We start from the raw sequence: 70886 nt of genomic DNA, 5'->3' as shown, positions 1-70886 counted from the left end.
TGCCCATCTCCTAGCCCCCAGCAGCTTCCCCGTCACGTCCTGTGGCCAACCTCTGGACCTCCTCCTAACTTCTCACCCTGCCCCCGCCTGGTCTAGACAGGTCCCCTCCTTTTTGACACGCTCTCCATCTTCCCTCCCCTCCTCAAGGAGCCACACTTATTAGGCCCCCTAACTGAATGAAGCTCTGCCAGAGCCATCCATCAGCACGCCAAGGCCATCCATTACCCTGCCGGGCAGGAGGCAATTAGGGCGACGGGGCTGTAAATCACCGCCACTCTCCCCGTTGTGCCACGGGGGCCGCAGCGGACGGTGGCAGGGGCCGCCAGGCTCTGATCACATTTCCCCCGCCCAAGGTGAAGCCGCACCAGGGATGACAAATTGTCGTCCCGCCATCCCCTCTTAGGGGCTCATCTGTCTCTCTACCGACGGGACAAGGTTATTGGATCTTCCCATGGATGGGACCGGGCGGCGTTATTGCTCAACGTCGCCGTGACAAAGGGAAGTGTTAATGGCCCCACAGAGGGACAACTCAGCCCCATTTGTTTCCATTAGGGCTGCCGCTGCTTTTCCCGGAATGTTTGGGCTGCGCTTCCACTTCCAGGGGGAATCTCAAGTCAGCGTTGCCGTACGTCTGGAAAAGTTCGCTGAAATATGGGAACCCTGTCTTAACTTTCCCGTGTGGGGCTTGCAAAACTTTTGGTGGCCTTTGCTGCAAGGATGACGGCTTCCCCATGAGAAATAAAGGAGGAGTTAGCAATATGCCTTTCTCCCTTGCAGCCTCGGCTGCTCATGAAGCCCCCGAACCAATTATTCACCTGTGCTTCCAAAGCTCCACAGACCTGAGAAGAGAGCGATGGAGCTCTGAGCCGCACACCTTGATGTGATTTCTGGGGCTCATATATATCTTGTCGCTGGAGGCTGCAGAGATAGTCAGAATCCTGCTCTTCTGTAGAGCAGAAGGTTGAAGAGCAGTTGGGGGGTCTTGAAGGGGGACATCTAAGCCAGACTCGTCGAATCATAGAATTGCAGAGTTGGAAGGTCCCCCAAGGGTCATCTAGTCCAACCCCCTGTAATGCAGGGAATCCAGACTGGCCTGAGCTTCTCCGTTGACTCTGTTAAAAGAGTGTAAGCTTACAACTGTATGAAATATCCCTTTTCATATGCAACAAACAGTAATTTTCACATTGCAAAATAAAGAGTTTACATTTGTCGACTTTCTGTGCACATGAAATACATTTTTTTTTAATTTCATGTTTATTTATTATCATTTAAATATTACACTGCTTAATACATTTTTAATGCTCCAAACATCAGCCCTATTAATATTTTGCTTGTTGTTGTTAATAATAATACCAGTAATAAAAACTGCTGCTGCTGCTGCTACTACTACTACTAATTTTATTATTTATACCCTGCCCATCTGGCTGGGTTTCCCCAGCCACTCTGGCAGCTTACAGCATATATCAAAGAATAATAAAACATCAAACATTGAAAACCTCCCAATACAGGCCTGCTTTCAAATGTCTTCTCAAAATTGTATAGTTCTTTATCTCCTTGACATCTGAAGGGAGAGCGTTCCACAGGGAGGGTGCCACTACGGAGAAAGCTCTCTGCCTTCGAAATTAACCTCGAGTTTGATGTACTGTATTTAAATCTCAAAAAGCTATTTAAGGGAATTATCTTAGCCCACTTTGACACTATTGCCAAGCAATATATATACAGTGGTACCTCGGGTTACAAACGCTTCAGGTTACAGACTCTGCTAACCCAGAAATAGTACCTTGGGTTTGCTTCAGGATGAGAACAGAAATTGTGCTCCGGCGGCACAGCGGCAGCAGGAGGCCCCATTAGCTAAAGTGGTACTTCAAGTTAAGAACAGTTTCAGGTTAAGAATGGACCTCCGGAATGAATTAAGTACTGAACCAGAGGTACCACTGTAACACATCTACATGGCTTGCACTTATTTAGGATGCGTTATTCACAGTTACTGATTCCAGGGCAAAAATTGCAACCCACGAATGAATACATTCAATAATGGTCTGGTATCCTTACCTGGCAAGGAAGGAGAGTTGTCTATTGCCGGCCGACAGAGGACAACATACCCCAGAATTATTCTCAGACAACCTCTGCCCACAGTTTCACAGATGTTAAACCTTATGGGTCGGGGAGCAGAACAAGCCCTTTGGGGATGAAATAAAACCACCTTGGTTTATAATCATCAGTCTGCCATCCTGATATCTTCACAGCGTTCCAGTTTCCCAAATCCTTAAACATTATCAGGCGATTAAATTGAGAGCCTGGTCCTAACACCTGAACCTCTTCCTGCTCCTTTTCATGCGTCACCCGAGTTCTGGGATCAAAAGTGTTCTCTCATACTGCATTACGGTGTGGTATGCTGGTTTGACAGCCACGGACAGAGAGTCCCTACGGAGGGTGGTGAAGACAGCACAGGATATTGTGGGCTGTCCCCTGAGTCTGCTAGATGTTATCGCGGGAGACCGTTGCCTCAGAAGAGCGAGGAACATTCTCAGGGATGACTCACACCCTGGCCAGCATCTTTTTGAAGCATGATAAGTCGCACCAACAGGTTAAAGCAGTGGTTCCCAACAGGTGGTCCGGGGACCCCCAGGGGTCCGCGAGCTATGCCAGAGGGGTCCGCAAGATGCTATTAGAATAAAAAATATATTAAATATATTTCGTATGATAACAGATTTTTTGTTTTGGCCGCTTCCTGCATGAGCAGAGTCTAGCGCAAAACTAGAATTAGATAGAGGCAGTAGTTCTGCTGTATGCCGTTAGGTGGCGCTTTACAAACACTACTGTTTTGCAAAGAGGCAGCGCGCGCATTCTACTAACGCTCACCTCCCCAAGATGCTTTGCGCGCGTCGGCTTCATTTGTGTGCTACTGCGCAGGTACCCTGTCTTCTCCATTCCCCTCCCTCCTCCCTGGCGCGCGCTGCCTCTTTGCAAAACAGTAGTGTTTGTAAACAAAGCGTTGTTTTTCGCGGAAGCTACAGTTCGCGTAGTTAAAAATGGACCGTTGGTTAAAAAGTGGTTCGTTAAAACGACAAAGGCCTACAGATGAAGAGGAAGAACTGTAAAAAACGTATAAATATAAAATATAAAAAGACTCTTAATTTGGCTCCCACTTTTTAATTTTAGGATTAGGAATTAATGGGGGTCCTTGTCACAATAGCGGCTCGATGAGGGGTCCTCGAGAAAATTTTGTTGGGAACCCCTGGGTTAAAGAGCAGTTTTCACCCATGGGCTGTGAGGCTGCTGAATGGAAGACAACAACAGGCCCGGCTCTAGGGGTAGTCTCGGTAGCGCAGGGCTCCAGGGGGCCGGGCTGGCAGGAGGGCACTACGCACTGAGATGGCCCTGCACAGCAACATTGCAGCTGATGTTCGGGGTTGGGGGTCGTATGACAGCACACAGAGTGTAACAAGGACTGAGAGATTGTGGGGGGAAGGGGGGGGCTCGTTTAATCTCACTGTAAACAAGTGGTACAGTGACAATGAAATATTTCTATTTCTGTTCTATAGAAAGTCCTTGACAACTTGGGACCACTTTACCTACAAGATCGCTTTGCCTCACATTCGCCCAACTGACCTCTTCCATCGGCAGAATTATAATAATAATAATAATAATAATTATTATTATTATTATTATTATTTATTTATTTATACCCCGCCCATCAGGTGCCTCATAATATTTGTTCTGCATTTGTATAAACTTGGTTGTTCTGTGTGGCAGCACCTGCACTTTCGAACTCCCTGCCTCTTCGATATCAAGCAAGCGCCTTCGTTGTCCTCTTTTTGGTGCCTGCTAAAAAAGTTCTTTGTTTAGACCAGAGGCTTGGAAAGGTGGTGTGAATTTAACCTTTTCTTTAATGTTTTAACTTTTTTTGGTATGTTTTCATCTATTGTTGTAAATTTTTGCTTATTATTTAATTGCTTTATCTTTTTGTAACCCCTTCATGGATCAATGCCTTGTCGTGGCGAAGGGGCTTGAATAACTCAGAGAAGCTATGAGCTATGCCATGCAGGGCCACCCAAGATGGACAGGTCATAGGGGAGAGTTTTGACTAAACGTGATCCACCTGGAGAAGGAACTGGCAAGCCACTCCAGTATCCCTGCCAAGAAAACTCCATGGACAAAATCAGCCCTGAGTGCTCACTGGAAGGAAAGATCATGAAGCTGAGACTCCAATACTTTTGGCCACCTCATGAGAAGAGAAGAATCCTTGGAAAAGACCCTGATGTTGGGAAAGATGGAGGGCACAAGGAGAAGGGGACGACAGAGGACGAGATGGCTGGACATTGTTCTCGAAGCTACGAAGTTGAGTTTGAACAAACTGCGGGCGGCAGTGCAAGACAGGAGTGCCTGGCGTGCTCTGGTCCATGGGGTCACGAAGAGTCGGACACGGCTAAACGACTAAACAACAATCTTTTTGTAAACCACTTTGAGGTTTTTCTTACAAACAAACAGTGTATGTTTTATGAAATAAACGAAACAAATAAATAAATATACTCCTACCATATCCTAGAACTCAGGATTTATTGGCTACTGTGTTGAAGTGTTGCTGGATGGTTTGATGGCCTGGGGAACAGGTGACCCCTTTTGTGCACAGAAGTCCTGTGCGTCAGCTGACCGCCAGGCTTTGCAAAGGGCTAAGCATCGCCCTTGGGAAGTTACCCTGAGCAGCTGATTGTCAGGGCTTGCAAACAGAACAAGGCAGGTGGAGGGAACTTTTGCCAAACGATCCCCACGCCTGCTATAGGGCAACCCTGCTCAGTCAGATGCCTGGATTGGCTAGTGACCCACTTAGGAAAAAAACCCTGAGTGACATCGATGGACCTTTGCACCTTAGCTCAATCAACTTCTGGCTTTCCCACCCTCCATGCTCTGATTTCTTAAAGTCATGTTTAAGACCAAAGGCTGGGCGCTCACAGATAAGGCTTTCTGGCAAACAAGGAAGGAAAGTAACAAAGGATTGATCTCCTGGGTGCCAGGAAACACTTATTAGCTCAGGGGGAGGGGGGATTGCTGGGAAATCTCCCAAGGCTACTCATTCCTGCAAAGTGGTTCATCCTCCTTGCAAGGCCCTGGGAAAGATGTCTCTGCCATGCCCAGTCAAGAGGCAGAAATGCTCCTGAATGCCAGCTACTGAGAACTGCAGGAGAGGAGAGTGTTGCTCTGGTGCTCAGATCCTGCTTGCTGGTGGTTTCTCACAAACCTCTGGCTGGCTAGTGTGAGAACAGGCTGCTGGACTAGATAGGCCCTCTTTGGCCTCATCCAGCAGGTTCTTATGTTCTTATCTTCTGTTGGTTTGGGTCCTGACCTTCCGGAAAAGCAGAAAACAAACTTGCTCCATCTTCTGCTCCAGAGAAGCGGACACGGAGCAATGGATTCAAGCTACAAGAAAGAAGATTCCACCTAAACATTAGGAAGAACTTTCTGACAGTAAGAGCTGTTTGGCAGTGGAATTTGCTGCCAAGGAGTGTGGTGGAGTCTCCTTCTTTGGAGGTCTTTAAGCAGAGGCTTGACAGCCATCTGTCAGGAATCCTTTGATGGTGTTTCCTGGTCGGCAGGGGGTTGGACTGGATGGCCCTTGTGGTCTCTTCCAACTCTATGATTCTATGATTCCATATGACAACCCTTTAGTCTCCTCTTTTCCAGGCTAAACAAACCCAGCTCCTTCGACCGTTCCTCATCAGGCTTGGTTTCCAGACCCTTGATAATCTTTGTCCGCCTCCTCTACACACTTTCCAGCTTGTCAACATTAATTTTGTAAGAAAGGGTTATGCAAGATTATGCAAAAGACAAGTAGGCTCTGATAGCAATTTGCAATAGTCCATATGCAATTATACTGTAAATCACTGTGGAACACATACAGGCATAAAATGAACCCCAAATAAATAAACCACAGGTATGTGAATCCATGGAAGGTAGCAACTGTCACTATTTATAGCACAGATGTAATGGTTAAACAAGACGAGGTTACAAAACATGGACCCTATTTTTATACCAAGGGGGAACGTAAATAAAGTATTCCAATGCTCTGAGTCACTGTATTGGCCATATTCACTTGTGAGTCGATTTTGGGGGTTGGGTGTGGGTCCTCAGCCATGTTCCTCCTTGCTTGCAAATGAAATGAAGTCAGACCAAACAGGTACGAAACTGTCTTTTGTGGATGCGACTGCTCCTCATAAGGCAGGGAACTGAGTATGTTTAGCTTCGAGAATGTAAGAACATAAGGAAAGTCTGCTGGATCAGACCAGGGGCCCACCTAGTCCAGCACCCTGTTCTCTCAGCGGCCACCCAGATGCCCATTGTGGGAAACCCGCAATCAGGATTTGAACTCAAGACCAATGCTCTCCCTTCCTGTGGTTTCCAGCAATTGCTGTTTGGGAGCACTGCTGCTGTGGAGGCAGAGCCTATCGACATCCTGGCAGGTGGCCATGGGAAGAGAAGACTTCTTCCTGCTGCGTGCAAGGTGTGCAGCACATCATGCAAAGCAGGGGACCGGCTCTTCCGGTGCATTTCGACAGCCCGCTTGGCAGAGCCGAAAGAGCCGCCCAGCCGCCCTCCTTGCCCTCCCCATTCCCAGCCAAACTTGGACACGGGAGCAGCTGAAAAGCCCCTAATGAAGACGGATGGCCCGTGTCCCTCTCCTTCCTCAGATCCTCCCCGTTCTTATTGATGGGCTGAGGGGTGAAAGGCCGGGAGCACAATGCCTGCGGAGGAGGATGCCGCCAGGAGGGGGAGATGTAAGAGAGCCCGGCTTGTTGTGGAGATGGACTGCCAGCCTGCCTTTCGCCATCCATCACTCCCAAGAGGCCTTTGCAAATGCAGATGAATGCTGGGGGCTCCTGTTAAGACTCGGGCTGTAATGGAGAAGGGGCTGTTTGAGCACCATCCGTCTCGGAAATGTGGGATGGAACACTGGGGCAGACAAGTCACAACAGTTCCTAGAGTGTCCACTAACAGGAACTCACCTGGAGGGACACCTGACTACAGGTCAGTTCCTGTTCCCTCAGACATGCAAATGAGTTGGATTAGACAAAAGCCCTAGCCTGCAATCACTCTCTCTCTTAGCTACTTCCTCCCTCGATGAGGACACATCTCCAGAGAATCTCTAGTTAGCATGGTTCTCACTCTAGGCCTGCAGCCAAGAGTGAGACCAAATGGAGTCTTACTTTACTAAGTAGTCTCTAGATGTATATATACTTGTAACTTTTCTAAGCAAGCCTGCCTTTCTGAGATTATGCTGTAACTCAGGATGAAACTGTAAGTAAACTCTATCTTATTTTATAAACACTGTGTTGTGTATTTCTTTTAAGAGGGACAAAGGGGACCTTTGCCAGGAAGTGTAATATTGAACTATAAAGTGTAATATTGTTATAGAGATTCTAGCGAATCTAACGCACATGCTTTGCTGCGCACAAAAGGGGAATGTCACTCTGCTAATATTGGAAGCTTGCTAACACAAGCTTGGATAGGATCTATCTAATAATATATCCTAATCCACATCCCTAACATTCCCATAAAGGGTTATTACGGCCCAGGACTGCGTATTTTTGTGTATTTTTGAAGGATTGCTTTGGATTGTGATTTTGAACTGAGTAGGATTTTTTCAGTTAGAACTTCCTGGTGAGCACATGGTCTATTGTTCTCCAGTGTGCCTAGGGGATTAGCTACCCCTCCCCTCCCTCAGAGTTTACAGCACTGAGAACTCAGAGGCAGTGAAGATTATTTTGCATTTTGAGATATTTTTAGAGATTTTGATTTTGGAATTTTTGGCAAATTTTTGAATTTTGAGAAATTTTTAGAATTTTGAGATTCCAAGATGGCTTTTGCAGATTTTGATAGTGGAGTTAACCTAGGATTAATGGCTTTAGATGACCACAATTACGTATTTTGGAAACAACGCCTGATAGCATTTTTAGATGCAAGGAATGTTTTGGATGCCATTGAAAATCCTATGCCTACTGGTGAAACAGAAGAGGATTTAGCCAAGATAGCAACTTGGAAACGCATGAACAGCGAGGCCAGATACATAATTTTGAGTGGACTTCGCAACAGGCATCTAACATCAGTTAATAGCAAAGATGATGCAGCTAAAATCTTAAAAGATATTGAGCGCAGGTATGGAGCATCTACTAAGAACTCCTACAGGAATTTGATGAGCAAATTAACTGCGCTGAGGATGAATTCAAGAGAAGAATTCACTGACCATATCAGCAAATTTAGTGAAATTGTTCAGAGGATTGATCTTACTCCTAAAGCCCTTGATGAAGAAACAAAGGTTTCATTTTTGATAGCATCTCTAGGACCAAGCTTCAGTTCATTCAAGAGTTGCATGGATCACAAAAGGGACCTGACTTTTGAAGAACTGATTGATCATTTGAGAGAGGAATGCAGAGATTACCTTGATTCTTCAGAAAGGAATACAGGGAGAAAGGACACTAATTATGCTTCCAAGCATTTCCAAAGGTCCAGACAAACGCCAAAGGAAATAATTTGCTTTAACTGCAATTTAAAAGGGCACATGGCGAAGGAATGCCGGGCACCTAGGAATAAATCCCGCCCCTTTCCACCAAAAGGCGAAAAGAAGGGGGGTCGTGGGCGTGCAACGATATTGCAAGAAAGAAATGTACCCTGTTTCTCATATTTTAAGACATACCCATAAAATAAGCCATAGCAGGATTTCTAAGCATTCAAGGAATATAAGACATACCCCGAAAATAAGACATAGTGATAGGCACAGCAGCAATGCCAGCCGCGGCAGGAGGAGAAGGAAAAAAATAAGACATCCCTTGAAAATAAGCCATAGTGTGTTTTTTTGAGGAAAAAATAAATATAAGACATGTCTTATAATATGAGAAACACGGTAGCTTTCCAGAGCTGTGAAGGAAAGCGCAATAAGTGGCTTCTGGACAGTGCAGCAAGCAGCCATTTCTGTTATAAAAGGGAATATTTCAATGAAATAGACAATAATAAACAGTCTGAGATTGAAATTGCTGATGGAAATGTTATAAAGTCAATAGGTGCAGGATCTTTGAACTTGAATTTCAAAGTGAACAATGAGTCTTTTGATACTACAGTGAGTAATGTTAAGTATGCACCAAAGCTGAACTGTAATCTAATAAGTGTGTCTAGCTTGGACAAGAAAGGTTTTGAAATTATATTTAAAAATGGACAATGCAATGTGATAAAAGATGGTGAAGTGTTTATTCAAGCCAAACTAATCAATGATGTGTATGAGATTGATATTTCAGAGAATGAGTCTGCAAGGGTTGCACAACCCAGCAGAAAGGATCAACCAGATCTGGAACTCTGGCACAAAAGGCTTGGACACAGGGATACCAACCTTATCCTGAAAATGCAGAAAGAAAATCTGGTAAAAGGTCTACAGGTAAAGAATTGCAGTACACCAATGCCAAACTGTACAACTTGCATAACTGAAAAGGCAGTCAAGCCTTCCTTCCCACGTTGTACAGAGAAGAGAAGCACAAAAGTCATGGACACTGTTCATACTGACCTATGTGGTCCGCTGAATGTACCTTCCCTAGGAAACAATAAGTACATTCTGATATTTATAGATGACTTCTCAAGATATTGTGTTGGATATTTTCTAGAAGAAAAGAGTCAGACACCGGAATTGTTCAAACTGTACTTAAACATGATGAAGAACAAATTCCAGAGAGCTCCTTCCACCTTAATTTCGGATAATGGTGGAGAGTTTTGCTCACGGCAGATGAAGGCCATCATGGCACAAGAAGGCATAGCACATGTAACTACAGTTGCTTACACGCCTCAACAGAACTCCATTGCTGAGAGAAAGTTTAGGTCTATTATGGAGATGACAAGGTGCATGTTAAAAGAGGCCAACTTGTCACAGAAGCTATGGGGTGAAGCGGCGAATACGGCGATTTATTTGCAAAACAGATTGCCTACAAAGGGTGCAGAACGCACACCATTTGAACTTTGGCACGGGAGAGTCCCAAGTCTGCAGCACATACGTGTGTTTGGAAGTGTCTGTTATTACCACGTGCCCAAAGAGCGCAGACACAAGCTTGACTCCAGAGCAAAAGCAGGTATCCTGGTTGGATATGCTCCTGGAGGAAAGGGATATAGAGTTCTAGATCCAAAGAGTGGCAGAGTAGACCCATACCATGTGGTTCATTTTGATGAACTAGGAAAGTTTGATACAAAGAACACTGTTATTGACTGTTCTAGAGAGTCACCAGATGAAGAGTTTATAAGTTTTCCTTTAGCACAAGGAACTAATATACCTTCTAGTGTCACAACACCCCCTACAGGCGACACCCCAGAAGACGCAGAGGTCCAGACCCCTGGCGGCACCAGAGACGAAGAGGAGGAGCTGTACGTGGACATGCCAGCGTTGGAGGAGGATGAGGATGCTGATGCGGTTGCACAACCAGAGGTCAGATGCTCATCCAGAACCAACAAGGGCGTTCCGCCACTACGACTGTCCTACTTTGCAGGGTCGGCGTCTCCACCAGAACCTTCCACTTGGGAAGAGGTAGAGCAGATGCCAGCCACCGAAGCCAGTCTCTGGAGGAAAGCCGCGCAGGAGGAGATTGACGCACTGCACAAGAACAAGACCTGGACACTCACAGAATTACCTGCTGGTAAGAAAGCAATTGGGAGCAAATGGGTGTTCAAGGTTAAAAGGGGTTCAGAAGGGGAGGTGCAACGTTACAAAGCAAGACTAGTGGCACAAGGTTTTTCACAGCAATATGGCCACGACTATGACCAAGTCTTTGCACCGACAGTGAGATACAGTAGCGTAAGATTACTTTTAAGCATCGCAGCATCTAAAGGGATGGAGGTGAAACACATCGATATAGCTACTGCGTTTTTGCATGGGGAAATTTCTGAAGAAATTTACATGAAGCAGCCTAAAGGTTTTATAAAGCCAAATGAGGCACATTTGGTTTGCAAGCTTCAAAAGGGACTGTATGGTTTAAAACAAGCAGCCAGAGCCTGGAACTTGAAATTGCATGGAATGCTGGTGAAACTTGGGTACAAGCAAGGTGAAGCTGACAAGTGTTTGTACACTAAGCAGAGTAATGGACAATTTTCTTATATTCTTGCCTTCGTTGACGACCTTTTAATCGCAACGTCAAATGACAGGGATTATAAAAATGTAGTCCAGCACCTCAACAAGGAAGTGCAAGTGAAGGAATTAGGACCAGTTGAGTATTACCTCGGGATTCAAGTGGAAAGAGAACAGGATGGTTCATTTCTACTTAATCAGAAGCAAAAGATAATTGAACTGTTGGAGAGTATGCAATTGCAGGATGCAAAACCCGTCGACACCCCGATGGCTACAGACTTCTTAAAGAACCAAGGGGATTCGAAGCTGCTGCCAAACAACACCGAGTATCGTTCAGCGATTGGTAAACTTTTGTATTTAGTTACCACATGCAGACCTGATTTAGCCAATGCAGTAGGGATTCTCAGCAGGAAAGTGAGTAGTCCCACTGAGCATGATTGGGTTGGTGTGAAGAGGGTGGTTCGATATCTTAAGGGTACAATGGATTGTAAATTAAAGTTACCAGCTGTCAGTGACCCTAAACTCATTGGGTACACTGATGCTGACTGGGCGGGTGATAATTCTGATTATAAATCCACAAGCGGGCATGTCTTTATGTATGGGGGCGGAGCTATTACATGGGGCAGTTATAAACAGAAATGTATAGCTTTATCGTCTACAGAATCGGAATATGTTGCGGCTACAGAAGCGTGCAGAGAGATTTCCTGGCTGGACCAACTCCTAACAGACTTTGGCGTGGAGAGAAAGGAACCTATAAGCCTGCTGGAGGACAACCAAAGCTGTCTAAAGCTGGCGCAGAATGAGAAGTTCCTAGCACGCTCAAAACACATTGGGGTCAGGTACCACTACGTTCGCCAGATGATACAAGATGGACTTGTCGAACTGTCGTACTGCTGCACATCGGAGATGACAGCAGACATCCTAACAAAACCCCTGCCAAGACAGAGTTTCCAGAACCTGCGTGTCAAGCTGGGACTCTTGGGTGGTTGAATAAAGTTGCTTATGTTTTGTTTTGTATGTAATGAATGTTGTGAATTGCCTGAGAAGGGGTTTGTGGGATGGAACACTGGGGCAGACAAGTCACAACAGTTCCTAGAGTGTCCACTAACAGGAACTCACCTGGAGGGACACCTGACTACAGGTCAGTTCCTGTTCCCTCAGACATGCAAATGAGTTGGATTAGACAAAAGCCCTAGCCTGCAATCACTCTCTCTCTTAGCTACTTCCTCCCTCGATGAGGACACATCTCCAGAGAATCTCTAGTTAGCATGGTTCTCACTCTAGGCCTGCAGCCAAGAGTGAGACCAAATGGAGTCTTACTTTACTAAGTAGTCTCTAGATGTATATATACTTGTAACTTTTCTAAGCAAGCCTGCCTTTCTGAGATTATGCTGTAACTCAGGATGAAACTGTAAGTAAACTCTATCTTATTTTATAAACACTGTGTTGTGTATTTCTTTTAAGAGGGACAAAGGGGACCTTTGCCAGGAAGTGTAATATTGAACTATAAAGTGTAATATTGTTATAGAGATTCTAGCGAATCTAACGCACATGCTTTGCTGCGCACAAAAGGGGAATGTCACTCTGCTAATATTGGAAGCTTGCTAACACAAGCTTGGATAGGATCTATCTAATAATATATCCTAATCCACATCCCTAACATTCCCATAGGAAAGGGGCTCCTGTCTGCCTCCTTGACGCCTGTGTATCAAAAAGCCATCAAGGGGGGCCCCTCTCCAAACCCAGGCTCAACCACCAGCAGCGGCAGCAGCAACGAAACAGTACAGCCAGTGTGGTGTAGTGGTTAAGAGCGGTAGACTTGTAATCTGGGGAACCGGGTTCGCATCTCTGCTCCTCCACATGCAGCTGCTGCTCTTCTCTGAAGTCTCTCAGCCCCACCCACCTCACAGAGTGTTTGTTGTGGGGGAGGAAGGGAAAGGAGAATGTTAGCCGCTTTGAGACTCCTTCGGGTAGTGATAAAGCGGGATATCAAATCCAAACTCTTCTTCTTCTTCTACAGAGCACAGGAGGGCGACCAAGATGGCCAAGGGTCTGGAAAAACAAGCCTGCTGAGGAACGGTTGAAGGAGCTGGGTGTGTTTAGCCTGAAGAGGAGGAGGCAGAGAGAAGAGAGGATCGTCATCTTCAAATATCTAAAGGGCTGTCACGCAGAAGATGGAGCAAGCTTGGTTTTTCCTGCTCTGGAGGACAGGACCCAAACCAATTGATTCAAGTTACAAGGAAGGAAAGTATGTTTCCGAGCACAATTCAAAGTGTTGGTGTTGACCTTTAAAGCCCTAAACGTCCTTGGTCTGGTATACCTGAAGGAGCGTCTCCACCCCCATCGTTCTGCCCGGACACTGAGGTCCAGCTCCGAGGGCCTTCTGGCGGTTCCCTCGCTACGAGAAGCCAAGTTACAGGGAACCAGGCAGAGGGCCTTCTCAGTAGTGGCACCCACCCTGTGGAATGCCCTCCCACCAGAGGTCAAAGAGAACAACAATTACCAGACCTTTAGAAGGCATCTCAAGGCAGCCCTGTTTAGGGAAGCTTTTAATGTTTGATGGATTTCTGTATTTTAGTGTTTTGTTGGAAGCCGCCCAGAGTGGCTGGGGGAACCCGGCCTGATGGGCGGGGTATAAATAAATTATTATTATTATTATTATTATTATTATTATTATTATTATTAAACATTAGGAATAACTTTCTGACAGCAAATGCTGTTTGACAGTGAAATGGACTCCCTCGGGAGGTTGTGGCCTCTCCTTTCTTGGTGGTTTATAAGCAGAGGTTGGATGGCCCTCTGCCTTGGATCCTTTAGCTGAGATTCCTGCACTGCAGGGGGTTGGGCTAGATGACCCTTGGGGGTCTCACTGTAGCGTATGGGACTCTACAGTTCAATGTATCAGGAGTTCCTCAGTGCCAGGAAGGACCAGACCCGCTATGGCACAATTCATCTAAGACCCATACCTGCCTGGCAACCCAGATCAGCATGGTTTATAGTCGAGAAAGTCACTGGGAGATCCAGTGGCGAACAGTGCTGCTTGGCCGCCCAGGGCGGTACATACGCAGTCCGCCCTGGCACGTGCGTGGTGACGTGATTTCATGACGCACACGCCAGGGCGGACTGTGCATGTCCACACATGTGCAGTCCATCTGCGGCAGCTCCGGTTGGGCGGCAGTGGCCGTGCTCTGCTCAGGTGGCGGCGGCCGGCATGCTCCACGAGGGCGGGGACAGCGGGCACGCTCCGCGAGGGCGGCTGCGGCGAGGGTGGTGGCACGCTCTGTCAGAGAAGGTGAGGGGCGGGCCAGGGGCTGGCGGCGCTGCCCCGCGTGCTGCCCCCACCAGACTGGAGCCAGGGGCGGCCCGCCCCCGCCCCTCCCTTGCTACGCACCTGGGGAGATCTGGCACAACTAACAAGGGCACCCTGCTTCTGGTCTTCATGCTCCAAATCTCTTGCAAGTCTCTCTGCAGTCCCTAAACTCATTATCTACCTGGGAAGTGACTTGCAGTGAGGGACTTTTCCTTATTTGAGCATCCCACATTCTGGAGCTGAGCCTTGGGACAGAAACTGAGTTAAACCAGAGTTAAATTGCAAAAAAAAAAAAAAGAGGGGGGGGGCCAAGCAGGAGAACCTCTGAGACTGAATTTAGGAAAAGCAAAGAATGGTGGCGACTTGTGCTCAGATGCCATACTCCTGCCGTAGAGGCTGCCCATTTTATCTCAATATGGGGCGGTGCCCCCTCCTTTGCGAAGGAAAGGCACTCTGCACATGACCCGAGGCAACACTTTCCTGTCAGTTTGCACATTCCAGGCCTGCGCCCTGGATCAAATTGGGTCACTCTCTGACCCTTTGCAGAGACGGGGCGAATTGGAACAAATTAGCAAAACCTCTCGATGTTGCAAAAGAGCTGAAAGGAAAATTAAAGGGAGACAATTGTTCAATAATTCAGGGGGTTGGAATGATGGAGAACAAAGGCAGGAATTTCACCCTGTCCTAGGAAAGGGAGGATGCCCATGAAAGCGATTTAAATAAAAATAAAAGCAGCAAAAGGCCAAGAAATCAAATCCAGATTGATTCCCTTGGGTGGGTGATGGGCCTTTGTGCATTTGTGTGGTGGAAGGGCGGGGGGGGCCTCAGGAAGTGCTTAATGAGAAGCTTCTAGCCAAGGGAGGTGGAAAATGAGCACTGGGAAAGAACCCCTAAACCAGTGCAAACCAGGGACCCCCACTGGGTGCAGCGCATTCCTTTGCAACAGCTTCCAGGCCCACCCACTCACCCACCTGCCTGGGCTTGCCTGAGGCTCCCCCCCCCCCAAAAAAACAGCAGAGCACTGGCTGGGATTCAGACTTGCGGGGGGTGGGGTGCAGGGGGAGATGCTGTTGCTCTCTGGGCAGAAGCACCAAGAGCTCCACAGGTGAGCCACGAAGGGCCAGCCACCTGTACTCCGGGGGGGGGGGGCAGATGAAGCCCCACTACCTCTCTGCCAAAATTTCCAGAAGGGTGACAGTGTGTGTCCTCCTCTACAGTCCAGTCCGAGAGTAAAATGGCCCCAGGAAAGGGAGAAGTTTTGGAATGGGACCCACTGTTCTCACCTGGTCCGCAGGTGTGTTGAGCAGGAACATGCAGCATCCTCTTCCAAGCTATTGTGAGATATATTTGGGTTTCCATTTAATTTACAGTTGCCCTGTCTAATTTTGCACCTATACATATAGATCGGCCCATGCATGCAAATGTCTTTGCGAAAATATGCCTCCTCCTCCTTTTGGGTGGAATATAACTGGCCATGCCCTAAGAAGCAGCAATTTTTTGATTTATTTAAGAACACTCCGCTCTGCTGCCTCCCCACTTTTCAGCCGAACAGATTCCCAGAGCGGATTACATAAGATCAATTAACAACAAGACAGCCTCTGCCTACATGCTTGCAGTCAAAAAGATAAGGCAGAAAAGGAAAAAGATGTGGAGGGGAGAGGAAAACAAACCTTGTCAATTCTTAGAGTTACACAGGACTTGGAATGGAAATCTCAGCTGAGGCGATGGAGTGATCCTGCTCCCCAGTTTCCACTCTGCTCCCTGGGCACGTACTTTACTGTCTCCTTGGCACCAGGCTTTTTTTTTTACATTAAGGCCTTTTAATGTCTTTAAGACTTTTTAAAATCATTATTTAACATCATTTATTTTAGTTTGTACAAACTCAACAATGTTTTGCTTTGAATTTGAATTGCTGAATCGTTGTGTTGAATCCTCATCTTGTGATTACATTATCGTTGTGTGTTGGCCAGAGAATATTGTTTAATAAATGGAATCAACCACCATAATATCAAAAAGGTTTAAATTATCTAGAAAGGGACAGCATTGAACACTCCCCCCCCCAAAAAAGTTTAAAGTTAAATCAACAGCAATGGAAGATTTCCTCGGGATCTGCTGCTCTTCCCCACCCCTAAAGCATTTATGGCTTGCAAAAGGGACCTCATCGGATAGGAAGCATTTAATCAGAGGCAATCAATTCAGCCCCCCAAGGCAGTAACTCCAACAGGAAGGCAGAAAATTTTGAATTAAGGCATTCAGAGGGCTTGGAGTGGCCAGCAGCACTCCTCCAAATATCCCAGTATATTTTTTTTTAAAAAAAACCCCTAAACATTAAAATATCTGTAAACTCACAAATGATTAAAGCCAGCAATTTGCACACATTGCTTCTCTTCTCTTGAACTTCCCGCTTGAACTTCAGGGCAATTCATGATTTTATTGTTATGTGTGTGTGTGTGTCTGCAGTGGAGCAATTGATGCTCCTTTTCCTGATAATATTTGGTCACATTTGGCTTTTCTTTTAAAAAGGATTTGCAACCCCACGCATCCCGAAAGCCTTCTGCAGTTAACAATCAATTAAAAGAATTGCCCCATTGCTGAAAATGCCAACAAAAAACATAAAAACTTTGTTGCATGCATGGCGTAGAATGACACAATCTCTATCTTTTATATAATAAAAGCCTTCAGAAGAAGGAAAGGAAAACATAAAATGCTTGCCCTTTTTTGACATAAAATGTTGAATTTGATGTTCACAAAATCTGGAAATTTTTAGATCAATGTGGATATTTTTAGAAGTCTTCCCTGCAGGAAATTTAAAGGGCCTCACCAACATTTGGAATACAAAGCCTGTTGTTCATTTGTTAATTTAGGTGCCAGAATGAAATTAGCTTTTTGGTTTAAAGGAGTTGTTTTTGTTTTGTTTTGTTTTTTACAAAATGACCACTGACCAGCAAAACTGCTGGTTCAAGAAAGGCTGGACTTTTCATTGCAGCTGTTTTTGTTTTGAAATAAAAGTTTTAAGTAACAACTACTTGCCGTGGAATGTTTGGTTGCTGGCAGGGAAAGGTACTTGAATGGCAGTTGATTATAGCCCTGGCATGTCTCAAAACTAATTGTTTGGAGGTGTTCATAAAAAGAGAACTTCGGCAATAAAAAAAAATGATCCTGACATGTGAGAGTGAGTGTGCTCTGGGGGCCTATTTTAGCAATGCATAATTTTGAAATAATATAAAGCTTTGGATGTGCACGCTTACCTTGAGTTTTTTATCGCTGCACCCCATCGGTAGGAGTGGAGAAAATTTGCAGGGCTGGGTTGTTGCAGATTTGCAGCCAAGAGAAGACTTAATTCTGAATGATGGAATTAGGATACGTGAACTGCGTGAGTCCAGTATGTGGCTGCTGTGCAACACAAAACACCCCTTCCAAATTGTTTAACTTCCGTTTAAACACTTATAATGGCTCCATTTATTTGTCTCCATCAAACTGATTGCACTTCATTATTTAAAAAAAATTAAATTGTCCAGTAGCACCTTAGAGACCAACTAAGTTTGTTCTGGATATAAACTTTCGTGTGCATGCACACTTCTTCAGAAAGCAATAACTTCATTATTAAGTCGTTGATAGGAATAGTTCACTAAGTGTTTTAAAGTGTTTAAGGGTTTTAATAATTTGCAAAAGCTTTAAATAGTCCGTTCTTTCTTTTTAAAAGACCATTAGGACCTCTGGGTTTTTTTTAAAGGTTTTTTTAGGGGAGGTAGTCAGGAAATCCTTTCTTTCTTTCTTTCTTTCTTTCTTTCTTTCTTTCTTTCTTTCTTTCTTTCTTTCTTTCTTTCTTTCTTTCTTTCTTTCTTTCCCTGCTTCTGTTTCTATTTGTAGGGTTTATTTCTGTTCCTGGCCTGACTCCTTTTAGTCTCAGCAGCCGTGGAAATAATCTCTGTGCTGTGGGTTGGAACTGCATTAATTGTGGGAATCGGAGGGGGGGGGAGAAGAGAGAGGGAGAGGGAGAGAGAGAGAGATGGTTGCACAGGAGAGGTCAAAATTTGATAACCTGTACACATTTAGTGGGGGGAAAACCTCTAGCCGTAGTATTTTGGATGGATGAGATAAGGGAATTGATGGTGTTGGTAAATAGTAGGGCAACTATTTGCAGTCTCTACCCGCCCTGTGCCACATTCAAGAAGCACAGATTCACCATCTGAAATGCTGAATAATTCCATCTCAAGACCCTCTCTCTCTGCACTGACTTACTCTTGCCATCTTCCTTTTGTCTAGAAAAAACAGATTTATTTATTTTTTAAGGCAAGGGGACTCCAGAGACCCTTGAGAGACCATTTTGTGCAGGCAAACCCTCTGGCTGGGTGCTGGTGTGAGCTGTATGTGGGAGAAATATCAGCAGAGCTGCAGCCTTTCATATCTGCACAGCGGATTATTCCTTGAGGCCAAGTCCCCTTCTGGATGCGACCTGGCCTTACTGTGCATTCTAGGGTTGAATGCTGCTCAACTCCGTCCCCGGCAGTGAATCTTCCACGATTCTTTGCAAACAAAGGATAGTGAATGAATTAAACTAGAATGAATATCTGAGTGTAGATTAAGAAAGAGGGTCAGGAGAAGATGCTGAAGCTGTTTTGAGCAATGGATTTTAAAAATATGGCTGCAGAGTTCTCTCTATATTGAGGCTTTTCTTTCTTTTTGACAGTCAACAGCAAGTTGGGGGAGACGTACAGCAGGGACGAAAAGGGACATGCTGAATATCGAGCCTTCATCATTTGCAAAGCACAGATGGAAGACCACAGATCTTTTGGTCTAACGCTGCTTCTTCCCCCAAAATTGTTTTTTTTAAAGATGGTGTGTGAACTCAAAAAAAAAGAGAAAGAAACCAAATAAAAAATGGGATTTGCGTTAAATCAGTTGGTATGGCTTGTCTTGCAGACTTAGCAGGATTTGGCCCAGATATTTCAAACTTGCCTCAGTTTCCCACCAGAAAAGTCTGTGGGCCGGAGCAGGGACTGATCAATGGCTGACTTGCCTTCATTGTTTTGTAATCAGACAAGGTGCTTTTTCCTCCAGGATATGGTTCAAGTGTCAAAAGAATTAACAAAGGAAGCTCTATGGGTCTGGCTTTTCCCCCTTTCAGGTGGGCAGTCTAAAGAGTCCGGCCCCCTCCTTGACCTCAGGATCTGTTAACTGAATTGCCCTGCAATATTCATTTCCACTTAGCAGAACTTGGGAGCTATTCGAGGAGCAAATTTTAAAACTCCTCAGATTGCTCAGTCACCCAACGTCTGCGAAAGCAAAAGAAATGCTAATCAATCTGGATTTCTTTCTCCCCCCCCCCTAAGAGCAGCATTAGTGAACCTCCATCGATCTAAAATATATATGTAATGAGGATATGTTTTCCCCTAACTCACTGGCTGTTCTTGTCTCGGGTTACGCTGGCATGTGGAACGCACAGGGAAATTCAGCTGAGTTATTTTCCCTCATTAGCTGCATAAGATGTTTCTCGTTATGCCTTTTTAATTTCATCAAAGACCGCCTCTTGTGCAGAATAATAGAGGCTGTATTCTTGCAGCGATGCAAAAATCCTTAAAAGAGGGAGAGGAGAAGTGGGGGGGGGGGGACAGAAAATTCCAAACAGCCCTCTGAAATCTGCAAAGTAGTTGGGTCTGGGTCTCCTCTATGTGGGATCCTGTTATTTGAGGTATCCCAATGACTTTGTATTAATTGGGGGGGGGGGGAGAAGGTTCCAACGAAATCAGTTGAATGAAAATTCCTCTCTCCCTGCAGAGAAACCGCTTTTTTCTTTTGTCAAAAGCGCATCACTTTCACAAATTTATTTTACTTTGTTTATAAATAATAATAACAACCAGAAAGTTTTAATTGTTAAAGAACTCTCTCTAAAAAAAAATAAGTGATGAAGATCCGAAACAATGAAACTTCAGAAGTGAATTAAAAGATACACATCGGATCTGAAGAAGCTGGAGATATTTCCCGGCAACTTTAATTTGAATTTGCTTATATGTAAATAGTTAAGAATTGCATGTAATTGTATTTGTAGAAGAGGAAAACCGGGTGATTAAATGACCTAAGCAGCTCAGTATTTAGGTAAAAGGGAGTCAAACAGAAAGGAGTTTTGCTTTGATGCTACGAACATCCACATGGCCTAATCAGAAAGGACAAGAAAGAGAATCCTTTTTTTTTTTTTGCATGAAGGTAATCGTACAATTGCCTTTATGTTTTATTGGGGGGGGGTGCTTAAATGGGTTTTTCTTTCTTTTAACGAAGAAATAAATTTGAAGCCAGAAATGCCACAGCAAAGCTGAAAAGCTGAAAACAGCGCACATATTCTGAAGTCAGAAAAAAGAACAGCATACTATTAATAACAGCACATGGTTCTTGCTGTTTTATCCTCCGTTATCCCAGTGAGAAAATCAAGTTGCTCTCTGCATTTTCCACTTCTGTCCCCACAGAAGGTTCTCAGTTAACCAAGAAGGCGACTGCAATGCGCAGAACGTCTGCACTTTACAGCCGGCGAGGAAAATCCTGAGCAAAATGTTGTTTTCTGCCAAATCGATTTCTTCCGGGAAATGCCAGAAATTGGTGCTGAGTTTAAGCAACATTTGCTCTGGTTCCCTTAGCCCAGGTTGGCCTGTCTGTCACTGGCCCTGGAGCAAGTGATGTTTTGTGCCCCTCGCTTGCCTCAGTGCAAGGGGACACGAAACAACCGTAGTCGGTTCAGGCTGAGCTATGGGGAACAGCCCACGCCCCCATTCTGCAAATGGGGGAGGCCCCTATTGTGGTGGCCCCATCCTAAACTGTGCTCCTTCTGAAAATACTGGGGTGTCGTGTATCAGGGTGGTGGGCAGCTTTGACAAAGATGTGGGGTGGCATTGCTTGAGATGGGGTAGCAGCACCCTCTCCTGCTCAAGCACCCATGCCAACGGGTTCATTTCTTGACCCTCTGTTGACTTACCTCCCCCTTCACGACCTGCCTCCTCTTTCTCTCCAGCTCTCCTCCTGTCTCTTCTCCGCTGCCTCTGTGCCCCTGAGCCTCTCTGCTCCTCTCTGTTCCGGGAAGGACTTTCTCCCTCTCACAAACCCCTTACCCGCCCCTGGCATTCCGCTTTCTACAATAAGAGAATTCCCTCGATATGCACACGCATACCTTCCCCGGGCTGGGGGAGATTGGCTGGCTTATTCACACGGCGCAAAGCTTTAATATTTGAACCTAGTCATGCAAACAATTCGTTTCCCAACAAAAACACATTCCTTACGCGCAGTAATAATTAGCAGAATTATTGATGCCTTTGTGAGCAGTGCTTTTGAGAGGGAGGGTTGTAAATAGGGGATACATGGCTTGGCAATTTTAAAAAGGGCCAGGAGTTGGTGGGGGGAGGTCCCCTATTGATCTACCCAAGGGCCAAGACCTGGGGAGAGGGGTGCCCTGTTAGTGGCAAAAATGCTCTGTGAGATCTGTGGCAGCGGGACCCTTGGTGCTGACCCCACAACACTTTTGGCATGACCTCTGCTCTGAGGCATTGGGAGTTTTCATCGCCACTTTGCACAGGATTTTGAAGAAGAGTGAAGAACACATGGGGCTGGATATCTACTGCTGCTGCTGCTGCTTAAATGGGCATGGAAATTCATGTTTACTGTGTATGTTTTAATATTACTGATTGTTGTTGTTGTTTAGTCGTTTAGTCGTGTCCGACTCTTCGTGACCCCATGGACCATAGCACACCAGGCACTCCTGTCTTCCACTGCCTCCCGCAGTTTGGTCAATCTCATGTTCGTAGCTTCAAGAACACTGTCCAACCATTCGTCCTCTGTCGTCCCCTTCTCCTAGTGCCCTCAATCTTTCCCAACATCAGGGTCTTTTCCAAGGATTCTTCTCTTCTCATGAGGTGGCCAAAGTATTGGAGCCTCAGCTTCAGGATCTGTCCTTCCAGTGATCCCCTTCATGGATCAATGCCTTGTCATGGCGAAGGGGCTTGAATAACTCAGAGAAGCTATGAGCTATCGCAGGGCCACCCAAGATGGACAGGTCATAGTGGAGAGTTTTGACTAAATGTGATCCACCTGGAGAAGGAACTGGCAAGCCACTCCAGTATCCCTGCCAAGAAAACTCCATGGACAAAGACAACAGGCATATTACTGATTAACTTTCCATTAACATTGTGCAGGAGTGGAAAAGGCCAGAATGAGCTAATTCATAGGAATCGTGACCCCCGAGCCACAGTGGCTGAGGCAGATGGCCTCGGGTCACCATTGCTGGCCCAAGACCTTGGGAACATCAGTCCAGGCCCTGTTGATCAAGAGGGCGGTCAGGTAAACGGGCTGTTGGGTCCAGTTTTGATAGGGTTTTGCCCAGCTGCATAAGCCGTGTGAGCAATTGCTATGGGGCAGCCAGGAGGTCTCCCCCAGTGCTAGTGAACCTCTGTGGTCTCAATGGCAGTCAGCCATGGACAGCCTTCCTTTGCATGTCAAGATGCTCCCATGCAAGAACACAGGAAGAGCCTGAACTCTGCGCTGTGTGAAGGAGGACTTTCCTTTTTTCTGCCTTGAACCTTCCAACATTCGGCTTCATTCAATGAGTTCCACTGTCATGAGAGACGGAGAAAAGGTTTGCTCTGTCCACTTCCTCCATGCCAGGCTTAATTTTATAAACCGCTATCATGTCACCTCCCCAATCGTCACAACCTGTCTTCATAGAGGGAGTCGATCATTTGGCTGCACTTCCCCCAACCTTTTCCATATCCTTTTTGAGCTGAGGCGACCAGAACAACGGTGCGCAGTCCATGCTGCCGTGGAACTGGCTCCCCGGTCCCGGAAGGAGCCTCTGCCCTCTGCCACCTCTCCCAAGCGCCCCTGAAGTTGCTGCATTTAAGCCTTGAGAAAGAAAAGGGGAGGAGGCCTACTTTTTAGGCAGGGGCCGAAGGCAAACCGGGAGGCGACGCGGAGGTTCTTTGTGTTCCCCCAGCCATTGCCTCTAATAAAGTCTGGACGCTGACCAAGAAGCAATTTTCTCAAGCAAAACCACAATGCCGGCACAAAGGAGAATATCAGGATGATCTGACTCCTTTCTCTCTTTAGTATCCCTCTGAAACAAAGAGGGGGGAAGGAAAAGGGAAGAGGCTCACCTGTTCCCATGCAATCTTGGAAAGATCGGGGTCATTATCCCCAAAAGCCTCTCGTTTCTAAAGAGCTTCTTTAGACACTGACATCTTGTTCCGAGTGAGATTGTCAGATTTTGCTCTCTTTCTCTTTTTAATTAAAAAAAAAACCCACTAAAACCCGCCCGCACCCTCTCTCTCGACATCCCCATCACCAACCTGGCCTCATCTGCTGCTCAAACTTCAAAAGGCAGAGAGAGAGAGGTAAATAAAAACAGGCCTTCTCCAAAGCAAGAAATAAACTGAGCGCTCCTAAAAGAGCTTTTCGGTGCACGGGGCGGGTGGAGTGGGGTGGGGGAGTGAGTTTGCTCTCTCTGCGCTTGACAAAAGCCCCTGGTTTTCTGCCATTCTTTTCCTTTCCTTGATGGATCCCCAATTGTCGAGCCTTCAAGAAAATGCACTCTAGCTCTTTGTCACCAAATGTAATTTGATAAACTCTTTGCAAAAACACACCGGTTTCCGATTCTTTTCAAAAACTGTTATGGATGGGGGAAGGAGAAAAGGGGGTGAGATATTTGAGATGCTCAATTGAACATCTAAAAAAAAAAAGTGGTGTGTTGGGGTGGGGTGGGGGGAGCAGTGGAAAAAGTAATGTCTGTAATCCGCAATGTGTAAATTCATTGGGAGCCACAGCCGGTGGGGGTGAGCGCAGGCAAGGCTTGCCGTCCATTGTCATGACTCTTAAAGGCCTCTGAATTCTCTTTGGACTTGACATCGAACCTCCATTTATCCTATAAAAGGTCCTCCTTGAGTTATCTCCGCTGGAGGCTGAGCATGTAGAAGAGGAGTCAGAGAAATCTGTTGGACAAGGCAGCTTGCAACTGTCTTAGAGCTGGGTTTGGGTAAGCTGAAAGTTTTCCTCTCTTAGAAATCGCTCTCCCGCTGGGAGATGCCAGCCTGGTCTAGGACTTTTCGATCTGGAATCAGCAGTTTCGGTTCCATATATTTTCTTTCTCTCTCCCTCTGCCCCCATGCCTTTTTCTTTTGACCGAGGGCTTTGGATTCATTTTGTTATTCTTTATATTAAGAAATTTGCAAGGCAGTGGGGTAGAGTTGCCATCTTAAGACACCAGAACAGCAGCGACATGCTGCAGTCAGATCCCAACATTCTTCAGGCTCTGTAATCTAAAGTTTTCAAAATGCAATGGTGGCAATTGAAAATAGGTTTTCTTTTGTTTTTTGTAAAAAGGTCCCCTGGGCTTTAAAATTAGTTTTAAAAAACCTTTAAAATTCCTATTGGATATTCAGTTGCAATTATGGTGGTATAGCACATTAATTTATAACTTGGCATATGTAATGCCTTCTTTGCAGAAACTACTGCTAGCATTTTAACCCAATTATACTCCATCCTCTGATGAGAACACGCGAGTAGTCGCTGTTGGTTACTAACCTTTGTTTTATCCGTATGAAACCTATCACACCTCTGTCCCCGTAAGGGTCTGCTTTACTGCATCTCTTTACTGCATTTGGACACGGGTCAGAAGACGGCACATTCTGCCACAAGGAGTCATGAGGAGACGCCTCATTTTTGTGCAATGACCAGATCCAGACTGGTGCGCTTGAATTTGTCCTGATGGGCCATTTTAGTAGGTCAGAACGGAGGAGAAAACCCTTCTTAAAAAGAAAACTATAGCTAAAGCCGAGTGCATGGAATGCCCAGCTGTAAGGAGGCTTATTTCATATCGTATCTATTCCAGAAAAGCCACTTGGTTGTTGTTGTTTTTTTAAAAAACCAACCAACCTCAAAGTGGTTTACAAAAAAGATAAAACTGTAAAATCATTAATAAGAAAAATTAATAATAATTTAAGACTTTCAGAAAGTTAAAACAACAATAAAATAACAAAACAGAACTCTCATCACCTTTCTAAGTATCAGTTATTAAGGACCTGTGTCATTCACATCGATGAATTGATGGTGACTAGATATGCATGGATGGTGCTTTTAACTCGGCCAACACGTTTCAGAACCAGGTGGTTCTGCTGTAATAAATTGCTGCTGCTGCTGCTCGTGGTGGTGGTGGTTTTTGTGTTAACCCACTCCATGAGATGCTGGGAGGGGAATCATATTCAGCATCCTCATCACAGATGAATGAGGAACACAGCAAGCCATTTCACCCACAAGGCACCCACTACATCCCATAAACAACACCCGAGTCTGCAGCGGCAGAACCTTCTAATCTCTGGATCGGGCTAAAGGTGGCCTGCTGGTGTCGGGTGCAGTTATAAAGGAAGATTTGTTTTAGAGGATTCCGGCTAACACTTTGATTGATTGCAATTGCAGTAGATTTAATTTTTTTTATAAAAGATTTTCCTGTTATAACAATAATTTTATATTGTGCATTGATCATCCCAAAGTGACTAGCATGCAACATTCTCCGACAATCCATAGTCCACTGTTGAGTTGTTCTGCTGTACAGGACCTTAATATGACCAGCTTGGGATGCGGGTGGCACTGTGGTCTAAATCACTGAGCCTCTTGGGCTTGCCAATCAGAAGGTCGGCGGTTCGAATCCCCACGACGGAGTGAGCTCCCGTTGCTCTGTCCCAGCTCCTGCCAACCTAGCAGTTCGAAAGCATACCAGTGCAAGTAGATAAATAGCTACCGCTACGGCGGGAAGGTAAACGGCGTTTCCGTGCGCTCTGGTTTCTGTCACGGTCCTCCGTGTGCCAGAAGTGGTTTAGTCCTGCTGGCCTCATGACCCGGAAAAGCTGTCTGTGGACAAACATCGGCTCCCTCGGCCTGAAAGCAAAATGAGCACCACAGCTCCATAGTCGCCTTTGACTGGACTTAACCATCCAGAGGTCCTTTACCTTTACCTACCTTAATATGACCAGGGACCCAGGTGGCGCTGTGGGTTAAACCACAGAGTCTAGGGCTTGCTGATCAGAAGGTCGGCGGTTCGAATCCCTGCAACGGGGTGAGCTTCCGTTGCTCGGTCCCAGCTCCTGCCCACCTAGCAGTTCAAAAGCACATCAAAGTGCAAGTAGATAAATAGGGACCGCTCCGGCGGGAAGGTAAACGGCGTTTCTGTGCACTGCTCTGGTTTGCCAGAAGCAGCTTTGTCATGCTGGCCACATGACCCGGAAGCTGTCTGCGGACAAACGCCGGCTCCCTCAGCCTTTGACTGGCCGCAACCCCAGAGTCGGACACGACTGGACCTGATGGTCAGGGGCCCCTTTACCTTTTTACCTTAATATGACCAGCTGCCCTGCTAGAATGATGACGAATCCACAGCTGTGATGATCCAAAAAGAAGATCTCAAAGCAATCAACTCCACTTGCTCACTCTGTCATCCTTGCCTCCTACCCCTGCTTCTGTAAAGCTCAGAGGCACATAGCCTCAGGCAGAATCGCCACCCCTTCTCTGTGCCTTCCTTCCGCAGGAGAGAGCTTTCCAGATCAGCCTCCCCCATCACCCTGTCACTTGGTGCCTTCCAGATGTTTTGGACTACAACTCCCATCAGCTCCAGGCTCCTGGGGTTGAGGCGATTGTGCCCTTCCTGGCTGGGGTGGATGGAAGGCCAAGACATCTGAAGGTTGTTCCCATCAAGTTCCCAGTTGCTCTCCAGTGGCAAAATTACTTGAGGGAAGAAAAACACAGAGTCATACCTGCCCACCCCTATTTTTGATATCAATACTAAAAGCAAAGTGTTGCTAGTTCAGACCCTCCAAGTGTCCCTATTTTCCAGGGACAGTCCTCAATTTACACAAGCTGGCCCAGTTTCTGATTTGATTCCGGAGTGTCCTGCTTTTCCTTAGGACGTCCCTATTTTCATCGGATTAATATTGAAGGGTATGGAGTTATGCGACCCCCGAGCCAAGGAGATAAGTAACTATACAACCTTTAGAAGACTTCTGAAGGCAGCTCTGCATAGCGAAGTTTTTTAAAAAAATGTTTAATGTTTTATTATGTTTTTATATATGCTGGAATCTGCCCAGAGTGCCTGGGCCACCCAGTCAGTTGGGTGGGGTGATGATGATGATGATAATAATAATAATAATAATAATAATAATAATAATAATAATAATAATAATACAATAATAATAATAATAATAATAATAATAATAATAATAATTTATTTATTCCCCGCCCATCTGGTTGGGTTTCCCCAGCCACTCTGGGCGGCTTCCAACCAAATATTAAAAACAGTACAGCATCAAACATTAAAAACTTCCCTAAACAGGGCCGCCTTCAGTTGTCTTCTAAAAGTAAAATAGTTACTTATTGCCTTGACATCTCCTGGGAGGGCGTTCCACAGGACGGGTGCCACTACCGAGAAGGCCCTCTGCCTGGTTCCCTGCAACTTGGCTTCTCGCAACGAGGGATAATAATACTGTAATAATAATGATGATGATGATGATGATGATGGAATAGGACACCCCTATTTTAACTGGATTAATGTTGGAGAGCATGCTACCATAGTTGTTCCTTTGAGCCGCAGCTGCTGAAAGTGCCAAGTGGGAACGATGTTCTTGTGATCAGGTTCTTGTCCTCAGAGGGTTCCCAGAAGAGGCGTCTGCTGGGCCAGCCCTGGTTTGGACACAGTCCATGAGGCTGGTATTCTATTAATACTCTCCCTGCTCCCCCCCCCAATGAATGTAGACATTCATCCATTGAAATGAATGGGAGCTCCTTGAGCAAGCGTTTTTTTTTCCTTTGGAAAAATCTGTCTGCTTTTGCACTAACCTGTTTGCTTAATTTGCCAGTTTGTCTCTTGTGTAGCTCATATCTGTTTCAATGAAATGTTCAAAGTGTGGGTAATGGAGTGCACAGCTGACAGTGGTTAATACAGACTTGAGTTAGGGCTAATTTTAGCTGTGGTTCCTGTTTTGCTGGGGTTGGACTAGATGACACTTGGGTGTCCCTTCCAAGTCTGCAACTCTGCGCTTCTAAGCAGGAAGCATGTTTTCCCCAAAGGGGAGAGTGAATGCAGAGTATTGCTCTTTTTGGAGGGAGGGCCAAGCGAGGGCATTCAGAAGCCATGGCCCTTAACTTGCCTTCATTGGGCTTGATCCACAGCCCTATCTGGCGAGATCGCAGAGCAGCAACATCACATTCACAGCACCATTTCCAACTGGATCGCCCATTCTCGGCCAGTTGAAGAACCTGGGGGGGGGGCAGCAGCAGGGGAGAGGACGGAAGAGAGAAGAGAGCTGTGTCTAAGACACCGCGACAGCTGAGAAGGGAAGAAGGATCAGGGTAGTAAAAACCTGGGCATTGACATAAATTTAGGGATTTTTAAGAGGGGGGCATAATTTCTCTGTCACATATAAGCATTGAAGTACTGCTTCTGCTCTAAAAGCAAAATATTGGAAGATTCAGGGCAGCACCACTGTGAGAACAGGATTCTGGACCAGACGGGGCGTTGACCTGGTCCTTTTCATATTAATAGATATTCTTTTTATTTAAAACAACAGGAGAGTGTAGGGCTGCAGTCACAAGAGGTGAGAGGTCCCTGCCCCGTGGGTGCTGTGCACCCCTAGAGTTCACCTAGGTGCTGGGGCAGGTCTCACCTGCAGGCTCAGGCAGAGAAGGCGAGGAGCCAGGAAGCCCCAAGGCAGAACGCAGGAGAGGTTCGCCTAAGAAGAGTCTCTCCCAGAGCAAGGCAGTCCCAAAGGGTCGGTGCTGCACACTGAAAGGTTGAGTTCTTAGGAAGGCAGAATGAGTATTATTATTACTATTCCTGTTATTTATTGAATTTATACACCGCCCTATACCCAGAGGTCTCAGAATGAGTATTATGTGACACCTGCAGATTGAAGCCACTGAGTGGGCGCATGTGTGGCAAACATGGTTAATACATACCGTAAATGATAAAACAAAAAGCTGCCCGTTAAAATGCCAGCCAAACCGTCCTGTATCCTTGCTTCCATTAATTTAAAAGCAAACCAATATTAATGCCAATCTGCCCCTTCAGTGCATTAACAATGCTAACATTTAGATTGGCTTTACATTGGTGTTCTCGAAGCTACGAACATGAGTTTGACCAAACTGCGGGAGGCAGTGCAAGACAGGAGTGCCTGGCATGCTATGGTCCATGGGGGTCACGAAGAGTTGGACACGACTAAACGACTAAACAACAACAAAGATTGGCATTGCGATTTTTGTGATTGAAAGCTGCTTTAAACCAGGGGTAGGCAACCTAAGGCCCGGGGGCCGGTGTGGCCCAATCGCCTTCTCAATCCGGCCCACGGATGGTCCGGGAACCAGTGTCTTTTTACATGAGTAGAATGTGCCCTTTTATTTAAAATGCATCTCTGGGTTATTTGTGGGGCATAGGAATTCGTTCATCCCCTCCCCCCCAATAAACATAGTCCGGGCCACCACACCTTCCCATTGAGATTTAATGCTCCACCACTGCTCTCCCTGAAGGCCAGACGACTTATTGAGAAGAGGTGGTTGGATGTGAAGAAGGGCAGGTTGTAGGCAGGCCAGTTGGGTGTTGTCGGGAGAGCGAGATTAAGCGCCATACAGGCTTATGTACACACTGGGGAACCCAGGGCAGGGCAAGACTCCATGAGCTAGTGATGCATCGCTCAGATTCGGAAATGAGCCGAGGCACCAGAGAGAAGGAAGAAAATCTCTGGTGACCCAAAGTTCACAAGGTCCCAAGTTCACGAAGGCTGTGAGCTCACCTTGGCATCAGCCTCGCTGGGTTCAAATGCAGAGACTTGCCCAATAACTGGGCTGTGGTATCCAGTCATCAAGGTAACTCTCTCTCCCTCCACCCCCCCCATGTCAATTTGCAGACAGCAAACAAAATATTATCATAGTCGTGTCAGAGACTAGAATGACAAAAGCCCTTGGGCTTCATTGCTGTCTGGGTTCGGGACAGGTAAAAGGCAGTCTTTATTCATGCAGTGCAGAGAGTTAAGCTATGGAACTCCCTTCCGCAGGATGGATTTAAAAGAGGGCCGGGCAAATTCATGGAGGAGGAGAGGGCTGTCAGTGGCCCCTAGCTGGACGGCTCTGCTACGTCTCCGCATTTGGAAGCCAGCATGCTTCTGAATCGTGGCTGCTGGAAACCACAGGAAGGGAGATGGTTCTGGTGCTTGGATCCTGCTTGCTGGTTTCCCACAGGCATCTGGTTTGGCACAGTGAGAAGAGGATACTGGAGTAGAGTGGCCTCATCCTGCAGGCTGTCCTTAGGCTCTTATTTGCTTATTTATCTGTTTCACTGACCTTTCCCCAAAGGGGGCCAAACTGGCCAGTGATATCCCAAAGAGTTTTGCAAAACACATGTTCCTTCCCCCTCCTTCTCCAGGTTCAACTGCAGATTTAAGGCCCTTGCCAAAGGGGGGCCTGGCAGTCTCAGGCACACTGAATGGCAGTTGCAGGCAGTCTCAGGGCCACAGTTAACTGGGATGAGGGAAGCAGCAAGGAAGACTGTGGCCATCAGCAAAAAAAGAAGGTTCATTTGTACAAAAACTGAAGATGTAAAAGCTACAGGTAGGTAGCTGTGTTGGTCTGATGCAGTAAAAAAAAAAATCCTTCCAGTAGCACCTTAGAGACCAACTAAGTTTGTCATAGGTATGAGCTTTCGTGTGCATGCACACTTCTTCAGATACACTGAAACAGTGTATTATTAATTTGAAAGATGTAAAAATCCTTCTGGTTGAATCCAGAGTCTCGAATGTAGGCTTGTTGTTGTTGTTTAGTCATTTAGTCGTGTCTGACTCTTCGTGACCCCATGGACCATAGCACGCCAGGCACTCCTGTCTTCCACTGCCTCCCGCAGTTTGGTCAAACTCATGTTCGTAGCTTCAAGAACACTGTCCAACCATCTTGTCCTCTGTCGTCCCCTTCTCCTAGTGCCCTCAATCTTTCCCAACATCAGGGTCTTTTCCAGGAAGTCTTCTCTTCTCATGAGGTGGCCAAAGTATTGGAGCCTCAGCTTCACGATTTGTCCTTCCAGTGAGCACTCAGGGCTGATATCCTTCAGAATGGATAGATTTGATCTTCTTGTAGTCCATGGGTCTCCAGAGTCTCCTCCAGCACCATAATTCAAAAGCATCCATTCTTCGGCGATCAGCCTTCTTTATGGTCCAGCTCTCAGAAGAAGAAGAAGAAGAAGAAGAAGAAGAAGAAGAAGAAGAAGAAGAAGAAGAAGAAGAAGAAGAAGAAGAAGAAGAAGAAGAAGAAGAAGAAGAAGAAGAAGAAGAAGAAGAAGAAGAAGTTTTTTTAAGAAAGCAAACTCAGCATTTTTTAATACGACACAAACAAAACAACATTCTAGGAGAGAGCTTATGACAAAACGTTGCACAGCCCGAATTGTCCACCAGGTGGGGTTACAGGGCAAAGAGTGGACTGGGAGATCTGTAATCGCAAAGGGCCAACGCAGCTGGACTTGGGGGCTGGATTGGGGCCGGGCCATTTCCACCTGCCCTGCACAGACCCCGGAGGCTGCGGAAGAGCCCTGCTTTGGGGCTAAGGGCGAATTGCTGTTGAGACAAAACAATCTCCTCCTTTGCGGGACATCAGTTGAATTTGGGGGAATACAAGTCGACCCTTTAGGTTACCTTTGTTTTGAGAAGGCGGTGAGGACGACTGAAGCAGGGTGGGGGCCGCAGAGCCATATGACACCCCCCCCCCAAATCTCATTAATTGACATGGTTTCCTGTACAAGCCCTGCTGAAATCAATGGGAGTTGCTCAAAAGCAGATTTTTGCCGATTTCACAGCTCGGACTCTTTGCAGTGGGGTTTGTGCAGGAATCACAGAATCGTAGAGTTGGAAGGGTCCTCCCAGGGCCATCTAGTCCAACCCCCTGCAATGCAGGAATCTCAGCCAAAGCATCCATGGCAGGCGGCCAAGGAGAACTTCCCACCGCTGTTATGATCGGGGGGCTACAGTTCTCTGGCATCTTGCGTGTGACACTCTTTCTTGACATGCCTGTGATTGAGCTCCAAAACTTAAGGGAAAGCAAAACAGCTTGGAGCGGGGGGGGCAAGTTCACCCCACCCCCCAGCCCAGCCTTAGCTCTTTAGTCACTCTCCCACTTGGGGGCACAGTGGTCAAGCAGATCTCCAAAATTGCTGTAATCCCAAATCAGCCCCTATGAGCTGTGGCTTCCTGGGTCTCCTTTCTCGCCCATATCCTTGGCTCTTCCTTTCCCCAACGGAGAACCTGAACCTCCTATGGAAATCTGCTCATGGGCAGTGGGCAGGATCCACTGCTGCCTTGGGAAATGCCCAGGCAAACCTGTCTTGCGCTTGAGATTGCTGTAGCTGAATTTGGCCGCCACCCACAGAGTGCCACAGACGCTGCCTGACCAATGGGCTCTCTTCTTGAGAGGGTGGGGGCGCTAGAGAAAATGCTAAGTTGGCCTCACCGGCCATCCGATTGGTTGGTGTTAAACACACAAGACTTCGGTGCTGTGTCTCTGCGTCAGGGCCTGTCTCTGACGTCAGAACTTGGGAGGAGATTTCTACCTTGCTTTCAGATTGCAAGTGTGTGTTTCGGTAATGTGTTTAAAACCGTGTACATGAGATGCTTCTCCCACAAATCCAAGTCCGTTTACAAGTGAGCTAATCCAGTTCCTGCATTGCATGGGGTTGGACTAGATGACCCTTGGGTCCCCTTCGAACTTGACGGCTCTGTGATTCTGTGAGGTCACCTTTGAGCCTCTCGAGTTATGTATGGTGGGGTTGTTAAGGCAGAAAGGGAGAGGCAGGCTCTGTGTCTGTGTGCCTGGACTCTTGTGTGCTGTCTAGCATTGTGTTGCAAAGCCACATCGGCAAAGGTCTCTCCTGGAAGCCTCGGCTGTGTCCGAAAAGCCTCTTAATTCATTCTGAGCCCGTGTCCACACAAACAGCTGAGCATCAGAACATCAGGAGACCTCAACTGGGCTGCGCCACGGAAGACGAATCTTCTTGAAGTCCACAATAGTAGCAAGGGAAGGAAGGCAATTGAACCACACACACACACCCCTTTGAAATCCCTCCACAGCAACAGGTGGCGCCTTCCTGGAAAAGCCCAACAGGGGAAACCCCAATGGCGAAAGGCTCTTTTGACTCCCGAGCCTCTTGGGCACTGCTCTGCCCCCTCCCCATTCTTTATTCCTGCTGATGGAGAAGGTCAGCAAGCCCCCTGCCCAAAAGCAAAACCAAATCAGTATGGATTGTTTTATGTTTGTACCCAGGCCATGTATGCAGCTTCAAGCTAGGCAGTGTGGTGCAGTGGTTAGAGTGTCGGACCAAGACCTGGGAGAGAACAGGGTTCAAATCCCCCACTTGGACACGAAGCTCACTGGGTGTAACCTGGGGGGGGCAGTCACTGCCTCTCAGCCTAACCTACCTTGCAGGGTTGTTGTTGCAATAGGGATTAAATGAGGGGAGGGGGAACCACAAAGACCACCTTGAGCTCCATGGAGGGATACAACTGCGGCAAGTAAATGAGCAATGTTGGCCCTGGAACTGGCAAGCGTCTGGCATCTCGGGAGCAGAGGACCAGCCTCTGTTACCTGCCCTGACTTGTGCTATTCCTTCTGGCTGCTAGGGAAAAACAGAGACCAGCGTTCTTGGGAGTGGCATTTGGGGGGGGGGGCTAAGCATGATGTGCCGCTTGCCTGGCCTGAACAAAACCCTAAAAAATGACCTTTTACCAGGGAGCTGGACCAGTGGGGTGTATCTAGGGGTTAAAGGGGGGGGGGGAAACACCAATCTGTAGACCACTCTGTTTGCGCATTGGCTTTCTCTCCAGAATTTCATCCCTGCCGCGATGGTGCGGAGTCCCTTCGCATGCCTATCGCTCAAGATCCACCATCCATTGGGTTGTCTCTGCTGAAATGCGAGGGCCGTTTGTAGCAGGGCAGTTCCGTTTCTCGAAGGGAGAGTTTCACTCATACAATCCATCTCTGGGTGCCGCCGTCCCTCCACCATCAGTGGGGACCTGGGACCCCATCTGAAGACCTTTAGGGGCACCTCACTCCTCTCTGCCAGGTGCCAAATCCCACCGGGTGGGGGTTCTCCAGTGAGCCTCTCATAGCTGCTCGGTTTTGTGGGGGCAATCATCATGTTTGGTGATTTATTTCCTGGGTGCCTAAAAGCAAAGATGGCACAGTGCGCCAGAAAACATAATATTAAAAGAACAGCAAAAAGAAAATTTTACTGTGAAATGCAACAAAAAGTTGGCAACCCCCTCCTCCATAAAAAGCACCCAAGAAACCCCTAATTGTGGGCTTAGTATCTAAATCGGGGTGACTCTAACATGCAATCTGGATCCTGCCTCTCCAGCTGGCTACCTAAGTGAGGGTGCTATTAAAGGAGGAGAGGAACCAGCAGACTTAGATCAAAACAAACATGTATCAGGTGCATTTAAAGTGTGTTCCTGTTTGTTTGTCTGTTTTTTAAAAAGTTGGTTCTGTGAAACACTTGGTCCATCTATTACTCTACACTACCTAATATTATAGAATTAAGCGGATTGTGCTGCAATGGTATCCCCAATTGTCCTGCTGTATAATCATGAATCTAAGGGGGTGGAACGGGCTCCTCCAAAGCTTATGCCACAAAAAATGTACCACTTTCTAAGGCTCCACCAGATTGCTGCACAGCGCTGCCCCCCCTCACGCTGGAAAGACTCGTGTCCTACCTGTGTTCCTTACCCCTGAAGGGAGCCTTACCTGGCTTCCCAGGTGCTTCCCAGCCAGGCGGATCCAGAAAGTGCCCAGAGACGAGTCAGGCGTTTTTTGCAAAGCGCGTTAGTTTCTCCTGCGCAAGGCACCCCTCCGAGAAATAACCCCCTCTAGCAATGAACCGGAGGTGCCTGCAATATCTCTTCTCTCTCTCCCTCCTGCCCATTGCAACAGGGCTTGTGCAGGAGATCTTCCCATGAGATGCGGGAGAGGGTGGTCGGTTTCCCCCGTATCTCCTGAGATAGATACCTGTGTTGAAGCAAAGAACTGTTAAGAGGTGAATGCTTCCCCGCTACTCGCGCGCCACTGCCCTCTTTCCTCTCCCCCGCGCCCCAGAAAACAAAAGCAGAAGCGGTGGAGGGTACGGATCCTTCCGTAATGGAAGTCTGGGGACGTTCTTTTGGCTTCTGGGCGACAGTGTCGAAATGTAGCAACGGCTCGAGGGAGCTCCGTCCTGTGGCCGGCAGCAGTCCTGAGAGAAACGGTTCCTATTCCTTCGCCTTCTGTCGGCGGCGCTTCGCTAGAGAGACCGTTTCCTTGCCCTCCGCCACTCAAGGGATGGGGGCCACCCGGCGCACCCTCGGTGGTTCGTTGGTGGTTCCTGCCAGGGACGCTCCGGTCTCCCCTCGGGAGCTCGGCCGGCCGACTCTTCTCTCTCGGCGGCAGTAATAGCAGCAGCAGCAGCAGCAGACGGGGAGGGCGGCAGGTTGGGGGGTCCATGTGCTCCGTCGCCGTCTTCTGGCCAAGGGACGGCCCCACTCCGTGGCTGACCGACTCTCGGTGTGCTCTTCTCTCCGCAGGGACGGAGCGCCGACGGCTGGCAGCGGAGGGCGTCCAGCAAGGCTATTCGGCGCGTCTCTCTCTCCCGGCGGGCCCGCGGCCAGAGCTGGCACGCTCCAGCGCCCGGCCTCCTGCCCCCCTCCCGTCGTCGCAGTCGCCCCCGCCTCGAAGGGGAGGGAGGAGGGGCTCCCTCCCCGCCCGCCGGCAGAGTACCGGCCCGCGCCGCCTCTATATAAACACCCGCCGGGGCTGTTCCCCGCAAACTGGCGCGGCGCGAAGCGGCTCCTCCTCCCGACAGAGGCGCAGTGCTGGAAAGTGGTGGCAGCAACAGCAGCAGCAGCAGCAGCGCCGACGCCGTTGCCCTCCCCCCGCCCGCTCGCCCGCTCGCCCGTTCTCCTCCTCCTTCTCCTCCTCCCCCCGAGCCCGGCCCAGCCTAGCCCAGCCCGGCCCCCGGCAGAGGCGCTCAAGAGAGCCGCTCAAGTTGGACGGAGCGACACCCGCAGCCAGCCGCCGCCGGGCGCAACACAGCCGTCCTGCTCCGGAGAGCTCGCTGCGCCTTCGCTTGGGCTTTGGAGACGCGTCTGCTTTTTGCTCAGTTCCTCCGGGCCGGTTTTTTTCCCGCCCTCCTCTTCCTCTTGCTGCTCTGCTTCTCCTCCCCCACCCCCGTTTGAGTCAAACAAACAAACAACAAACAACAACAACCACCCTGCAGTCGTTATTTATATTCCCCCCTCCCCGTTTTTTGGTGCAAAACAAGCAGGAACCCCTTTCCTCGTTATTTGAGAGTTTCTGTGAAGTTTTTTGGGTTTTTTTTGGCGCAAGCCCGCCAGAGTTTGCAGCAGCAGCAGCAGCAGCAGGAAAATTGGGAAGAGTCGCTTTGGGGACGGGAGTTTCTTTGAGGTTCTTTTTGCCCCCTCCTCGCCTTTGATACTCCCCCCTTTTTTGCATTCTTTTATAAGTGGGGAGGAGCTGCTTTTATATCTCTCCCTCCCCTCCCCCCTCCCCAATCTCTCTAAAAGCCACAAATTGCCCAGAGCCGGGGCGCATTCGTTCCCCGGCGCGCCGCTCCGACGACTCTCTCTTTCTCTCTCTCCTTCTTCCCCCGCCAGCCCGGTGCGCGGCTCGGCGGCTGCCTCCCGCGGGGCGCCCCCCACACTCTCCTCAGAGGAAGCAGCGCCACCGGGCAAGATGCTTTTCCAGGGCTTCGACCTGCTCTCGGCGCTGGCCACCGTCGTCGCCTGCCTCGTCTCGGTCACGCTCCTCCTGGCCGTCACGCAGCAGTTGTGGCAGCTCCGCTGGGCCGCCACGCGCGACAAGAGCTGCAAGCTGCCCATCCCCAAGGGCTCTATGGGCTTCCCGCTCGTCGGAGAGACCTTCCACTGGCTCCTGCAGGTAAGCCCGCCTGCGTCGGGGGGCGGGAGAGCGGCGCAGACGCAGCCACGCTCGCCGGAGGGCCTCCTAGCACCGTTCCGCCGGGTGCCCTGGTCGGCCAGCTCCGGGGCAGCTAGGACGCACCATGTGGCTGCTGGAGGCTCCCCGCCGTCGTACAAAATGCGTGGCTTGCACAGTTGCTGCTTGCGACGTGCAAATCCCGCGCGCCCCGATCCCTGGCCCCTTTCCTCGAGAGTAAGTCCTGCGCGCGACAGTCGAGCTTCCCCAGGTCCCAGCCAATCCTTGAGGAGTTTGGAAAAGCGAAAGGTCTCTCCCCACCCCCTTCCATCCGCGCCGCGTGGTTCCGCAGCCTCGGAACGGGCCGGATCCGCTTAATGGTCAGGCGCCCTCCCTCGCAGCCGGGGCTCGAACTGGTGACCTCCCTCCAGCCGAGCGTGGTGCTCGGGCGCTGGGCTTGCCTCGGTCTCCTCCCCGTTTCCAGGAGGGCTCTCTTCAAAAACTTCTCCTAGCTAGCCTATCGAGTGTAGGAAGCCCCGCTCAGGTCCGAAGGCAGGCGCCGGCGTGGCGGGCTGCATTGCCCCTTTAAGGCGCGGGGTCTGTCTGGGGACCCCCTCGAGCCGCCAGGTAAGGACCGGAGGGAGGGGGAGGGCAGGGCTGGTGGTACTGTCTGTCTGTCAGCAGCAGCGCCTCGCTCGGACTCCGGCAGCTCCCTGCCTGGAATCCCGAGAGCCGCCCGGGTGATCTCGAGATTCGTTAAGCAAAGCAGTGGGGGAGCCCCCGGGTCGAGATAATCGGGAGATTAACCCGGGATTAACCTTCTTAAATGCTAAACAACCTCTCGAGGAACGCGATCACTGGTGTGTGTGTGGGGGGGGGGAATCCCGAGTTAAACCAGGAGGGAGATGCAGGGTGGGGAGCAGAGAGAGATGGTAGACGCAGCAAAAGACAACCCCCCTTTCAATGGGAAACCCATCAGCTCCTTGTCTCGCCCCTCTCCGAAATGCACAAACTTTATTACCTGTCCTAGAACCCTAAAACTTTGGGGAGGGGCAGCCCCTTAGGAAAGTATCTCTGTTCAGAGATGCTGCGACATGTCCATGGTTCATGTCTGGTTGCCTTTTCCCGTGGAGGGTGCAGCTCTGGAACACCTCCCGCCGTGATGGGTCCCCCTTCCGCCAGCTGCGGGAAAATCCTATTCTGGGTCCTCCTTTCTAAACTCAGATGTAACAGTATCGCAGACTTAGCATGAGAGACCTCCGTGCATGGAGGGGGCAGAGAGGGGAGCTCCCTGCCAGCAGCGGAAGGGTTAACTGCCCTCACTCAATAGGGCTTTATTTTTAAAAGAAATTTATCAGATTTTTACAGGGGGACCGAGAAAGGGTTCTCCCTTTTCCACAAGGCTCCATCCAAACAGAGTCCAGAGCTAAAAATACAAAAAAAAATTGTATAAATTGGACTCCGGCTCGAAAACTCTCGCCACATAAAGGCGGCCTTTGTACAGTGATGGAAATGTTGTACAAATAACCCTTTATTAATGCCACAAAAAGTACTTTAATTATATTTACGCAGATCAAGAAACAGGGTCACCTGAACATCTGAACTTCACAACTGTGCTTTTGTTTAAAAACACACACGGGCGCACACCCTCCGCCCCCCCACCTGCCCCCAAAGGCTCCGCCACCCTCTTCGCTTAGAGACCCTGCAGCGGCTCAGGGGAGAGACGTAGAGCTGGATTTAAAGGGGCAGATGCCTTTGCACAGTTTCTCCGAAATTTTATAGGGCACGTAAACCCCCTCAAAAGCCTGATGTTGGCATTGGAGGTGGGGGAGGTACGGTAGCAGAGGTGTGTGTGGGATGTGTGAGGGGTGGGGAGAAGGCAGGGGAGGAGTGCTCAGGTCGCCTTTCCTTGCTGTCACGCCCCCTCCCCTGCTAAGGACCGGACCGGCATGTGGGAAAGTTATTAAAAGCCCCAAACTGTCCACTGACTTAGCCAAGGATAATTGCAGTGCATTAAGGCAGTCGGTCCACACCCCGCCCCCGCCCCGAAAAACGCACGATTGAAGAAGCTTTATGGGGTTGGAAGCAAAGGGGAGAGGGGCGGTTGTGGAGTGGGGTGAGGCGGTTCTCTTACCGTTGTTAATTTGGGATAGGGGTCTGCGTAAAAACTGGTGGAATTAAGTAAGCTCAGACGCGTTCTGTGTATTCATTCCACCAGTTGCCTGAATGAAACGAATCCCCCCCCCCAATATTTGGGGGAGGGAAAACTCCTCATGCCCTGGCTCCTTCCCCTTTCAACCCTAAGAGGGCAAGGCAAAGGAGAGGGCAGGATACCCCCCTTCCCACTGACCATTAGCCAGACTCTGGAGGAGCCAGCAGTGCGAACCCTCCCAAGCTATGCGTGAGATCTGCCCCTTGCATCTGACCCACATAAAATCACCTCCAGGGCACACCTGAAGCACGTGATTCCTCCCAAGGAATCTTGGGAACTGTAGTTTCCTCAGGGTGCTGGGAAGGTCCGCTGGGTGCACATCACCTCACAGGTAACTGCATCGTGATTGAAGGGCCTTTGTCAAGGTTCCTAGCGAACCCCAACTCCTCTTTTCAGGGCTTAGGAGGTCAGAATGTGCACCTGAGCATGTGCAGAGAGTCCTTTCCTCGCCACTGAGCCATTGCAATGACCATCTTTCATAGCTTTGGTTGGGACAGGTCCTCCCGGTCAGGCTAGAGCCCCAGAATTAAACACAGCTTATTAGTGCTGATTATTAAGCCATTGCATCATTTGTGTTCCTCACAACCATCCGGATAATGTGGAGACAGCCTTGTGTTCATAGAATGGATGAGGAACGGTGGTCTGTCAGTTGTAGGCCTGTTAGAGCTGTTAGGCAGTGGAAGGGACTCCCCTGGGAGGTGGTGGACTCTCCTTCCTTGGAGGCTTTCCAGCGGAGGCTGGGTGGCCCTCTGTCATGAATGCTTGAGCTGAGATTCCTGCATTGCCGGGGGTTGGACTGGATGACCCTCGGGGTCTCTTCCAACTCTACCACCCTATGCTTCTAGAGAACTGGTGGATGAGAGACGACATTGCAGTATCCCCCCTCCCCCATCCCATCTGCTGGTGCCCTTACTTTTTTTTTGGAAGGGGTGTACATGTTCATTTGTGACATGTAACTTGGCTTACTTCCTGAAGCCATCTATCTGCTCAGGCCTCTGTCTGCAGGAGCTCTGCTGTGCCCACAGGATCTGGAAGATGTTTGTGGGCTTGACCAGGGAAGAGGGCAGGTGAGCTGAGGGAGGGCTGAACTTGGATCTCCTCTGCCCAAGCTCACCGAGCGACAGGGGAGGAGGAGAGCCTCACCAAGGGTTGTGGCCCCAGCCCCAGCCCCCCTCCCCTGCTCTGCTATCTGGGCTCTGCAGGATACATTTCAGCAGGACTGCAGTTCACAGTTTCTTCCCTAGATCAGGACCACCCCCATTTCTCAAGCATTGCCCACTGATAATATTTCCAATGCTTCACCTGTCATTTATTTAGAAACGTTCTGGTTTGGGAATCTGTGAATGGAGGATTCCTTTTCACAGCCTCACCTGCTCTGCTCCCCTCTAATGTCAACCCTTAGCATTTACATTGCCAGCCAGTTTTAAAAGACCCTCCACCCCCACCCACTGGTGCGGGGTAGAGATGCAAACACTGTGACTTTGCGGGCTGCAGCTAAAGTGAGGCTCAGGGTCAGTCCTCAGCATCTCCAGGCACTAGGGCTGAGAGAGACCCTCGTCTGAAATCCCAGAGCTGCTGCCAGTCAGTGTAGGTAATAGTGAGCTAGATGGACTAGGTATACAGCAGGTTCTTTTTCCTTTCACCCAAAGTTTAGCAATTTTAAAAGACATGACACTAAAGAAAAAAAGGGCTGTGGAGGGAAAAGGAGAAGGTGGCCCAGAATTCTTAATGCTATGATAATATTCTTATATTCCTGCTTCTTAGCCCCCTGCTCAGGAAGAAGGCTGGGGTATTGACCTTTGTGAACTGAAGAGTCTCTCCCCAATTTTGATTATACCCTGCACATAAATGCTCCTTGAAATTATGGACCCACTCATGCAAGGTGGTTGAAGGAGGGTGCCATGGATTGAATGCCCCCACCCCATGCTTAAACTCCCAAAGGAAGGCAAGGACATGATTTGAGCCAGCCAGAAAGCCACACTCTCTGCACCAGAGCCCTTCTCCCCAATTCGCTCCGTGTGTAATGCAACAAAGAAAAGACACTCTGCATATGTTCAAAGATGCTTTATAATCCCACATATTGTGAGTCTGGGCTGGGCGCTGTGGGGAACTGTGGCTTTGGCAGGCTCACAGAGCTGAGATGAGGGGGGGGGGAGGCAGAGTGCTTTTCAAATATCTGGGGATGGTGATGATAAAAAGTGGGGCGTTTAGATGCCAACTTAGGAGGGTTTTTCCGGTTTCCTCTTTCAGGGCTCCTACTTCCAGTCGTCGCGGAGGGAGAAATATGGGAACGTCTTCAAGACCCACTTGCTGGGCCGCCCCCTGGTCCGGGTGACGGGTGCCGACAACGTCCGCAAGATCCTGATGGGCGAGCACAGCCTGGTCAGCACCGAGTGGCCACGCAGCACACGGATGTTGCTGGGGCCCAACACCGTCGCTAACTCCATCGGGGACATCCACCGGCACAAGAGGAAGGTAAGGGCCGCAGGGACAGCCTGCCTTGAAGGAGCATGTGTATGTGAGAGGGGATAGAAGAGCGGGAAGGGATCAGCCGGGTTCATCCAACTCCCTGCAATGCAGGAATCGCAACTAAATCATCTAGGCGGAGGGCCTTCTCCGTGGTGGCACCCACCCTGTGGAACGCCCTCCCATCAAGGAGATGAGGAACCATACCATTTTTGTACTTTGTTTTTTTATATATGTTGGAAGCCGTCCAGAGGGGCTGGGGCAACCCAGTCAGATGGGTGGGGTACAAATAATAAAATTATTATTGTTATCAGTGCTTTTTCTCTAGAAAAAGTGTACAGTACTCAGGCTGTAACTCACCATGAAGTTGCTACAGTAAGTGCAACACTTTTTGACAACAACAAAAAAGAGGTACCAGTACTGTGTGCCCCTGAGTACCCCCTTAAAATCACTGATTATTATTATTATCCCTTAGCACAGTGGCTCTCAAAGGGTGTGGCAGGAAAGGAGGGCAAGTGTGGCAGGAAGATCCAAGGACAATCAAAGAAGCATTGAAACATTCCAGTGTAGCATTGTGCAGTATAGTATCAAAATAAATTATTTTTATTTGCAGACTATGGATAAGGTATCTTTTCAAAATCAAGCACTGCTAGTTGTTTTCCTCCCCTCCCAAATGTATTTCTTATGAATAATAATTGAAAAATCGGTGTGGCACGAGCAAATTTTTATTCTGAAAGTGTGGCCCCGAGAACTCCCCCCCCCCAGAACGCCTGCCTTAGCGAAGGGAGATTGCAGCTTGAATGTTGGGATGCAGCCAGAGAGATCACTTCCAATCTAAGGTGCCCCGTGACCACAATAAAATAAGGATGTGCTTCCTCTGGAGCAAGTTCAAAACTGAGCTGTGCTGCAAAGCTGCAGTCTCTCTCCCGACCTCAGCCTTACCTGCTAAGAGTTGTAAAGGGAGCCTTTCCCAAGCCAACTAGTAAGTTAAGTTAGCTGTGCTGGCCCATTACAAATAATAATAATAATAATAATAATAATAATAATAATAATAATAATAATAATAATAAAAAATCCAAAGTCCATTTTAGGGCAATGCTCTTGTGGTTTGGAGTTCTCCTGAACTCTTTCTTCTCCTGTCACTGGATGGGAAGCAGAGCTAGGAAAGGAGGCAGCAAAACGGGGTGCTGGCATGGAGCAGGTGCCAAGGCTTCATCTCTCCCCGCAGTCGCTCCGTTTCCCATCTGGCATGAGAAGAGTTCGCTTAACGAAGAGGTTGCCCCAATATGGATTTTGGAAGCAGGAAGTGTTTTCTCAACACAAAGCTTCGGGGTGTGTGTGTGTGTGCAGCATCTGCAAGACAAAGGGCTCAGCAATTCACAGAATTGTAGTTGTGGTAGAGTTGGAAGGGGCCCCAAGGGGTCATCTAGCGCAACCCCCTGCGGTGCAGGAATCGCAGCTGGCTCAGTCATTGGATGGGGTGAGCCCCACCACTTTGAAGCGTCTGAGCATGTGCAGAGTGTGCCCGCCTCTCCGTGCGGGCTAGAGGCCGAACTCCTCCATAGCCACCTGAGGGCTGGTGGGAGTTGTAGTTCAGGGCCCCCTTGGGGAGGGCTACTCTGAGTTCAGTGGGTGTCTGCATCAGAGAAGGAGGGCATTTGGACTGGCGTGGTGAGGCTTATCTGTTGATGTGGGGTGTGAGAGTTGCCCCCCCCCAATAGTAACTGTGGCAGCGATCTCTGTCGGTGGTGGGGTCCCTTTTGCGTGGGCATTTCGAGGAGTGGGGGTGGGTCTCTTCCATCCGACGTCATCTTCTAACGCCCCCCCCCCCAATGTCCCTAACGCTTTGCGGGCTGCGGCTTCTGCCACCTCCCCTTTGCCCGCCCCACGTGGGCTTCCTCTCTATCTCCCCCCCCCCTCCGGTGTCTCAACATTCGACGCGTGGGACGCGGCGGCGGCCTTTGAGGAATTTAAAGGGGCGATGGGACGCCGCCGCCGCCGCCGCTTAGCCACGCGTTGCGGACAAACGCCCGGTGGCTGCCCCGCACCCCCACCTCGGTTTGGCTTCGCTGACTTGACACGGTAGTGGGCGAGGGGGGTGTCGGGCGGCGCATCCACACGTGGCGCCCCCCTCCCCCACGCGCACGGAGAGCCCTCCCCCCCCCGCCGGTCGCCGTCGAGTAGCTTTGCGCGCGGCCACCGTCCGTTAAGCCACCTTGTGAAGCTTTACTCGCGAGCAAGCAATAGACGCAGGTTCGCGGCGAGCTTCTTCCGCAGCAAAAGGTTGCGAGGCGGCCGCCTGCCGCCGGGTGGCTTCAGTCGCGCTTCTGGCCTTCCAAGGGGTCGGTCTCTCTCGACGACCCTCCCCACACTCTTATGACGGAAAAGCTAGTTTGAAGCGGGTATTTTCGGAGGGGATGACGCGCGCGGGCCCCTGAGCACGTGCAGAGCGCTTTCCCCAGCAAACGCAGGGAAGCGGACCGTGCCTTTGAGACGGGCAGCCGGGCGGGCGTTCCCAGGAAGGGCTGCCTGAGCCCCGGAACCTCTTGCTGGCCGTCACGGGGGCTTTTGCAAGGGTGGTGGGGGGTGGGCTCCGTCGCTCTCCGGCCCGGGGGCTCCGCCGAGGCCCCGTTGAGAAGCAAGCGCCCCGGCCCGCCCCCTCCGCCGACCCCCGCGGCGAGGCTGTCTCGGCTGCCGTCGGGGAGCCGTCCGCGGGCTTAATGGCTTTCGGGTGTCCTCCTGCTGAACGGCGGGCGGCGGCTCCGCCCCTGCCTGCTTCCCTCCGTCGGCGAGGCCGGGAATCTCCCCGCCGGCTCCGGCAGCCCCTGGCAGGCGGCACGTGGGGAAGTTGAACTGTAGTAACCTGGAAGGCGCTGTGGCGCGCCGGCGGCTCCAGCCTTAAAAGGGCGATGCCCCAGGCGGGACCACCGCGCCGCTCGACGGCTCCCGCGTGCTCGCCGCAACTAGAAGAGCACCCTCCCTCTCCATTTAAGCCCCAGAGGCTGCAACTGGCCCAACGTCACTCACTGAGCCTTGTGGCAGAGGCAGGATTTGAACCCTGGTCTCCCAGGTCCTAGTCCGTATTTAATCCCCACAACATCCCTGTAAGGTAGGACGGAAAGTCAGCAATTGGCCCAAGGTCATCCAGTGAGCTTTGTGGCCAAGGGAGGATTGGAGCTCTGGCCTCCCGGGCCCTAGCACAACACTGTAACCACCATGCAACGCTGCCTCTTCCTTGATGTGTCCCAGTGTGGTGCCAGTGTGGTGTAGTGGGAATCTGGGGAACCGGGTTCGCGTCTCCGCTCCTCCACATGCAGCTGCTGGGTGACCTTGGGCTAGTCACACTTCTCTGAAGTCTCTCACCCCCACTCACCTCACAGAGTGTTTGTTGTGGGGGAGGAAGGGAAAGGAGAATGTTAGCCGCTTTGAGACTCCTTCGGGTAGTGATAAAGCGGGATATCAAATCCAAACTCTTCTTCTTCCAACATGCAACTTTGTCAGGTGTTCTTTGCTGCAGAAAAGGGGAAAATAAATGGCAGAAGGTCAGAGCCCGTCAAGGGGCTCAGCCCAAAGGTTCTTTCTGCAGCGCCTCTTTAGGGAGATTGCTTCTGTGTGATTTCAGGAGAGGGGTCCCTTTCAGCCTTGGTGCCAGGGGCCTAACCCTCCAGATGGAACCGTTTCCTTTAGACGAGAGGGCGGGCTGCTGCCTCTCCGGGGCTGCCCTTTAATTATGGCATTTCCAGATTGCCAGGGTCAGGTGAGTTTCCAGGTGTTGGGGGCCTTCCACGCACTGCTGCTCCTGCTACGCCTGCCTGCCTGGCCTTTGAAGGATGTGCTCCCTGCTAGGCAGCGCCCCCGCCCTTCTCAAGCATCTCCTTCCCTGCCCCAGGGCTGATCAGGCTGGTGACTGAGGGGAAGCTCCCTCCCCTCCCTGTACATTCCAAAGGCCAAGCAGGCGATGGCCCCGATCCTGCGGGAGCCCCTCTGAAATAAGAGGTGGGGAGCTCTGTGTGTACAGTACAACAGTACAACCTTCCCTGCTCTGCGTAGCTTCTTGCCCAGAATGCTGTATGCAAAGTACTGTAAGGGGTTTTAGGCAAAAGCGATGCATTGCAGCAATTTATTCGCATTATAGGATTTTGTAGGATTGTAGAGTTGGGAGGTTCATCTAGTCCTGCCCCCTACAATGCAGCCTTAGTCGTTTTCTTTTTGCACAGAGCGTTGTCATCTGCTCACGCGGCACCCTTCCTTTCCCCACCCCTCTCTATCCTCTGCATTCTTCCTCACAACAACCCTGTGAGGTAGGTTAGGCTGAGAGAGCATGGCTGGCCCAAAGCCACCCACTGGACTCTCGCCCAGCCCTCCTTCTATGGGCTCCTCCAGCCCTTTTGATTAGTTGGGATGAGCCCTTGAACCCTAATGGTGCCTTGTGGACTCTCCTTCCTCGGAAGCTTGTAAGCAGAGCTGTGATGGCCACCTGTCCTGTGTGATTTAGCTGAGATTCCTGCATTGCAGGGGGTTGGACTGGATGACCCTCAGGGCACCTTCCAACTCTACAGTTCTATGATAAGACAGAGAGGGGTGTGAGCACAGAAGGGTCTGTCTGTCTGGAATGTGGTACCCTATGGCTGGGTGCTAAGGCAACAACAAACACTTGTCTCCCAGTCCCTCTTGCTTGTGTTCCTTGCATCCTGAATCATCCGCCCTGAACATGTGGCCCTTGAAAAGTTGTTCAGGAGGGCATATGGCCCTCAGGCTGTCTTTGCTCCCCCTCCCCTGTGCCTGGAGTTTACCAATGTTCTCCCAGGTGTAGCACCCCTCCTCTTTTGGATCCCTCCCCGTCCCGTCTCTGTGCAAAGCCTTCTGCTGGTCTTAAGAGCATCTAATGCTCTGGCCCCACCCATTGAGCTGTGAATCCTGCATGGCAGGGGGCTGGACCAGATGACCCTTGGAGGTCCCTTCCAGCTCCACAATTCCATGATTTGGGCATCCCATTCAACACTGGGGCTCAAACTGCGTTCCTGTGCATGGCTTTGGAAAGAAAGAAAGAAAGAAAGAAAGAAAGAAAGAAAGACCAGCGATTCTGCCTCTCTTGCCTGACTCTTAGGGTGCCAAGCGGCAGCTGGAAAAGCTGTTTTTGGAGAGAGTTTTTTCCTCCTCCTCCTCCTCTCCCCCCACTCCCCGCCCCATCTCCTGGGCCAAGTGCAAGGCCAGGGAGCCCTCTCTTTGTTTTCTGTTCCGCTGGAGCTGGCAGACTCCCGAGACATGTTCTCCTGCTTGCGATCACGGCCCCAGCAGCCAAAAATACCGGCATGTAAGATTTGCAAGGCCACTGAACCATCAATTCGGGTATCCTGTCTTGAGCAGCAGCCAGTGCTGGAGGCCTCGGTGCAAGCGCTGTGTGGATGCGGCTTGGGAGCTGGCCTGTGGGTGAGAAGGAGGACAAAGCGCTTTCAGAGTCTGGGTTCCTCGCTGCTACCGGGAAGCCTGAATCTGTCCTCTGATCGAAGCACATTGCTTGGGGGCTTATGTTTTGAGCACTTGCCCTGTCTGTTCCTTCAGACATATCCAAAAGCTTAGCACAGCCCCCCTTTCCTCGTAAATTTACGGCAGCGGGTTGCCCAGTTCAGAGTGCCTGGGAGCTCTCTAAGCAGGTCCCAGGAATTGTGCTCATTTGATTTGTTTTACTCGTTTTAACGGAGGAGCACATTTGGGCACGCCAGAGAGTGCGCCCCTGGACCTGCTCCCTCCATGGGAAAAAACAAATATGGGTGCTGTTATTATTATTTGTTCCATTTCCATACCGCTTCATATTTTTAAGGAAACGGATCTCAAAGCGATCTACAAGCCGCATCAAAATATCAAATAAGTCATTCCAAAATAATAATAAAAATTGCAGAAGAAGAATCAAATGCAAAATATTCATTCAAAGCAGTATAAAAGAACAGGAAACTAAAGCATTATCTTAATATTTTTTTAAAAGCCAAGGTCAAGTATAGAATATACATTTAATGTAGCAAGAATGATGATCTTTTTATCTTAAAACATTTTGAAATAATAAACATTCCTAAAGGAGAAGACACATTTAAAACAGCGTGACTAGTAAGAGAATAAAAGGCCAGGGTTTGCACACTGAAACTTTCCCACTCATAAAATTTATTTTATCTTTTGCCATGTATACACCTTTTCCCTCCGAGGAACTCAAGGTGGTGTATACCCCCACAACAACCCTGTGAGGTAGGTTAGGCTGAGAGGCAGTGGCTGGCCAAAGGTCACCCACTGAGCTTCATGGCTGAGTGGGGATTTGAACCCTGGTCTCTCCCACGCCCTAGTCCAACACACAAACCACTACACCGCCCTGGTGCTCTTTACTTTGAGAATTGGTGCAGCGTGGCAAGGGGGACAATCCAGAAGTGAGCTGTGATGCTTTCAGGGCTGAGAGGGTGCCCATCTGCAGGCCGTGTGTGCGTCCTCCTGTGTGGCTTTTCCACCAGGGTGTCACTGGTGTGCAACTGAACTGTGGTGCATTATGTGCCGTGTGGCTCAGATGTGCACAGAAAGCGACAAGCCAGCCCACACAAGAAGGCCACTGTGGAGACGGGGGCCTCATCATCCTCTTAATTCTCCAATTTGTCAACATATTTTTGGAAACCTGTTCTGCAAAACAGTAGCCCGGCGGCTTGGCAGCACCATATTGGTGACAAGTGAGATCAGTCCTGTGATCTCCTGAGTTGTGGACAGGAAGCAGGTGCAAATAGGTCTCAAACGCGCATTAGTCTTTTGTGCTGCAGCACTACATCCCTGGCTCAATTTCAGTGTGTTGTCCATTGTGGGCTTTGGGGGATGCTGGAAGCATATCCAGACACCCTTCCAGGGTGCCACCCAGTGGGGCTCCCTTGGAACCTGTAAGCTCTACCCGCTAGTGTTCACAGCCCTGCTGCAGTTCATCCCTTGGATCTCACATCCCAGGATGAAAGAGAGGTGAGTCAAGAGCGCTCGGCCTTGCCATGGGCGGCTGATTTCCTCTTGGCTCCCTCGAAACCTGGATTCACCCCTTCGGCATGCAAACAACTTGGAGGTTGAAGCGAGTTCACTTGTTGTCGGAGGGCAGCATGATCACGTAAACAGGGCTGGTGTTGACTTTCGTTTGATGTTTCCACTTAAGAAAGCTTCCCTCTGCTGCAATTGTATAGAATGGGGCTGAATATTTGCAGGAAGATTGTATCTGGCAACTGCAGCTGGGGATTTGTGTGGTGCCAGTCTCGATCTGAATTTTACTCTCCACCCAAAGGTCACCCGGAGGCCTCCCCTTTCTCCCCCCCCCCCGCCACCCCGACCCAGAAAAAAAAGCTAAACAAGAGGGAGGCTCTGAGGTTCCCAGCAAAGACTCATGTGTCGCACATACCTGGAGCGCACTGTACATCCTGCCGCCGAGACACCGGTGCAAGAATGTTCTGCCTAAGGAAAACCATAAAGCTTGAAATATCCTGTTTTCATTCCACTCGGTGGCTCGGTTGGACGTTTAGAGTCGAGATCATTCAGCCCCTCTTCGGAGCAAGCGGCTTCTGGTGTTGGCTGCTGCAAGGGGCCCCAGGAGACTGGCAAGGGTTGCCCCTTTAGCATTGCAGACCACTGTCCTGCAAAAAGCTCCTTTATGCAGTGTACCGTTAAACTGTGGAACTCCCTCCTGCAGGAGGCAGCGATGGCCACCAACTTGGGTGGCGCCAAAAGAGGATTGGACCAATTCATGGAGTACGAATCCTGTTCGCATCTGGTTGGCTACTGTGACAACAGGGTGCTGGACTGGGTGGGCACCTTGGGCCTGATCCTGCAGGGCTCTTCCATTGTCCCAGCCTCCAGAATGTTCCAGTCTGGAAGGCTTCGCACCGATGGTCCCAAGAAAGGGTTTTGGGGTTGCAGATCTAAGTTCACTTCCCAGGGTGCAAAATACAATTGAGGTCAAAGGGATCAATGTCTGATTAAACATACTTAGCAGGATTGCACCATTAATTTATCTTCCACGCCCCCCTTTTATTGTTGGCCGTCTCCCTTTCCAGTGGGGGAGGATTTGGGGCACAGACTTGTTGCACAAATTTGCCTCAGATTTGGGTATGCTGGTGTCGACACATAGATGTCTCTGGACAAAGGAAAGTGGCAAGAGCCTTGCAGGGAACAAGTGCTTTGCAAGGTACCCTGTAAAAATCCTTTTCTGATCTTTATTTTTTTAAAAAGTTTTAATAAAGGGAGTGGCAGGAACTCCAGAGCACAGCAAATTAATTGAAAACAATTAAGACCCAGGATTTGTCCTCCCCCACCCCCAAAGACCACTAGGATCCAAACTCAAATTACAATCGCCCACCAAAAAAATGGGTATTGCCAATACCAAATGACCATGCACCTTGAATTAATGTTAATATGTTTCCTAGGTTAAGTGCATTGAGTTCCTTCTCCTGCATTGCAGGCGGTTGGACTAGATGACCCCAAGAATTCCTTCCAACTCTACAATTCTATGATCTTATGACGCTTGCCATACTTGCGAAATGAATTCTGAAAACATGTGGATCCATTCCAAAGGGTTTTGAACACACACCCATTAAAAAAGAAAGAAAGGAAAAGGCTCGTAGCTGTCAGATGATTAAAATGATGCATTACAATTAGCCTCACCCTTTCCATAGCGGGATTCGTGAGTGCAAGGATTGTGCTGCAGGGCTGAGCGAAAACATTCTGTCACCCCAAGCGCCTCCCCAGAATGATCCCAGAGGCATCTTTAGGATGAGAATTTCAGAAAGCGGGTGGCTGTGTATGAGGAAGGGCCACACCCCAGCATCTTTTCCTTATGTGCTCCTCTCGGATCATGTGGTCTAGCCGCTTGGGCAGTAAAATGTCTTGGGGAAACCATTACGTTCTGCCTCTAAAAGGATCACCGCCATGAGCTGGCCCTGCCGCCCTAGCTGATGTGTAAAAGATGTTGTCGGGAGCATCCAATGGGACTGAAACTCCACCAATGGCAAGAGACCTTTGTCTAGCAGCGTCACTCCAGAAAACTCGGATAGAGTGTCTCCAGCAGGCGTATAAAAATATCACCGGCTCTGTGCAATTTCTGCACTCGGAGACATAATAATTAACAACCGATTCCACAACTTCAAAAGCTCCCAAATTTCAGACATTCCTGCTGAGTGGCTCCAGGGTTGGTTTGGGTTATAGAGTTCAGTGGAGTGTTCCATGTGAAATGTATCTCAGCCCTACCACAACGTGTGTGATGTTACTTGGCTTCCCTTGAGCAAGTCTGGGGCAAGACCACCTCTGTCGTAGTCTCCCAGGTAGCAGGGAAATGTGGGGAGGGAATGAAGCACAGTTTCACAATGTCAAGGGGGGCAAGGTGAGGTGGGGTGGTGGTGGCATAGGAGAACCTCTGTGTGGATCTAAGTGACCAGCTTCCTTGCCAAGTCGATGCGTATTTAATTATGGGTTGCAAGGCTCAGGACGGATAAAAGAAAGTCATTTATTGTGCAGTGCATAGTTAACTTGTGGAACTCGCCTGTGCAGGAGACAGTGACGGCCACTGACTTTGTTGGCTTTAAAAGAGGATTAGACAAATTCATGGAGGAGGAGAGGAGTCTTGATGGGCTCCTAGCTCTGCTTGACCTCGATGCTTCTGAATCTCAGTTGCTGGAAACCACAGGAGGGGAGAGTGTCGCTCTTGTGCTCAGATCCTGCTTGCTGGTTTTCTGCAGGCATCTGGCTGGCCCCTGTGAGCACAGGATGCTGGCCAAGATGGGCCACTGGCCTGATCCAGCAGGCTCTTCTTAGCATTTGCAGGAGACTCCCTTTTGATTGTGGAGAGACCCAGCCAAATATCGCCTTTGTGCCTGCTTTGCATGATAGATAAAGACTCGATTGCTACATGGTGCATACAGTCTGGATCCTTGATTACTTTTGCTAAAGAAAGGCTCCATTTTTTTTAACACCCCCTCCCCTGACTGCTTAGCAATTGCATTGTTCCCCCTCTGCCAATATCTACCTTCAGGCATCACAGGGTGGCCTTGCAGAAGCAGAGAGCATGGCTTGGGCATGTCTCCTAGTTCTTTCATCTCCGCTCCACTGGTCAGGTCTCTGCCTCTGCGATTCCCAGGACACCTGTGCAGTCTAGAAGGCGGCGGATGGCCTGTTGGGGTGGGGGTGCGGGGGGGGGCGGAATAGGAAGAGCTATTCTGCAATTGCTCACTAGAGGGCGCAGGGGTATTAATCTACAAAGGTAAGAGGGGAATGCAGAGAGCCTGTTGGGATTTCCACAGGGGGATGATTTTTCAGAGCCCTCTTGCCTCTCCACATAGGTCTGCTGCCCGAAATCCCAGAGAGGCACTGCTGCCAGTCAGAGTCAGCGATACTGAGCAGGTGGACCCAGTGGTCTGACTCTGTATGCAGTAGCTTCCTCTGACGCAGTGCAGCCCAGACCTCTCATGGGCTTCCGTTTCCCTGTTGAGCTGCCCAGAGGACTTCTGGGCGGTATCTAAATATTGGAAGTAAATAAAAAGAGGAAAGAGAAATGTGGCTGATCTCCTGCACCGGCTTGTGTGGGACCGGGGTGGGTTCTTCGCCTTCCCTCTTGGCAGGCTTCCTTTCCTACAGGGAGACCATAAGAGCCTGCTGGATCAGGCCAATGACCCACCTAGGCTGGCATCTGTTCCTGTCCTCTCTCCACACCTGAAGGCAGCGATGTTTCTGAAAAGCAGTTGCTGGAAAGCACAGCAGGAGGAGAGGGCTCCTGAGCTCTGATCCTGCTTGTGGGACATTTTGTGTCCCTTTTGGAGAAGGTCAAACTCTGGCCTGAGATCCCAGAACAGACTCAGTTTTGCTTTTCGTTTATTTCTAATGCAGGGGAGCTTATGCCTCCCACCAGGACTTTGGGGTAAGATAGACCCCTAAGAGGACAAAATTGGGTGCCCCCCTATATTTATTTTCACATTCACAATCATTCCTTTTGGTACAGTTGCTTTCTTATAGATCTTCTTAGTAGGTACCTGTATAAATACATTATTATTTACTGCCCCCTGGGCTTGGTGTCCCCAGACTGCCCTAAATCTGGTGCTGCCCCCACCCCCCCACCTAGGAACGCAGAGCAAGTCAGGCTTAGCCCTCCTTATGAAGCAGGCATTGTTGGCGCTGAAGCAAAGGCCATTAAAAAACGGGGGGTGTTATTTGACTAAACAAAACCAGAGCAGAAGGCGCCCCGTGCCGTGCCGTGGCAGGGCAGAGCTGCCTCCAAGAAACAGTTCCTTTTCCTGGGCAGATCCCAGTGGCTGAACAGATCTGTGTGCGTGGCTTCAGGGGGGAATTCTCTCTCCCGCACAGCTTGCAAAGCGAGGCTCTTGGAGCAAGGATCTCTCCAGCCCTGCAAGCGGAGAGGTCCTTGCTTCCTTTGCCTTCCCCAATCTCCAACCCCCCCACCTCGCAAGCCCTCCTTGACACGAGCCAGATTCCTGGAGACGGCTGCATCGCACAGGGCCGCCTGAGCTTTACCTTGGCGCGTGCTCCCCGCTGCTACTGGAGCTGGGGGGCGGGGAGGGGGGCAGATCATGGCAGTGGCAGCAGCGTCGCACATGTCAGTTAATAAAAAGTAAGCAAACACTCTCCTTCCGCCCAGGATTCCCGCCGAAGGGCGGAGGGAGGGCGAGAGAGGCAACACAGGGCAGAACATAAATATCAGGACTGGAGAGACTGCCGCTTGCAAGAGTGAGGCTATGGGAGCCTTGAAGGAGAACAGAAGAGCCTGCAGGATCAGGCCCATGGCCCATCGAGTCCAGCTTCCTGTTCTCACAAAGGCCAACCCGTTGACCCAAGGGTAAACCCACAAGCAGGATCCAAGCACAAGAGGAACACTCTCCCCTCCTGCGGCTTCCAGCAACTGGTCTTCAGAAGCATTGCTGCCTCCTAACTATGGGGGCAGAGCGTAACTGTCATGCCGAGGAGCCACTGATAGCCTTCATGAGTTTGCCGAATCCTCCTTTAAAGCCATCTTTAGAAGGAGAGGCTGCCGATGGCTCCTAGCCATCCACAGTTGGAGGCAGCAAGGCTTCTGAAGACCATTTGCTGGAATCCATGGGAGGAGAGAATCCTGCTCTTGCGCTCATGTTCTGCTCCCTGGTTTCCCACTGGCATTTAGTTGGCCACTCTGAGAACAGGATGCTGGGCTCGATGGGCCTGGGCTGATCCAGCAGATGCTCTTCTGATGTTCTCATGCAAGTTCCATAGTTTGTGCTGTGTGAAGAAGTATCTTATCTGTCTTTTCTTGGTGTTCAGATATTTGAGTCATCAATGCCATTCCCCCCACTTGGCCAGGAGGGGCAAGGCTGGTCCACGACATTTCTCTGTGCCAGGGCTCTGGTATTCAGAACCAATGTTGCTGCCGCCAACTGTGAAGACAGAACGTTGCCATCATGGCTAGTGACCATCCATAGACCTCTCCTCCATGAATTTCTCTAATACTTTTCCAAAGGCAACCTGTGGGAGAGAGTTCCATAGATTAACTTGGACTTTATTATGTCTCTCCTGAATCTTTCAACTTCATTGGCCATCCATGAGTCCAAGTGTTACGACAGAGGGAGAAAGCATTTTCTCTCTACCCGCATTTCCCATGCTGCGCATAATTTTACGAACTTCTCCAATGTTGCCTCCTACTTGCCTTTGCCCAAACCCTGCAACCTTCCTTTGTAGGGAAGCAGTGATTCTTGCCTGTGCCGAATGGCAGCCAAGGAGCAATGAAGCCATTTCTAGTGTCAGGTGGCCTCTGCCTGCCTGCCTATCTTCTTAGCGCTCAGGATTCAATGCTCATAGAATCATAGAACTGCATAGTTGAAAGGGAACCCCAAGGATCAAGTAATCCACCCCCCCTGCTATGCAGGAATCTCAGCTCAAGCATCCTTGACAGATGGCCATCCATCCAACCTCTGCTTAAAAGCCTCCAAGGAAGGAGAGTCCACCACCTCCCCAGGGTGTCCGTTCCACTGACAAACTGTCAGAAAGCTTTTCCTGGTGTTTTCCTGAAACACCCGTCCCTTCCATTTCAGGTGTTCTCCAAAATCTTCAGCCACGAAGCCCTGGAGAGCTACCTTCCCAAGATCCAGCTGGTGATCCAGGACACCTTGAGGGCATGGAGCAGCAACCCGGATCCCATCAACGTCTACTACGAAGCCCAGCAGCTCACCTTCCGCATGGCCATCCGGGTCTTGCTGGGCTTCCGGATCCCGGAGGAAGACCTCAGCCAGCTCTTTGAGGTCTACCAGCAGTTCATGGAGAACGTCTTCTCCTTGCCTGTGGACCTGCCTTTTAGCGGCTACCGGAAGGTAAGAGACGCCTTGGTTAGGAGAGGTGGCTTGGAAGAAGAACATTTGGGCCTACAGAAGGTGCTGGGTTCGATCCTTGGGATGGAAGTGAGCAGTTAAGCAGGCGATGGGAAGGGGAACAGTCTCTGTGCCCAAGACCCCAGAGAGCAGAGTAGACAGTACGGGAATATACTGACCTCACTGTTGGGTAGTGTTAGAGCATCTTGGAGCATGTCCAAATGGCTCTGATTTTGGAGGGTCGGCTGGGCTGTTTGCCCTCCCTCTCCCTGCAGGTGTGGGGTGCTTCACCTGGCGATGCTGTGATTCCTGCATTGCAGGGGGCTGGAGCAGATGACCTTGGGGTTTGCTATACTTTTGTGATGCTCCAGGAGAGGCGCAGCTGAGAGTGAAAAGAGAGCAGGACGTGGGCTTTGCTCTGTGGAAGCTGCTTTTTCTGGGTTCCAACCTCCTCCTTTTCCCTCCAGGGAATCCGTGCTCGAGAGCTGTTGCAGAAGAGCTTGGAGAAAGCCATCCGGGAAAAGCTGCAGAACACGCAGGGCAAGGACTACTCCGACGCCCTGGACCTCCTGATTGAAAGCGGCAAGGAACACGGCAAGGAGCTCACCATGCAGGAACTGAAGGTAGGCTGAGACTGGGTGGCCGGGAAGAGGCAGCCGAGGTGGCCGCAAGGAGCCCTTGGCTCTTGTTCTCGCACAGGGAGGATGGCAGGATAAACACCGGCCTCTCCTGCAATAAAACAACATGGTCGGGGGAAAGGGCTGTAGTTTAGTGGCAGAGCATCTCCTCAAAGGTATCTCTAGGTAGGGTGGGAGAGAACCTTGCCTTGGACCCTGGAGAGCTGCTGCCAGTCAGCGTAGACAATATTGAGGTCGATGGGATGCAATGGTCTGACTCTGCATCATAAAGCAGCTGCCTATGTTGCTCTGCCTTCCCATAGGAACTTGGCCAACCTTCTCCAGACTGGGGACCTCTAGGTAATTTGGATGCTAAGTCACAACAGCCCCCAGTCAACACCAGCCATGCTCTCATCTGAAGGACCTGGAGGGCAGCAGGCTGAAGGGGGCTGGGCTTCTCTCTCCTATATTACCACTGTGAGAAATGGTTTCTTTAGGAGAGGAAGGCCTGTGCCTTGTCTGGCTTTGCACATCACTTCAGCTCTGGATATGCCCTGGTGTCTGTCACTTACCATCGCTGCTTCTCACCTCCAGGGGGGCTGGGAGGTTGGGGGTCACAGGCACACGAGTGGGTGGGTGGGGTGGAGCTCACCTCAGTCCTGCTCAGTTCAGGGGCTTTTGATGCTGGTGGTCTCATGGCTGCTCTGCTGAACAGCATCAGCCACACACGGCTCAAGTGTTTTTAATTGTTTTTATTTAGGTGATTGTTTCTGGCTGTTTTTTATCGTATTGTTTTATTTCTGATGTGTTTCCTGCTCTGGGTCCCTTTGGGAGGGAGGGCAAGAAATAAATTAAGTCAATCAATCACTTAATCAATCAAAATGTGTAAAATCTGTTGGAACTTTAGGGGAAATTAAAAGGATTCCTTTATTTAAAAAAATGTATACACCCCTTGGCTGCAAAAAGAAAGAAAGAAAGAAAGGAAGGAAGGAAGGAAGGAAGGAAGGAAGGAAGGAAGGAAGGAAGGAAGGAAGGAAGGAAGCCACCTTAAAGCAGTTTACAAAGAAAACAAAATCATTAAAAACAACTCATTCAACTAAAATGCGCATCCACATTTTACACGTCTGGGGAGCCTTGTCTAAGCAGGCAGCAGAAAGAGTACATGAATTGCCTGCCTGTTCTCAATAGGCAGGGAGTTCCAGAGTTTAGGTGCTGTCACACTGCAAGACTGAGTGCTTCCCAAATGTGTGTTGGGTATTATGTGGGGCCTGTAAGAGTGCCAGTTCCACAGGCTAAAGTGGTCCAGCGGGTACCTATAAGGGGTAAGGCAAACTTTGATAAGGGGAACGAAAGCCCCCCCCATCCCCCCCAGAGGGCAAGCAAGCTGCTTCCCTGGTCCCAAAGCATTCCTATAATGCAGGGGCGCCAGAATGGGGATTTGAACCTGCGACTCCATGGGTCTGACCATGGCGCTCTCTCTCTCTCTCTTTCTCTCTCTCTCTCTCTCTCTCTCTCTCTCATAACGCACATCTCTCTTTCCCTTTCAGGACGGCACCCTTGAGCTGATCTTTGCTGCCTACGCCACTACGGCCAGCGCCAGCACCTCCCTGATCATGCAGCTCCTGAAGCACCCCAAGGTGCTGGAGAAGCTCCGGGAGGAGCTGAGGAGCAAAGGCATTCTCCACAACGGGTGCCTCTGCGAGGGCTCCCTCCAGATGGACACCATCAGCAGCCTCTTCTACCTGGACTGCGTCATCAAGGAGGTCCTGCGGCTCTTCACCCCCATCTCCGGAGGGTACCGGACGGTGCTGCAGACCTTCGAGCTGGACGTGAGTACGGGGACCTGCCTTAGAGCCCTCTAGCATCTCTGGCTCGCTGCGTGAGGAAGGGGGCCTGGCAGGAGATCTGCTGCACATGGCATGGGGTTCAGTTTTGTTTAGAGCAGAATGCCTTGCACAATTGTGCCTGCATTTATTTGCTTCCCTGTTGCTTTTCCATAAAAGTTTCCCCAGGCGACACGCCTACCAAAATGGAAAGTCACCAAGTGCACAGCAACTTAAAGAGATCCCTCTAAAGTGATCTGGCCCCTAGCCACAATGGCTGTGCTCTGGCAGGCATGCTTCTGAATGTCTGTTGCTGGAGACCATAGGAGGGGGAGGGGGCTCATGGGGTCAGATCCTGCTTGCATAAGGGGCATCCGGTCTATCTTAAATATGTCATTTAATTGGTGAAACTGGAACCAGTCTGTTAATAAGTCTCTTATCTCATCATAATCTTTTGGTTTATTTGTACCTTTTATTTGCAAAACTAAAAAAAATGTCACCGGGGGGGGGGGGAGGAGAACACGAATGCTAAAACATTCAAAAGAACCAGGCAGAGGGCCTTCTCGGGGTGGCGCCCACCCTGTGGAACGCCCTCCTATCAGATGTCAGGGAAATAAACAACTATCTGACTTTTAGAAGATGGTGCTGACTTTTAAAGCCCTAAATGGCCTCAGCCCAGTATATCTGAAGGAGCGTCTCCATCCCCATCATTCAGTGCGGACGCTGAGGTCCAGCTCCAAGGGCCTTCTGGCGGTTCCCTCCCTGCGAGAAGTAAGGTTACAGGGAAGCAGGCAGAGGGCCTTCTTGGTGGTGGTGCCCACCCTGTGGAACACCCTTCCATCAGATGTCAAGGAAATAAGCAACTATCTGACTTTTAGGAGACATCTGAAGGCAGCCCTGTTTAGAGAAGTTTTTAATGTTTGATGTTTTATTCTGTTTAATATTCTGTTGGGAGCTGCCCAGAGTGGCTGGGGAAACCCAGCCAGATGGGCAGGGTATAAATTATTATTATTATTATTGTTAACCTGTAGTAAACTGAAAACAGATTCAAACTGAATTTAAATTCTCCTCCTCCTCCTCTTCCTCCACAGGGCTTCCAAATCCCCAAAGGCTGGAGTGTCATGTACAGCATCCGGGACACTCACGACACGGCTCCCGTCTTCAAGGATGTGGACGTGTTTGACCCCGACCGCTTTGCCCAGGGCCGCACAGAAGACAAAGACGGCAGGTTCCACTACCTCCCTTTTGGCGGTGGCGTAAGGACCTGTCTGGGCAAGCACCTGGCCAAGCTGTTCCTCAAGGCGCTGGCCATCGAGCTGGCCAGCACCAGCCGCTTTGAGTTGGCCACCAGGACTTTCCCCCGCATCACGCTGGTGCCCGTCGTCCACCCGGTGGACGGGCTCAAGGTCAAGTTTTTCGGACTCGACTCGAACCAGAACGAAATCTTGACAGAGACAGAAGCCATGCTGGGTGCCACTGTGTAAACCGGACCCTCGGTTTGCTTTCTCTTGGTTGGGGAGGTTGAGGGCCCCCAGAATGGAGGAATGGAAAGGAAAAAGCCCAGCCTCCCATGGACGATGGAGACCTCTCACCTGCCACCTCTTGGGCAAAGCCTTCTCCGATGAATATGCCAAAACGACGGTGGCGCATTAGTGCGAGGGGTGGGCAGGCGGGGGACAGGTTGCGGAGAACACCTGGATGGATTCTGTTTTGTTTTGTTTTGTTTTGTTTTAACACTAAACAGAAGGGGATTGTCTTGGCTATAAACAGTATGTAAATGTTAATATATGCACATATATATATATATCTATATCTATAAATATATAAATATAATCCGAAACAGAGGCGTTTTTGTTGCAAGGAGAGGTTCCTCGCTGCTCCTGCTGCTGCTGTCTGCTGCTCTTTCTTGGGGTTAAGGACCCCCTGCTCTTTGCTGCCCCCCCCTGAGGTATGGGTGTCCTGCCCTTCTGTCAGAAGCCTTACCTGACCGGGGTCGGGGTAGCGAGTGACCTCTGGCAGATCCTGACCTTCGAAGCATCAGTGTTAAACTGGTCAGTGACCTGCGACAACATTTGGGAAATATCTTTTTTTTGGTTTTGCTTTCTTTAGAGAGAGTGGCCATGAGGACCCCCCTCAGTGGGGTCTGGCTAAAGTCAGTATTGTGTATTGGTGGGCGGAATACCTTTTTGCGTTGCTGTACCTACCCTATGCCTCCAGGAGATACCAGGATGCCAGCTTAAACAGGGTCTGGCGTTGAAACTGCTATGCCATTCGTATTCATGCTTGCAGGGCCTCAACACCACATTGATGCTCAGCTCCTTGTGTGTTGAAGACGCGCATGGGGAAGTTGTCAGAAAAACGGCTGAGGAAGAACATTGATTTCCCCCCTTTTAAATCATCCGGAGGCTTAGGCATGAGTTAGGAGCCCATCTTCAGCAGAGCCTTGGGGACTTGGGAGTCTTTGCAGTTGAGACTCCTTGGCCTGTTCTTCTGGCTGATTTTAAGACACCTGTTTTAAAATCATTGCTGTGGAAATGTAACACTGAAGAACTGGCCTGTGGACTCTCCTGAGAAGAAGCTTCTCTGTGCCTGGGGAGCACCAAAACTCTCCGATCACCAGCCAAATTTCAAAGCCTGTGGCCACCTCCCCTTCTAACTAGGATGACGAGGGTCAGTGACAAATGTCAAGAATGGGGTTCAGGAGCAAAATACGGTTTTCTGGAGCTGATGCTCTGCCGCCCATGTTGAAATCCTCTGTTGGTCCTATCCTGCCATCCACCATCCAACCCAAAGCTATGGTGATCATTGCATCGAACTTCCCTTATGCACAGTTGAGCGTTTAATGTGCTCTTGCGCCCTTAAGCCAAACTGTTGTTACTTTGCAAGAGAGAGAATCCACACACTCTCACACACACCCTGCCATGGGGAAAGCCCCCATCCCTGCTCTCCCCCATCTATTTAAGGAAATTTCTATTTAAGGAAATGGGTTTCCATCCTTTGGGGCCATCCTTTGAATTCAGAACAATGGTTGCCCACATTGTTAGCCATGTTTACCACCAGGTTGTTGTTGCTGTTGTTGCTTTTGAAAAAATAATTACATTATTATGGATCCTTGGACCCAAGTAGTTGCTCTGACGTGTTGAAGGCTCTCGGATCCCGTAACTTCCTCATCAGTTGCGGGACTTCAGAACCGGTCATGTCTGAAAGCAAAGTTCCAAACCTTGGAGAAACAGGGTAAATTCTGGAGGCAGGCGCTTTCTGTGTGTAGCTGAAATAATTTTGAGCAGCCCTCCCTGGTTAGCTGAGGTCAGCCACGAGAGTTCAGGCTGTGGCCAGTTTGCAGGGGAACTCTCAAAGCCCCTGGGACTTGTGGATCGCAGGAAGGAAGGAAGCAAGCAAGGAAGGATTTTTTTTTTTTAATCAAAGCCAATTCAAATGCCAAATCATTAGCTGCCATCTCTTGGGTTGGACTAACCCACCTCATAGGGTTGTTGTAGGGACAAAATGGGGGGAGGAGGAGGGGGCAAGCCATCTAGGCTGCCGGGAACTCCATGGAGGAAAAAGTGGTATATACCTAAATCAGGCATCCCCAAACTTCGGCCCTCCAGATGTTTTGGACTACAATTCCCATCTTCCCCAACCACTGGTCCTGCTACTAGGCATCATGGGAGTTGTAGGGCAAAACATCTGGAGGGCCGCAGTTTGGGGATGCCTGACCTAAGTGTAAGAAATAAATGAAAAAAAGCAAATAACTTCCTTGATGGGCTTAGAGCCCTGGCACTTTCCCCACCCAAAAATTAACCACTGCATGCTGAGGGCCCGACTTGAGCCATCGCTGTCCTTCAGATGTTTGGGGCAAAGCATTTGGGGGGCGCCAGGTCTCGTCTGCTGCTCCCACCCTCTTTTTCACTCCTGGTGAGGCACGAGTCTTAAGATGCACGGGAAAGGATTGCAAACCCCGCTTTAGCTGAGATTCCTGCATTGCAGGGGGTGCACCAGATGACCTTCGGGGGTCCCTTCCAACTCTACCATTCTATGATTCTAAAGATAAATCCACCTTTGCCTTTTGTTTCGGTTCACAAGATCAGCTCTGGCTTCCCTTCTTCCCTCCCTAAGGTTTGCCAACCTGTTCCCTCCCACAGAACAGCAGACCTATGCTACCCCCAGCTATATAAAAGTGCTGAGGTTTGTGTCGGGTGGGCAACTGGCGAGGCTGGTTGCTGGGTAGTAATGGGGGGGGGGAAGGGGGAGAAATATAAGAGGCATACATTTATAAACTTTATATATATATGCATACGTGTGCGTTGTATCTAGGCAAGAATAGCTCCTGTTTGATTTACCATTCCTAACTAATATAACTTGACTAAAAGAATAAAAGATATTAAAATTGTTACTGCAGTTTGCAGGATGAAGCACTTTTGAGTCTCAGAATATGTGTCTTGTCTTGTGTGTCTTTTTTAAATTTGCTGGCACAGTTCCAATTTGCTATATTATTTTATACACAAAGGTGGCGTGGTGTTTTTTTTCCCGTTCTGCGTTTATAAACTTATTATTGTTATTGTTATTATAAGTACTATTTTTGTTATAATTCAAAATAGATATTTAGTATAAAGAAAAGTTCGCCTGTTTCTTTTTTTAAGAAAAAAAATATTTGTTATTTAGTAAAGTATGGAATATCTCGCCCCTGTTCTGCCTCCTCCTTTATTGTAAAACAACAAGAAAGAAAGAAAACTTGTCTGCAAGGGAAAAGAAAGCAATTAATATGTTTTTATTTGCATGTGACCCAATATGGAAGGAGTTGCGGGGGGTGGGCGTCTCCTGTGGCAGCCTCCTGGCAGTGAATGGTTAGAGTGCCCTTTCCCTAAGGGATGTGCAGGAGATACTCCCCCCCTTGCCATTGCTCATGTTGTGTCTGTCGTTTCTTAATATTGAAAGAAATAAGCACCTGTTGGGTAGGGGTATTTCGTGGTGCCGTGTGAAGATGTGCTTTGTGTCATGTGGTTTCTTCATGTGTATATAATATTGAGCTCAGTCTACCTGGAATCTCTGTCTCTCTTTCATACGCTCGGCTGAAAGGACCAGGAGCCCGGCTGCTTTGCTTGGGTGGGGCTCCCGTCGATTTCACTGGGGGCACCCCAGCAAACCCGCCCCTGTGACATGTTGAATAAATGGATGTTGTGTATTTTGTGATCTTATAAGGGGGGGAAATATCGATGTGGCTATTTTATAGACTTCCATAATAATAATAAAAAATGTTGAATCTCCATACCTTGCTATTGTCCTTTGTTTCAGACTCGAATCGGTTGTTCTTCCTCTCTCACAACGCTAGAAGCTTGTGGGTGCCCAATGAAGCTGAATTCTGGAAGATTCAGGGCAGAGGAGGGGAAGTCCTTCTTTATGCAGAGCATAGTTAAACTGTGGAACTCCCTCCCACAAGAAGCAACGATGGGGAGTAACTTGGGTGGCTTTAAAAGACAATTAGGCCAATTTATGGAGGAGGAGAGGGCTACCAATGGCTGCTAGTTAAGATTACTCTGCTTCCACATTTGGCTATACTTAAAAAAAAAAGATAATAAAAGCCGGTAATTTTTTAATAGCATATTTAATACTGCTAAATAGAGCAACGAAAACTTAAGTGAATGGGCTGATACAAGAACAAACAGCAGAAATAAATCCCCAGAGGGGTAGGAAGTGTGCTTGTGTCGTCTTGTGGCACCTTAAAGACTCACAAGTGTAACTGTGGGTTGTAGTCCAATCTCATCAGATGCATCAAGTGTTTTCCCAGGTTGCAAAAATATATGGAAGGTAGGGAACTGTAAACAGTGATGTTGGAAGGTAATGAAATGCAGACAAGTCCAGACAGTGATAATTACCTTATTAGCAGTAGCTATACCAGGCACCCCCAAACTGCAGCACTCCAGATGTTTTGGCCTACAACTCCCATGATCCCTAGCTAACAGGACCAGTGGTCAGGGATGATGGGAATTGTAGTCCAAAGCATCTGGAGGGCTGAAGTTTGGGGATCATAGCTGCCAAGTTTTCCCTTTTCTCGCGAGGAAGCCTATTCAGCATAAGGGAAAATCCCTGTAAAAAAGGGATAACTTGGCAGCTATGTTGGGATGCCTGAGCTACTCTCTCTCTCTCTCTCTCTCTCTCTCTCTCACACACACACACACACACACACACACGGGTGGGATGAGAATCCATTGCACTGGTTCAATTCACAAGTGATACCTTTGTAACTTAACCACACAACCACTTCCTTTTTGAAGTTTCCATGTTCAAGGATGGCCACCTTTGGGTCAAGGATCAAAACCCAGGAGAATGCAAAGGGATATCCATAAACAGTGTGTCTGAATTGGCTGCTGTATGTACATTTCTCTGGGCTGAAAGGCTCCGCCCAGAAGCCAGTTCAGGGTCCCAAATGAGTCCCAAACATAGCTGCCAAGTTTTCCCTTTTCTCGCGAGGAAGCCTATTCAGCATAAGGGAAAATCCCTTAAAAAAGGGATAACTTGGCAGCTATGGTCCCAAATCATTTGGTTTGTGGGAGAGGGTAGGAGGAGAGAGATTTAATCCTCCCAACCTGCTTCTTGTCTTCCATGCACAGAAAAGCCCTGTTACAGACAGTGCAACTGAGGCCGCCCCCAGGTACCCCAAGCTCCTTCATGAGGTTTCTAAAGACCAGGAGTACATGCCCGTAACATCTGTTTGTGTGGATAGTTCTTCAGATAGGCCACAGCTGTTCTAAGACATCATACTGGGCAGCCAGTTCTATAGTAAAGGGAGCGATCCCGCTTCTGTTAGGAAAGCAGAAAGCCAGCCTGGCCGCAGGAGAGAATGAGGGGTGAAAGAGGGAGGGAGGAAACTGGAAAGATAACAAGCACTGGAAAGAGGGAGATGGGAAGATGGGGAGTTCCCAGGAGAGCAGAAGGGAAACATTTCTCACCTGGAAGAAGTAAGGGGGTGAGGCTGGGTATCCCTTGGAGAAACTCAATTCAGATTGCATTTAAAAGAGAACCTACTTAGTCCACATTTCCCCAAACAACATGTGAACTGAAACATAACTCATCCTTCAAAATTCACACGTCTCCGAATTTTGCAGTGCCCGTTCTGCAGCCAAGCAACATGTGCAAATATGTGAACACTTAGCATGTTAGTGAAAATATTACATAAAAATGCATAATGTAACAGGGGAAATTTCCTTCCTCAATAAATGTACCTAAGGCAACATTGCACACAGCACTAGGAAAATATGAATTTTCATGACTCAAAAATAATAAGAGCTGGGTTTGATAGATTCACCAGCCTTGACTTCTGACGAAGGCTTAAGTGAAGTCTAAACCTGTTAACACTACACAATCTCAAGCAGAGCTCCACTTTCAAATATGCATGAAAGTAAGGAAGTCCTTTCTAGCACCTATTATATAAGATCAGAAGAGCTTGCAGGATCAGGCCAGGGGCCCATCTAGTTCAGCATCCTGTTCTCACTGGGGCCAACCAGATGCCCTAATGGGAACCCTACAAGTAGGATTTGAGCACAAGACCACTCTCCAGGGATTTCCAGAGGGCTGGCCCACCCTGTTTGGGCATCTGAGGTAGAATGGGAAGGTTCTCCCCCCAGCTTCCCTGCAGCCAACTGCCGCCTCCCCGCCTCCCTTACCTGGGATGTGTGGTAGCACCTGTGAAGCAGTGGGGATAGTGGGGTTTGGGCAAGATCTTGCCAAAATTTCTCAAGCTCTCATGGAGCTCACGAGATTGCATGAGATTTCGACGAGATCTTCCGAGATCTTGCCAGAAGCCACTGCTGCTTCTCTGCCAGCGATGGAGGCGTCAGTGTAGGTGGGGCACCAGCTCTTGGGGTTCTGCTGCCTGCGGCAGCTGTGTCAGCCTGTCTCATGGGTTGGCCGGCCCTGAGTTTCCACCAAGTGGCATTCGGAAGCATTGCTGCCCCGACCGTAGAGGCATGGCTAATAGCCACGGATAGTCCTCTGCTCACGTCTTTTGGGAGAAGGAAAGCACTGCTGAAGAGGATGGTTCTCAAGAAGAGAGGGCTTATTCTGCCCACAGTATCAGAAACAACATGGTTGGTCAATGGCTTGCATGTGACGCACAACTCTGGCTCTCCATCGATAGCTTCTGAAGGTCCTGCTTTGGGAAGAACTCTGCTTCTCACTGCAAACCTTCCCAAAGTCAAAGAAAACTCGGGAGGCATGAATGAAGTGGAAAATCGGAGCGTGCCCTGGCCCTGCAGGCCTGCCCCTTCAGCAGAAACAGGTCTCATTTGCCTCGATGCCTTGCTCCTCTTTCTTGGAGCAAAGGACTGCCTTTCTTGGATATGATTTGCGAGGGCTGATGTCGAAGGGGCACCTTGTAGCTGCAGCCGAGGCCAGTGCTTTGAGATGGGCTTCCTCCTGCCCCCGGGAGCTCCCCAAATCCAGGGGCCTCTCCTGCAGCTCCTTGATAAGACCCACCTCACACCTACTTAACCAAAGGGAAGGTCACTTCATTCTGGCCTCTGCTCCCTACCCATGCCATTTTCATCCTCCTCGCCCCGAATTTTATTTATTTTGTCTCTAATTTACAGCTTTATTGGAGAGCCATAGCAGGCCCCTGGAGAGCGCTGATGTAGCCAGCCTCGCTCCAACAGAAGCTCTCTGCTTTACAGGATGGTCTGGGGTGTGTGTGTGTGTGTGGGGGGGGGTGTTGCTTCCATCTGGTGGGGGCAGGGCAGGCAGGCAGGCGGGCAGGCGGGGAAGCAGACTTTCCACTCTGCTCCAGCCCCAAGTTTCACATTACGCAGGTTTGTTTTAACTTTTGCTGAACTCCTGGAAAGTTTCTGTCTTTAATGCACCTCCCCACCCGAAAAAGAAAAAAAAGCCTTGATGGAGGTAACGCCTCTGGAGAGACCCCTGAAATGAAACGGTGCTAGACGAGGGAGCAAGTTTACTGTTTTGGTGCTCTGGATTTAATTTGCAGCTCACCAACGAACATTATTACACCCACTTATGACAAGCAGCTTTGAACCGAAACCGGCTGCCGTCTTTTGGATATTTAGGTGTAGACAAAGGCTGCCATTTTTAACTGTACTGCTTACATGATGAAGTCACTGCGAGGTCCCTTTCATTTCGGAGGATTTGGGGGAGAGCGAAGCTGCTCTTGAGATCAATGCAGACCACCTCCTCTTTAGGGGCAACAGGTAATTTTTACAGACATTTGGGCTCATTGTGGCTTTGCAGAGTGGCTTGAGTTTTGCAAAGTGAGGTCCAAGAGCCAGCCTTCTGTTCTCAGTGTCCAAAAACACACATCCCTTCTAATCTGCACCACTGATTTATTCACTCAAGTGAGCTGGTGTTTGCGGTCTCTCATACTATGCCAGAATGCCTCATACCAGCTGCATGGCTGAACACTGCAATGCTTTTTTGTTGTTTAGTCGTTTAGTCGTGTCCGACTCTTCGTGACCCCATGGACCATAGCACGCCAGGCACTCCTGTCTTGCACTGCCTCCCGCAGTTTGGTCAAACTCATGTTCGTAGCTTCAAGAACACTGTCCAACCATCTCGTCCTCTGTCGTCCCCTTCTCCTTGTGCCCTCCATCTTTCCCAACATCAGGGTCTTTTCCAGGGAGTCTTCTCTTCTCATGAGGTGGCCAAAGCATTGGAGCCTCAGCTTCACGATCTGTCCTTCCAGTGAGCGCTCAGGGCTGATTTCTTTCAGAATGGATAGGTTTGATCTTCTTGCAGTCCATGGGACTCTCAAGAGTCTCCTCCAGCACCATAATTCAAAAGCATCAATGCTTAGCTCATTTTCTAAAAGTTGCTTTTCTGTTAATGTTGTTGATGCCATTTTATGGATTATAAATTATTATTATAATTATTATTAATGGATTATAAATATTGATTTTTCAACAATATAATTTGACTTTCATTGTAATGGTGATATTTGGCTTGTTTTTTAGCTGCTGTTTTGTTAATAGTGTTTTGCAGACTGTAATTGCTTTAGTGATGCTTTGCTAATTTTTCTATATGCTGTGTGATGCTCTATTACAATTTATTGTTACAGGTAGGTAGCCGTGTTGGTCTGAGTCGAAGCAAAATAAAAAAATTCCTTCAGTAGCACTTTAAAGACCAACTAAGTTTTTATTTTGGAATGAGCTTTCATGTGCATGCACACTTCTTCAGATACACTTGAAATATAAGGGTCTGGTTGCAAAAACTTAGTTGGTCTTTAAGGTACAATTTATTGTGTTACACTTATTTATTGTTTGTAAGCCGCTCTGGGATTCGTTTGAACGAAATACAATAAATCAAATCAAATCAAATCTGTAGGTTAGAGCCTGGTGCTGATAATGCAAAGGCTACAGGTTCGATCCCCATACGGAACAGATGCATATTCCTGCCTTGCAAGGGTTGGACTAGATGATCCTCAGGGTCCCTTCTGACTTGATGATTCTATTAAATCAGAGTTTAAAAGGAGCGCTCCAGGAGAGAGGGTTTTTAGCCTGCTTTGCTGACTGCACTCATGCTGAAATTTCATGTAACCAACCTGGGATGTGGTCTTGGCACTTTACTGACTGAGCCACCTTCCACCCACACTGGTGGAGGAACGGGGGTGCGGAGGGAGCAGACCACCTCCGACACCAGTATTCCAGTAGGGTGCCATTGCGGTGCCCCCCCAGACAGGCACCGCGCACCCCTGTGTGCCGGGTGCCATGCCTCCACAGGTGGCGCGCCACGCCCCCAGAATGCGCGCCACGCCCTTGCAGGTGGCGTGCCATTCCCCCAGGATGCGTGCCAGCCATGCCCCCGCCTGCTCTCTACGCCCCCGGTAGCGGAGCATGCAGCTTTGCCACTGTCCCCACATCATCCTGGTTCCACATGGAATGTTCAGTATCAAGAGGCCATGAAAACCAGGTCTAATTCCTAGGCATGTGGCTGCAGTTGTTCTATCCAAAGCAATGGGAGCAATCAGCCCTTGGCTTCCCCTGCAGGATGCTACCCTTCCCCGCACGCACAAACTCCACTTTCCCTTATGGGGAAATACCCCTCAGCTCCACCTGGTTGTCCCCTTTGACAGAAGTGAATTTGCAGGCACACCAGCCCTTCAGAGTGGATAAAGGCTGCCAAATTTCAAGTAAATAGGTCCAGGAACTTGTGCACTGGGCACCTTTAAATTCTGCTTAAAAAGAGAAGAAAAGGAACATCTAAGGTGGCGCTGTGGGCTAAACCACTGAGCCTAGGGCTTGCCGATCAGAAGGTCGGCGGTTCAAATCCCTGTGACAGGGTGAGCTCCCGCTGCTTGGTCCCAGCTCCTGCCAGCCTAGCAGTTCGAAAGCACATCAAAATGCAAGTAGATAAATAGGAACCGCTATAGCGGGAAGGTAAACGGTGTTTCCATGTGCTGCTCTGGTTTGCCAGAAGCAGCTTTGTCATGCTGGCCACATGACCTGGAAGCTATACACCGGCTCCCTCGGCCAATAATGCGAGATGAGCGCGCAACCCCAGAGTCGGTCACGACTGGACCTAATGGTCAGGGGTCCCTTTATCTTTATCTTTATAACTTTTTTGGGGGGGGCAGGGTAGTGGCATGAATCTGAGAGAAGGGATCCTGCCAAATTTCAGAAGGCTAACATCTGGCAAGGGCGACCATTATAGTTTTAGGGTGGGTAAAAATAAGGTGGGGGTTAACTTAATCTCCCCATGTGTTTGGTAGGCAATTTATCAGGAAATTGCAGTCACTGGGTAGAAGCCCCTTGCTAAGAAAGTTGCCAAATTGCAGACAAATAGGTCCAGGGGCTTTTGTGTCATCTGGAAGGCAGCAGGTTGAGGAAGACTGGGAAAGAGTAACATGGCCCCAGAAGGGGGAAAGGTCATAAGGAATGAAAACACGCAGCGTTAGATTGACTTAGGCTTCATTTAGGGACCCAGGTGGCGCTGTGGTTAAACCACTGAGCCTAGGGCTTGCTGATCAGAAGGTCGGCGGTTCGAATCCCTGTGACGGGGTGAGCTCCCGTTGCTTGGTCCCAGCTCCTGCCAACCTAGCAGTTCGAAAGCACGTCAAAATGCAAGTAGATAAATAGGAACCGCTACAGCGGGAAGGTAAACGGTGTTTCCATGTGCTGCTCTGGTTTGCCAGAAGCGGCTTTGTCATGCTGGCCACATGACCTGGAAGCTGTAAGCCGGCTCCCTCGGCCAATAATGCGAGATGAGCGCGCATCCCCAGAGTCGGTCACGACTGGACCTAATGGTCAGGGGTCCCTTTACCTTTTAAGGCTTCATTTGGATGCAGAAGCAGGTTAATCACATATTATTGGACGGCCACCTTTTCCTGTAGGTTCAACATCAAAGATCCTGCTCTGTGCCCCCTCCGCCTGAACTGAAACTTATAGAATCATAAGATCATAGGAACATAGAATTGTAGAGTTGGAAAGGACCCTGAGGTCCTCCTGTAGTGCAGGAGTCTCAACTAATTATGGCTGGGAACTAGTAAGGCAGGGCCTTTTCAGTGGTGGTGCCAAATTTGTGAAATATTTGTGAAATATCTCCAGAGAATCCTTCCTGACTCCACCTTTAACCTAGCTAAGATTTGGCACATCTTTGAGGAGGTTGAGGGGCTGTTGTTGTTGTTGTTGTTATTTGCAGGGGGTGGGTTGCATCTGTTATGGGGAGTAACCCTCCCTGCTTCCCACTGACTGCTTTTGTTATTTACTGTTCTTCTATTGTTCTGGATGGCTTTCCACAAGTTCAATGGGTTTTAAGTGCTATTTTTTGATCTTAGCTGCTAGGAATTCTTGCATAAAAACCCAATACAATATTGGGTGTGATTTATTATCATTATTAATATCCATTAAGTGCGTGCAAATGCCTTATAAATGCTCTCTGTGCTCATTGGAGAAGATGGCGAGCTCTGGATCAGAGCAGTAAGTTTGTTCTTTACTTCAAGGTGCTAAATGTCAAAATATCAGCATTATACAGGGATAATATAGAAGTGATAAGTTGATGGGGTAGATGAATGTGGGCCTCCTGAGTTCTTCACATAAATGTTTGCATTTATTTGGCCTGCTTTT

At 49.1% G+C, this 70886-nt stretch overlaps 1 protein-coding gene across 1 annotated transcript; it reads left to right on the top strand.

The window, feature by feature from the left end:
- Nucleotides 1-36265: 36265 nt before the first annotated feature.
- On the top strand, nucleotides 36266-63088 carry CYP26B1 (cytochrome P450 family 26 subfamily B member 1). Its single transcript, XM_035103701.3, has 6 exons — nucleotides 36266-37367; nucleotides 41827-42051; nucleotides 55110-55385; nucleotides 55850-56005; nucleotides 57547-57828; nucleotides 58914-63088. Exons 1-6 carry the CDS (start codon nucleotides 37164-37166, stop codon nucleotides 59304-59306), a joined length of 1536 nt encoding a protein of 511 aa, XP_034959592.1. The 5' UTR covers nucleotides 36266-37163; the 3' UTR covers nucleotides 59307-63088.
- Nucleotides 63089-70886: the final 7798 nt, after the last annotated feature.

Source organism: Zootoca vivipara, chromosome Z1 (genome assembly GCF_965207765.1).
Source record: "Zootoca vivipara chromosome Z1, rZooViv2.hap1.1, whole genome shotgun sequence".
Lineage (NCBI taxonomy): Eukaryota > Metazoa > Chordata > Lepidosauria > Squamata > Lacertidae > Zootoca > Zootoca vivipara.
The sequence above is the reverse complement of the archived record's forward strand: the minus strand, read 5'-3'. Positions and strand labels throughout refer to the sequence as shown.

Coding starts and splice junctions, on each gene's coding strand:
- CYP26B1 (XM_035103701.3), top strand. CDS start 37,164: ATGCTTTTCCAGGGCTTCGACCTGCTCTCGGCGCTGGCCACCGTCGTC. Junction 55,386..55,849: donor CTTTTAGCGGCTACCGGAAG/GTAAGAGACGCC, acceptor TTTTCCCTCCAG/GGAATCCGTGCTCGAGAGCT. Junction 57,829..58,913: donor TGCAGACCTTCGAGCTGGAC/GTGAGTACGGGG, acceptor CTTCCTCCACAG/GGCTTCCAAATCCCCAAAGG.